At 37.5% G+C, this 72,089-nt stretch overlaps 2 protein-coding genes across 5 annotated transcripts; one reads left to right on the forward strand and one right to left on the reverse strand.

The window, feature by feature from the left end:
• Positions 1-6,485: 6,485 nt before the first annotated feature.
• Positions 6,486-47,810, forward strand: LOC129891207 (phosphoinositide phosphatase SAC3-like). 4 transcript variants are annotated; one of them, XM_055966489.1, is made up of 16 exons: positions 6,486-7,198; positions 7,939-8,143; positions 8,225-8,390; positions 15,148-15,370; positions 16,205-16,281; positions 22,999-23,186; positions 23,265-23,362; positions 23,594-23,727; positions 23,818-23,946; positions 25,954-26,335; positions 28,185-28,306; positions 28,492-28,605; positions 28,875-29,063; positions 40,281-40,439; positions 42,208-42,340; positions 46,707-46,986. In XM_055966489.1, exons 1-16 carry the CDS (start codon positions 7,070-7,072, stop codon positions 46,740-46,742), a joined length of 2,484 nt encoding a protein of 827 aa, XP_055822464.1. In that variant the 5' UTR covers positions 6,486-7,069; the 3' UTR covers positions 46,743-46,986. The 4 variants fall into 4 exon arrangements, with proteins under 4 accessions (XP_055822464.1, XP_055822465.1, XP_055822463.1 ...); XM_055966490.1 differs by having other exon boundaries at positions 46,690-46,714; XM_055966488.1 differs by lacking the exon at positions 46,707-46,986 and adding an exon at positions 47,250-47,810 and having other exon boundaries at positions 6,487-7,198.
• A 3,002-nt stretch (positions 47,811-50,812) lies between these two features.
• Positions 50,813-52,794, reverse strand: LOC129892375 (uncharacterized). The gene is made up of 5 exons (XM_055967944.1): positions 52,652-52,794; positions 52,440-52,554; positions 52,093-52,215; positions 51,442-51,544; positions 50,813-51,348 (listed from the first exon to the last, which is right to left on the reverse strand). Exons 2-5 carry the CDS (start codon positions 52,532-52,534, stop codon positions 51,097-51,099), a joined length of 573 nt encoding a protein of 190 aa, XP_055823919.1. The 5' UTR covers positions 52,535-52,554; positions 52,652-52,794; the 3' UTR covers positions 50,813-51,096.
• Positions 52,795-72,089: the final 19,295 nt, after the last annotated feature.

Here is a 72,089-nt window from a genome sequence, read left to right on the forward strand (position 1 = left end):
TTGAAGTTCTAGTATTTATGGTTGCAAGTTTTCATGAATAGTTATAAAAGATTGTTCCATACCATAAAAAAATCACCATAAGTATGAATATCTATAAAAGATTGTTTTGTGTTGATGGATTTCAATTTCTTTATGCTAGGAGATTCATGATTGTTGAATAGACTCTTGCAATAAAAAAAAAGCTCTACTGTTAAAGAGCAAGTGGAACAAGTGGATGTCCACTTGCAATTGTTTTCTTTATTTTATGTGGGACCCATGTGAACAACTTGCTCCCTTTTCATTAGTATAAATTGCCATAAGTTTGGCAATGAAATAAGAAAAAAATGAGAGAAACATACAGACACACAAACTCTCTTTCTCATCTACTCCTTTATATTTTTCTCCTACTCTCTCCTTCTTATTTTGCTAAGTTAGTTTATTTTATAACACGTTATTAGCACGAAGCTCTAATTTTATTTTTTTTCTAGAAAATTAACTTCTATATCAGGTATATCTACTAAAAAAATTTAATTTTAGTTGTCTTTGTTATTTTTAAATTAATTTTTATCATGTCAAACTTGTCAAAATTGGAGTTTGTGGCACTTGATATTTCTGGCAAAAATTATGTGTCATGGATAGTTAATGCTGAAATTACCTTACCGCTAAGGGTCTTGGTGATGCTATAATCGAAGAAAATAAAGCATCAAGCCAGGATAAAGCGAAGACTATGATTTTCCTTCGTCATCATCTAGATAAAAGCCTGAAGGTTGAATACTTGACAGTGAAAAATCCACTAGAATTGTGGAAAGATTTAAAAGGGAGGTATGACCACCACAGGGAAACGGTATTGTCAAGGGCTCGTTATGAGTGGATGCACTTACGGTTTCAAGATTTTAAAACTGTAATTGAGTATAATTCTATTGTATTTAGAATAACTTTCAATTAAAATTATGTAGGAAAACATAAATGATGAGCACATGTTGGAAAAGACACTAACTATTTTCCATGCCTCTAATATGATATTACAACAGCAATACCATGAAAAAGATTTTCAAAAATACTCTGAATTGATCTCATGCCTTCTGGTAGCTGAGCAACATAGTGCTCTTTTAATGAAAAATCATTAAGCCCGTCCCACTAAAATTGCTCCATTACCGAAAGAAAATGTGGTAGAAGCACATGGCCAGTTTGAAAGAAGAAAAAATAAAAATCAAGGCCACAATAATGTGTGTGGACGTGACAATGACAGAAGACGCTATAATAATCGTCGTAGTGTAAAAGGGAGAACAATATGAGTTCTCAAAGTGGCCCTTCAAGAAGTAACTGTTATCGTTATGGTATGAAAGGCCACTAAAAAAATGAATGTCGGACACCTAAGCATTTTGTAAGGCTTTATCAAAATTTCTTCATAAGAAAGACAAATAGAGGTGGTGCCTCTTCTTTTAATGCTCGGATAGAGTTACACTTGGCGTTTGAAAATAATGTTGAGGCAAGATCTTTGCATAATAATAATATTGAAGCAAAGCTGGCTTTGAAGGATAACGATTTTAATGACCTCAATGATATTACTCATTTGGAGGTTGAAAACTTCTTTAAGGATTATAATTGATGTTTAATTTTATTATATGATTTACAATATGTTGTCATTTTTATGTATTTTTGATTATCATGTTTTTACGTTTATCTATTTAAAACAAAAGAAGAAAAAAAGACTTATGTTTTTCTAGCAATATTGTTACTTATTTTATCTCTTATAATGTATTTTTATTTTATTAAGATAAATAAATTTTTCAGTCTTCAATTGGAATCAAGATGAGTAATGGAGATATATGCCTTTTGGATAATGCTACAACTCATACGATATTAAAAGAAAAGAAATATTTTTGTCATTTGATTATGAAAAAGGCATATGTCAATACAATATCTGGTAGTACAAAATTGATTGAAGGCTTTGGAAGAGCGGCCTTATTACTACCTGGAGGAACGATATTGGTAATTGATAATGCATTGTATTGTAGTAAGTCTCAAAAAAACTTATTAAGTTTCAAGGTTGTTCACCAAAATGGTTATCATATTGAGACAGCAAATGAAGGAAAGGTTGAATACCTTTATATTACTACAATAAATACGAAAAAGAAAATTGTGCACGAAAATTACCTACACTTTCTTTTAAATTGTACCATACAAATATTGGTACTGTTGAATCACATGCCATAGTAAACAAAAGGTTTACTGATTCTAATGATTTTATCATTTGGCATTACCGGTTGGGTCATCCCGGTTATAATATGATGCTCAGAATTATTGAGAATTCACATGGACACACTTTGAAGAATCAGAAAATTCTTCAATCTAAGGAATTCTCTTGTATTGCTTGATCCCAAAGAAAACTGATTATTAAACCATCAGCAACTAAGGTTGGTATTGAATCCCCTGCGTTTCTAGAACGTATACAAGGTGATATATATGGGCAAATTCGCCCTTCATGTGGACCATTTAAATATTATATGGTCTTGATAGATGCATCTACAAGATGGTCACATGTGTGCTTATTATTAACTAGCAACATGACTTTTATGAGATTGTTAGCTCAAATTATAAGGTTAAGAGCATAATTTCCAGATTATGCAATAAAGACAATTCGTCTTGATAATATTGGTGAATTTGCATCTCAATCCTTTAATGATTATTGTATGTTGGTTGGAATAAAATTTGAGCATCCGGTCGCTCATTTCATACTCAAAATGGTCTAGCAGAATCATTGATTAAATGTCTCCAATTGATAGCTAAACCATTGCTAATGAGGACAAAACTTCCTCTTTCGGTATGGGGGCATGCTATTTTGCATGCAGCAGCACTTGTGCGTATAAGGCCAACAAATTTTTATGAATTTTCTCCATTACAGTTGGCTTTTGGAAGGGAGCCAAATATATCTCATCTTAGAATATTTGGGTGTGCGGTATATTCCCCAATTTCTCCACCGCACCGTCCAAAGATGGGTCCCTAAAGAAGGTTGGGAATATATGTTGGGTATGAATCTCCTTCTATTATAAAATATTTAGAACCTATGACTGGAGATTTATTTATGGCAAGATTCGCTGATTGTTATTTTGATGAATCAGTATATCCAACATTAAGGGGAGAACATAAGCAATTGGAAAATGAGATAGATTGAAATTCATTATCACTATCTCATTTAGATTCTCGAACAAATCAATGTGAGCAAGAAGTTCAAAAGATAATTTATTTGCAGAATATTACAAATCAACTGCCGGATGCATTTACTAACCTTCCACGGGTTACTAAATCGCATATCCCAGCTGCTAATGCTCAAGTTCGAGTTGATGTCCTGGTAGGACAACTTGTTTAGACAAATGAGTCTAGGCCACACTTAAAACGTGGAAGACCAATTGGTTTCAAATATAAAATCCTCAAAAAGGGAAAGGAATAAATGATCAAAATGATCATAATTTAGAGGAAATTGCTCAAGAAGAGTCTAGAAACGCAACAAATGGTGATACCACCGAGGAGGTCCAAGTACCTGAAAATAATGAGAATGAAGAAATCTCAATAAGTTATGTCTCATAGGAAAATGGTGAAACCAAAATGATATTGTGGTCGATAATATTTTTGCTTATAATATTGCCATTGAAATAATGCAACAAGATAAGGATCTTGAACCAAAATCTATCGATGAATGTAGACAGAGAAATGATTGGTCAAAATGGAAGAATGCAATTCAAGAAGAGTTAACTTCACTTGAAAAATGTGAAGTTTTTGGATCAATAATTCAAACACCTGAAGGTTTCAAGCCAGTAGGGTACAAATGGATTTTTGTGTGTAAACAAAATGAAAAAGGTGAAGTCGTAAGATATAAAAATGACTTGTAGCCCAAGATTTTTCGCAAAGGTCTAGCATTGACTATATGGAAACTTATTCCCATGTGGTGGATGCAATTACCTTCAGGTATCTAATGAATTTGGTAGTTCATGAAAAGCTTGAAATGCACCTAATGAACGTGGTCATTGCCTATTTATATGCTCATTGGACCACGACATTTTTATAAAAATTTCCGAAGGGTTCAAATTGCCTGAAGCATATAAGGATTCTCGAGAAACTTGCTCAATAAAGCTTCAGAAATCCTTATACTGGTTGAAACAATCAGGACGCATGTGGTACAATCATCTTAGCGAATATTTGCTAAAAGAAGGATATAAAAATGATCAAATTTTCCCTTGTGTCTTTATGGAAAGGTCTGGATCTGAATTTATCATAAAAGCAGTATATGTTGATGATTTGAATATTATTGAAACTCTAAAAGAACTTTCAAAGGCAGTAAAATGTTTGAAAAAGGAGTTTGAAATAAAAGGCCTCGAAAAGACAAAAAAAATTCTAGATCTACAAATTGAATATTTTACAAATGGGATATTTGTACATCAGTCAACATATACTGAAAATATTTAAAGAGGCTTTATATGGATAAAGCACATCCATTGAGTACTCCAATGGTTGTGAGATCTCTTGATATTAATAAAGATCCATTCTGACCTCATGAAAATGATGAAGAGCTTGTTGGTGCTGAAATACCATACCTTAGTGCAATTGGTGCATTAATGTATCTTGCCAACAATTCTAGACTAGATATAACTTTCTCAGTAAACTTGTTAGCAAGATTTAGTTCTTCCCCAACGCGAAGACACATGAATGGAATTAAGCATATATTCAGATACCTCCGAGAGACCATTGATATGTGATTATTTTACTCAAATGAATCCACGTCACAATTGATTGGTTATGCAGATACAAGGTATTTATCTGATCCCCATAAATGTCAATCGCAGATAGACTATTTATTTACATGTGGTGGTACAATTATATCATGGCGTTCAACAAAACAAACTATGATTGTCACTTCCTCAAATCATGTAGAAATAATATCCATCCATGAAGCAAGTCGAGAATGCGTTTGGTTAAGCTCAACACATTCAAGAAACATGTGGTCTTTCTTTGAAAAGAGATATTCCAACAATATTGTATGACGACAATGCTGCATGTATAACTCAACTGAAGGGAGGATACATCAAAGAAGTTAGAACAAAACATATTTCACCAAAATTCTTTTTTACTCATGATCTTCAAAAGAAGGGTAAAATAGATGTCCAACAAGTTCGTTCAAGTGAAAATTTAGCAGATATATTTACCAAGGCATTGCCGACTTCAATCTTTAAAAAATGAGATATAAAATTGGAATGCAACGTATTTGAGATATCAAATAAAATTTTCATCAGGGGGAGTAAAATACGCGCTACACTCTTTTTTCTTTAACCAAGGTTTTGTCCCACTGAATTTTTCTGGTAAGGTTTTTAATGAGGCTACACTCAAGACTTATTACCAGATGTGTGTACTCTTTTTTCTTCACTAGGCTTTTTTCCACTGATTTTTTCTAGTAAGGTTTTAACGAAGCACAACATCTATGGGTGTTCAAGATAAATATGTATATTATTTCTTGTAAAGTTTTTAATAAGACACATTTCACGTGGATATTCAAGGAGGAGTGTTAAAGAGCAAGTAGAACAAATGGATGTCCACTTGCAATTATTTTCTTTCTTTTATGTGGGACCCACTTGGACAACTTGCTCCCTTTTCATTAGTATAAATTGACATAAGTTTGGCAATGAAATAAGAAAAACTGAGATAAACATATAGACACACGATCTCTTTTTCTCATCTACTCCTTTATATTTTTTTTCTACTCTCTCCTTCTTATTTTGCTAAGTTAGTTTATTTTATAACATCTACAACTTATTATAAAAAGGGGAAAAGTACTACATTTATTTTATATAAAATTGCAATTGATGGACGTGTTAAAACACTACTATACCATGAAAATGAAGGAAGTTTGTGTAGATAATTGGAATATATTCTTTTCTTTGATCACATAGATTTTGTATATATTTCTTAAAATTGTAATATAGTTGGACATATTTATGCTAGATTATCTATCTACTTTGTTTACTTCATCTAGTGAGTTGAGAGGGACCTTTTAAAGGAAAACAATAAATGATGCTATAGAATCATTTAGCTGTTTACTACTTTCTCGGATCCATATTAAGTGAATTATTAAAACTTTTTTCATAGTTTAAAATAAGTGAGTTTTTCAAAATTTAAGAGAATTATTGGAACATTGTTTTCTTTATATTTATCCTTTCTTTTAATGATATTTTTAATTATTTTATATTTTCTCGGAGAATAGTTTAAAAATAATCAATAATAAAAACTAATATTTAATTTATATTTTAAAATAAATATTTTTATTTAAAGGTGCAACAATTCACATGGACTTAAGGTATATTTTAATTTTAAAAAATAAAATGTAGAGTTAATTTTCCAATATTTTTATGGTCCACAATGTGGTGATACGTGCTCCTACCTCAAAATAAAATTGTGGTTTCCATCAATTTGGCTATTGCTAGATCTATATTAAATATAAAATACTCTTTTATTTCAAAAAAAAAAAACTCAGAAAAAAATACACAACATCATCATCATTATTTTTTTATCATATAATCGCCATCAGAGACAGATATAGGTCTCAAGCTCTCCAATTTCTCTCTCTGTTGATTTTTAGCTTTTCTAGAACATCCCACATTTTCCCATTTTATTCTTCTCCTCCCCTTGTTGTTGCATTTAACTTACTCTCCAATCCCTTTTTTTTCTTTCTTTGTTTCATCAAGATTTGACCCTTTTCGTTTTTGATCCATGATCATACCTGAATTTGTGACTTAAACGCAATTTAGGGTTCCAAGATTGAGTTTTTTTGGTTGTTAAAGCTGAAAGAAGAATTGGGTTTCTACATAAGTCAAAAGGGGTATTTTGTTTATGGTTAATTATTGTTAGAAGACAAAAAAAATGCTATATTTGGAGCAACTCAAGTGTGTGGTGATGTTTGTTGCTACGAGTGTATGTACTGTTCGATAATTGGATTTGGGTTTTCCTTCTTTCTTGGTATTTGAATGCTGGAATAGTTGGTTCCCGAGCCAGGGGCTCGGGTGTTGATTGTATTATATTGGGGTTATCTGTTTAATTATCAATGGCAGCGTGTGATATGGAGCAAAAACAACAATATCAACATGAACAAGACATCTTTTCCCCTCCTGGTCAGCCTTCACCAATTCAAGAAGGGTTTATGCAGAAATTTAGGCTCTATCAAACTCTGTCGGTAATAATGCATCTCTTTATTTTAGGCTTAATTAAGAAAGTAAAGTATATAGATTGAGGATCAGAGGGATTTAAGGGTACTTAAAAGTGTGTTGCAAGTAGTGAAAGACAGTTCACAAGAGATTGCAATTCCTACTACATTTCACTAGTTTGAATCTCAATGGCCTCACAAGCTAAAAGAAGGATGATTGATCACTTGATTTAGCTAGTTGGATCAAGATCTTAAATCTCCACAAGCTGGGATATATTGTTTTGTTAGTACCTTCTTCGTTGACAAATACTTTCTATGACCTTTTAACTAATCTTTCTTATTTAAGATCAGCTTGAGTGTAAATGCTGCTAAGCAGTTATTGGACAGTTTTCCATCCTATGTGGTCATCAAATTGCGAAGATATTTGACAATTCAATGGCAATTCTATATGTGCAACCAATATGTGTTTTGACAAGATAAATCACGTTGTATTGACACATAGTTCGATAAAGATGTATGCAGGTGTATCTGGCAGAAAGTAGTTTCCATTGCTCTATCTGATCAAAAGCAATGTGTATTATCAAACAATGGCGCCTTGTGCGTGTATAGTATGGTTGGGGTTCATTGCCGCAGTGTCCTCTAGTTTACTTGTTTCATTTCAACTTTGCTTTTGGAGGAGTACTGTCCTCTATGTTTTGTATTATTTCTCTTTTCTCTCATTATGTTTTCTCAATTGACATACTTTTCTTCATTGGTAAATTCTGTCACAGCAATTTTACATGATAGGAAGGGACAAGAGTAGAACATACTGGAGAGTGTTGAAAATTGACAGGACAGAACCTTCTGAGCTTCACATGCGTGAAGATTCAACTACCTATACTGAGCGTGAGTGCTCTGATTTGTTGAGAAGGATACATGAGGGGAACAGGTCTACAGGAGGTCTGAAATTTGTCACTACCTGTTACGGCATTGTCGGTATGTGAATTCTTGAGTGTAACTTTTCTGATGCAAGAGGCTCATTCTTCTGATTTCAGTTATCCCTATGCTCTTTGTTAGGGTTCATCAAATTTCTGGGGCCTTATTATATGCTGCTTATCACTAAAAGGAGGCAGATTGGTGCTATTTGTGGTCATACTGTGTATGCTATCACTGAGAGTGAAATGATCCCACTTCCGAATGCTGCAACAAGGTCAAAGATAGTTAATTCTAGGAGTGAAAACAGGTTTGTCTTTTTTTATGTTTGGTGTCTCTTTCTCTGATATGAATGTTGTGTATGGTCCATCACTTTTAAATTTGTTAAGTCACCTATATATTCTGGTTGTTTTTGGCAACCAAGGATGTGGTCTAGTGGTCAACGAATGAGTTGAGAATCTCGAGGTTTCAGGTTCAAATCCCAGCTAAGAAGAAAAATCACTGGCTGATTTCTTCTCATTTGTCCTAGCCTTGGTTGACAAAGTTATCTGGTACTTGTTGTTGGTGGGAGGTGACAGGTTTTAGTGGAATTAGTCGAGGTGCGTAACTTGGCCCGGACATCATGGTTATAAAAAAAAGTATTTTAGTTGTTTTTGTTTGATTTGTTACTGGTGGAAAGTGGCATTTTTTTACTCCAATGATGGAAGACTGAGCTGCAAAATATTGTTGAAATGAGTTTGAAAGTTCTCATTTCATGCAAGTGAAGGTGGTTTAGGTACTATCTGCCTTTCCCAGTTCCCCTGCATTGGCGGTAATGAGTTTGAAAGTTCTCACTTCTTGCAAGTGATGCTGTAGGTTAGGCACCATCTACCTCTCTTAGTTTCCCTGCATTGGTGGTACACCTAGGTTAATTGCATTCAACCCAGTGCACATCACACATTCTCTCGATATTTCTTGCCTATTTCTTGCCTTGTTACTGCACAATTATGAGATTCAGGTCGATATTGAACCAAAAATCAATGTCATTGGTTTATCTGTTAATGCAAGATCATGTTTATTACCTTGACAATGAGCTTGGCATGGTCTGAATTCGAAGGCTTAAATTTTCCTTAGGTGTTAACGTCTCTAGCTGTTCTTGCTTATTTGACGGCTGGAATATGGAGTTTCTATTGAGTGCCTCTTGAGTAATTATTCCATTTTCAGTTTTGAAAGAGTTCATGCCTTAAGGAATTGCTTGATTATTGGGATCAGAAAAATAATGTCACATAAAATTTGGCAGTTTGTATTGTGTTTGGTTGGTGCTTTGTTTCCAGAATAATTCTACTGCAATTCTGACATTTTTTTATCATTGAGAAACTTGTTTTTGGAGCCAACTCTTTGGGCCAACCGCACCTTTCAAAACTCAGGGTCCTTCCTCTACCTTCCTTTTTATGACCGCGGTATCCGAGGCAGCTTGCGTGTGCCACAACTAGTTCTTTACCAGCACATGTATCGGGTAACTCTTCCACCAAGGCTTGCACAAATGAAAAGAAATCACCTAATATTTTTTTGTCCGTTGGGATTTGAACATGAAACCTTATGGCTCTCAATCCACTTTAGTGGCCACAAGATCACCTCCCCTCCCCCCCACTTTTCTCCACTTAAATATTGGAATTAGTTCGCTTAGCACAAAACTCAGACTGTGATTTAATACACAAGTTCCTTAACAATTGAGCTAACCCATTTTAATGTTATTTTATTTATACCAAATTCAACACGAGATGACTTATATGAGGATTAGCTTTACGAGGATACAAAACTTAAATGACCAATTAAATTTGTTTCGTCCTTTTACTTTTTATTTACTTTAAAACCAAGGATAAAATTTGAACTTCAGTGTTATGCACCGTACATCCGTTTTAATGTAATGAACCAAGTGTCTACCACAAAGCATATGCACTAAGGGGGCGTTTGGTTCGAAGAGAAGTTATACATGGATTAGTTGTACAAGGATTGTCAATACAAAGTTTATTTGTTGTTGGTTGTTTGGTTCATTGCACTAAATTTTGATATATAAGATATCATTTAAAATGTTTATGTAATTTTTAAACTAAAAGGTAATGAGTTCACAATTATACCCGTGAATATTTGACCTTCATTGGTTTCTAGGAAAAAGATAAAGGTAGTTTTGTCCTTTTGCTACAATATTCATCTATAAGTTATACATGGATTAGTTATTTCATGTTGGTTGGTGGTATAAAATAAATACCAATTGATGTATGAAGTGATACATGGTTCAAATGACGATCAACATTGGATAAATTATACCAAATTATTTACCATGATTATTTTCCTTATACATTATATCAAACGACCCCTAAGTGGTTATTAATCTTTGTACTACAATCCCTACATTATAATCACCGTATAGCTTTGTCCGTCAACCAAAGAAACTTTAAAGGTCCGTTTGGGAGCTTTGAGCCTATTCTAATTTCACTATTCTATTAGAGAAAATCAAGGTTGTAGAAAGAAAGTCTATTGGTGCACTGGCTGCGCCCTTGTTTTTTGCTTTCGAACTGGAGCTTGCTGGGTAGTGAAGTGGTCTGGAAGGTTAAATAAGACTTGTGTTAAAAAAACATAGAAATCAAGCCAAATTTTGGATTGGATCTAATTTTATCTTTTAGTCTAAACTAGTCAGTTCTGGATCTACTCCAATTTATCTTTAATCTTTGATAGAAGTTGGATGTTAATAGTGATGGGGGGAGGTGGGAGGCAACAGACTATGTTTCTTGAACTCTTCAAAAATGTCAATGGATGCTTATCGAATTCTCCAAAAGTAGTATATTTTTGAAGAATTCGACACGGATGGGGCATCAAAGGTGAAGAGTCCACACAACTTAGGTAGTAGGTACCCAACATAATAATTGAAGTGCACGCAATAGCCCGCACACCATCGGCATGTAAAAAAGTTGTGATGTTCCACTAGCATGTGGGCAATAAAGAAAGAAAAAAGTGAGCGCTTTTGAAGGGACACAAAATGATTTTGTATATTTTTGAAGAATTCCCATTTTTTCTTTGGGTGTACTGATGAGGTTCAACTTTGTGTAAAAGACAAGGTGCCTTTCCTAGAGAATCATATTTCTTTGTAGTTCTTTATATTTGGTATAACGTTTATATACAAGAGTTTTCTTGTCACATCATCACTTAAATTATTTTTCTATATAAAAAAAAAGTTAATTTGGAATTTTCTCAACAACAACAACGTATACCGTGTAATCTTACGAGTGGGGTATAAGGAGGGTAGAGTGTACGCAGACCTTGCCCTCTACATTATAAAGATAGAGATGTTGTTTTTCAAGCAGGTTAAAAAAGAGAATATAGAAAAATGAGCAGTAACAACAGCGAAATAATGTGAAATGGGAGCAACACACAACATACAAGAGGAAGAATAATAAAGCAAACAAAATAATACGATAACCGAAACACAAAAAAAGTAGGTGATAATCAAGACCAAAGATAAAAAACTACGAGAATAGTACTAATACCACTATCAAAAAAGAAGCTCCAAGTACTACCACCAATCATATCCCGTAGAAAAGTGAGAGAACACTCAATTGCCAACTACTAACCTTCTACCTTAATCCACAACCTCCAAACCCTCCTATCTAAGGTCATGTACGCTCAAGATGTGCCATGTCTTGTTTAATCACCTCTCCCAATAGTTCTTCGGTCCGTCTCTACCTTTCCTGATGCCTGCCATTTCCAACCTTCCACACCTCTTTACAGAGGCATCTACACTCCTCTTCACATGCTCAAACCATCTTAGCCTCACTTTTCTCATCTTATCTATCATGGAGGTCAATCTTACTTTGATCTGGATATCTTTATTTTTAATCTTATCTCTCTTAGTATGCCTCCACATCTACCTCAACATTCTCATCTCTGCAACTTTCATTTTCTAACATATGATTTCTTGATCAACCAATACTCTGTCCCAAACAACATAGTCGGTCTAACCACCACTTTATAAAATTTACCTTTTACTTTTTAGCGGTACTTTTTTACAAAAGACTCTGGAGCTGAGCCTCCATTTCACCCATCCCACACCATTATGATGTGTGACGTCGTCGTCAATCTCCCTATTACTTAGAATTAAAGACCCTAGATACTTGAAACATCCTTTCTTGGGGATGAACTGAGCATCAAGCCTCACTTCCACATCCTTATGCGTAGCAACATTGAACTTACACTCTTAAGTATTCAGTTTTGGTCTTGCTATGCCTAAACCCTTTAGACTTTAGAGTTTGTCTCCAAATCTCCAGCCTATTGTTAACTTTGCCACGAGTCTCGTCAATCAAATACTGTATCTTTTGCAAATAACATACACCATGAAACCTCACCTTGAATATGCCGCGTAAGTTCATCCACAACTAGTGCAAAAAGAAATGGCCAAGAGATTGTCCCTGGCGGAATCCCATCATGATTGAAAGTGCTTCGAGACTCCTCCCACTATCCTCACCTTGGTCTTGGTTCTATTGTACATGTCTTTAATAACCCTAGTGTAAGCACAAGTCCACCTTTAGTCTCCAAGCATCTCCAAAGAGCCTCCTTGGGACTTTGTCATAAGTCTTCTCTAGGTCGATGAACACCATATGTAAATCCCTATTCCTTTCCCTATACCGCTTCATCAATTTCCTCACAAGGTGGATGAGATGACTTCTATTATAGATCGCTTCGACATGAATCCGAATTGGTTCTCAGAAATAGACACCCTCTCCTGACCCTCATCTCTACCACCATCTCCCACACTATCATAGTGTGGCTTAGTAGCTTGATACTCTTAGTTGTTGTAATTTTGGATTTCACCCTTGTTCTTGAACAACATAATCATCGTACTCCACCTCCATTCATGAGGCATCTTCGTTGTCTTAAAAATGACAATAAACAAACCAGCCATTCTAAGCCTACCCTGTCTGTGCTCTTCCAGAACTCCACTAGAATCTCGATGGGCCAGTCGCTCTTCCCCTGCTAATCCTACTAATAAAACCCTTACACTCATTAACCTTTATAGACCTGGAATACCCAAAATCTCGTAGTCTCTCAGAGTGCTCCAACTCTCCCAGCTCAATGTCCCTGTCACTTTCTTCATTTAAGAGTTTATGAAAGTATGTCTGTCACCTCAATCTAATGAGTTCCAGGAATTTTCTCAATACCGTATGCAAATTATTGTTTTTGATAGGCTTGCAATTTGTCAATATGGTACGTGGTACTATATTATTTTAGTATATGATAGACGCATGGCCATCCATTGTCTTCTAATTATATAGGCATGTGAAGTATCAGAACTGTAAAAAAATGGATCTTGGGCCTAACTTAACTCCAAAAGCTAGCTCAATATATGAGGTTCGCCCAAGCCATATAAAGAGATACCCATCCCTTTGACCCTTGATGTGGGACTCTTCACACCTCTCCTCACGCCCAAAACTAGACATGTGCAGTGTGGACAAATTAATATGGGGGCCCAACATTGGAAAATCTGAATTGAGATGAGTTTTACTCTGATATAAAAGAAATGGATTTTGTGTCTAACTGGACCTAAAAAGCTAGCTCAACATCGTGAAACAAGAATTGGGATGAGACTTGTTATATACCATGGTATGTAAAGAAATGAATCTTGGGCTTAACTCAATTTCAAAAGCTAGATCAAGAGGTGAGGATTTCTCAAGACCATATAAAGAGATCAAATTATCCTCATCCCACTGATGTGGGACTCAACACCCGCCTTATGCCTGGTCTGGGGCCCCAACATCGGTAAACCATGAATTGGGATGAGCCTGGCTATGATACTATACAAAAAAGGGACTTTGGGCCTAACTCTATCCCAAAAACTAGCTCAAGAGGGGAGGATTGCCCAAGATCATATAAGGAGGCCGTTGATCTATTTTCTATCCGATGTGGAACTCTTCAACACCGCACCTCACGTCCAGAGTTGGACATTTGTAGCGTGTAGCATGAACAATTTAATATAAGGACCCAACATCAGTAAACCATGAACTGGGATGGACATGACTCTGATCAGTGTCCAGGAAAGCGAGTACTTCATCGCTTAAAGCGATGAAGCGAAGCGATGCGAGCTAGTCACGCTTCGCAGACTAGAAGCAATGGAGGTGAAGAGAAGCGGTCGCTTTGAAGGCTAAGGCGTCATGATGTGCGAAGAAAAGGAAGCGACTCTTAATTTTTTTTTAAGTCTTAAAAGGTCGATTAAAGGGGAAAAAAAGAGCCGCGACCTTTTATTTCAAGAATCCAAGTTTAGTTTGACTACTGTCTGCTTTTCCTCTAGGATTTTCATGCATCTAGGGTTTTTAATTTGAAATTTTGCTTATATATTGTCTTTATTTATTTTGGTCTTTTTTCTTTTAACTTACGCTTCACTTCAATGAAGCGAGTGCTTTGCTTAAAGCATGAAGTGGGGCCTTGTCGCTTTTTCCGCTTCACGCTTCCCTGAACACTGACTTTGATATCTTGTTTTGGACCTTGAACCCTCAAAATTAGGTCAAAAGGTGAGTATTGCTCAAGCCATATAGAGAGACCACCTATCCCTTTGACCCTCGATGTGGGACTCTTCATAGGAACATCAAAACTGAGTAAATAAGACACTTATTTGGGAAGACTCAATCTGGATTTAAGCCCCTTTTGGATTGGGATCTCCGCTCACGTGCGTGTGCACACGCACAAAAGAAGGGAAAAAACAGACTTAAAAAATATTAACTGATGTTTACATTCACTTAATTTAATTTGGGAGGTTCCTAGTCATCTAGTTTTCTTTAGGCCTTCCTTTTGTTTACTATATGTGTTTGACTGCTAATTTTTGGGTCTATGGAGGAAAAACATTGATGATGACTAATAAGTATCATGTTGGTTTGAACAATAAAAGCAAAAAGAGTACCATGTTGGTTCTGCTCTCTCTCTCTTTATGATGAGGGCAGGGTTGATGGGTTTCCACAAGACTATAAGCCTATGTACGTTTCTGTTCATTTCAACTTATATTAGTTTTATGATTGGTTATTCTTGATCTGCTCATGGTATAGGTACAGGAAACTTCTTTGCATGGTGGACCTTACGAAGGACTTCTTCTACAGTTACTCATACCATGTTATGAGGAGTCTACAGAAGAATATGTGCGATAATGAGACTGGACCAGACCTGTATGACTCCATGTTTGTCTGGAACGAATATATGACACGGGGAACAAGAAATCTCCTTCACAACACTATTTGGACAGTAGCATTGGTTTATGGATTCTTCAAGCAGGTGATTCATCTGGATTTAAAATTAATTTACATTGATTCTCACTCTTGTGGAATATATAACAGGGAATCAAGAAAAGGCCTATTGATCTAGTCCGTGGAGTGCAAGGAGAACCATATGATTCCACAAGCATTCTCTCTCTTTTCTGTTGGCTTGGGGTTTGATATTAAGGATACGATCAAACTTGTTTGACCAACTGATTTCTCTTCCAGCTGTTGAATTATCATGTTGATAGTGCTCCTATTATTTAGGCGAGCTGGGGCGCCTTTTTCGTGCAAACATATCTGAAAATGCCATTTCATGATTTTGGTTTATGGGGATTAATGTTGCAACAAAAAGAGAAGGGAAATTTAGGGTTCACGATGGTGGTTTTGGAATAGGAATGGCGTTGTGTAGTAGCATAAAATAATAACACTCAGCAGTAAACAAAAGGCTGTTCTCTCCTGGTGAATAGTGAGGGGAATTGGTACATGGATTTGAAAAACAATTTTCTTTTTTAAAAAAAGTCCAGGAATTTCATCCCGAACTCCATAGGGCTGATATTCAAAGAATTTAAGTACCTGACGTTAAGACCCATTGTATAACCTGCCTACCTGCCACACAATTTGCTATTTAAGAATGTTTATGGGTGAATGTGAGGCTGTTTTGTTTAAAGCATGATACATTATTTTTCTTTTACTTTTTTGTTAAGTTGTTCTTACTATTACTTTTGATGCCTTGATACATCGAATTTTTTTGTTTGTTTCCAAAGAGAGGACCGGCCAAACTACATTGCCTGACTTACTTTATTTGCAAACTTAAAATGTACCATTAATGTTGTTATTCTGATGAATCCAGGACACCCTGTCACTCTCTGGGCGGGACTTCAAGTTGACTTTGATAGCAAGACGTTCACGTCATTATGCTGGTACCAGGTAAGCAGTTGAATATATTAAAGATGGGTGAAACTTGTTATTATTGTTGTTGTTATAGTAGGAATAAGAATAGTATATAGAATCCTACTTGAAAAAGGATTGTAATGTAGTATCTGTAAATAGGGTCTCAATGTCAATGTAATAATGTGTACGCACACAGTTCAATAATATTTTTCTCATATATTTCTCATATGGTATCAGAGCCTCTACGATCTTGGTAGAAAATCAAAGAGCTTTCGCTGCCGGTGGGCGGCTATTATCTATATATGCCGCTCGTCTGGCCAACGATTATGTTAGAAAAAGTTGGGTCATCGTGTATTTTTTTCGATGACTATTTTTTCATATCTAATTTGCGTAGCACTGTGCATCTTTCTGATAACTACTTTCTCATATCTAATTTGTGTAGCACCGTGCATCATTCCGGTGACTAATTTCTCATATCTTTTTGTGTAGCACCGTGCCATCTTTTCAGTGACTACTTTCTCATATTCGATTTGTGTAGCACTATGCTATCTTTCCGGTGACTACTTTTTCATATCTGATTTGCATAGCACCGTTCTTTCCGGTGACTACTTTCTTATTTGTGTAGGGTCGTGTCATCATTCCAACCCTACTCATATAGTTTCTCTTTTTCAATAGGGTCGTGCCGTCAATCCCACTACCATATAATTTCTATTTTTCAGTAGAGTCGTGCCATCATTCCGACCCTACCCATATAATTTTATTTCTCAGATTGTGACCACTTTCAGCCATACTTTCTTGTTTAATATCGACTCATCATTGATTCCAAGACGTCCATATATTCTATACCATATTTTGAGCACTTTCTAGTGACCACTGCACTGTGAAGAAGTCTATATGGGGCAACCACCTAATTTTTTTCCTCAGAGGGAGTTTAGTAACCTTGTATGTCGATTACGTAAGTCACTCTATAGTCCGAAACAGTCTCCTCGAGCCTGGTTTGGTAAGTTTAGCACCGTAATTCAGGAGTTTGGCATGACTCGTGGTGGAGCTGACCACTTTGTTTTATCGGCATTCTACACCAATTCTGTGTATTTATTTCGTGGTCTATGTTGACTATATTGTTATCACCGGCAATAATCAAAAGGTATCACTAATTTAAATCATCTTTTCCAGCATTTCCGGACTAAAGACCCTGGCCGACTAAAGTATTTTCTAGGTATTGAGGTTTGCTCAGTCTAAATCAGGTATTATTATTTCTCAATGCAAATATGCCTTAGACATTCTTGAGGAGACAAGAATGATGGGATGTAGACCCATTGACACTTCTATGGATTCGAATGCTAAACTTTTGCCAGGACCGAGGGAGTCAGTCAGTGATTCTGGAAGGTATAGACAACTGGTTGGAAAGTTGAATTATCTCACAGTGCGTAGACCTGACATCTCTTTTATTGTGAGTGTTGTAAGTCATCTTATGACTTCCCCATGTGATAGTATATTGATGATATTAAGGGCCTGTTTGGAAAACCACAATGTAATTGAGATTTGGTGTAATTGAGTGTAATTACACACTTTGACATGTTTGGTAGATCAAGTAATTACTTGGCAAGAGAAAAATTGAGTGTAATTGAAGTAGAGTAATTACACTGCTTAATTCCTAAGGGAGGGTTAGGAATTGGTGTTATTACACCATGTAATTACATGAAGCTTTTTAAAATTCTTTCTTCCTTTTATTTATATTTGTATTTTTTTTGTTTTAATTTATTTTGTATTTCTATTATTTTTTTAAAAAAATATTTTTTTATTCTAATATTTTCTAAAAATATATTTTTTATATTTCATTTCCTTCTCATTCTCAACCTTTACCTTTTCTTGTGATTCCATTCAATTTTTCATATTATCTATTTATTTATTTGTTCAATTTTTTTCATTAGATAATTTTGTTGGTATTCTAATTTTTAAACTAAGGTAGAATTCATTGTTGAATATGGTTATAGACTTACCTTTTTCTTTTCTTTTAAATCATATTTATGTACATTATGTTGAAAATTGATATAAGAATATTATGTTAATTTTTTTGTTTTGAATTTAGAACTTATCTTATATTTTCATTTTAATTTATTTTAGTAGTATTGACTTAATATTTCACATTGCAAGCCATTTAATTTTTAGTTAGACTTGATAGATTATCTATTTGTCAAATTTTTTAATAATTTTATTTCATTATATTTATAATATTAACATTTTTGTCAAACATGCCTTTTATGATGTTCTTAGAAATTTTGTACTTTTAGTTTTTAAGATTAATGTAATTAAAATATACTAATTTGAAAATATAATTTAATTATTTTTATAATATTAATTAAGAACATATTTTATTAATTAATATATTTCAAAAGACAATATATATCTTAAATATTTAATTTAGTATCACTTATAAAGGCCCTTGTTTGTCGTCTAATATAAAATTTTAATTTTAGATAATTAACTTTTATATTTAAAATTTTAATATAACCGTATGATTGCACTTGTGCAACCAAACAGTACACTTGTATTTACACTGTAATTACACTGTGGCAAACAAACAGGTCATTGTAATTACTAGGTTGTATTATTACTAGGCTGGTAATTACTACCCTAATTTCAGTTACCAAGTGGCTTTCCAAACAGACCCTAAGACCACTTGTTGTTTGAGGACCACATAACTTTTCCCATGCCAATAGTTCCTTTTTCGATGTCTCAATTGCTCCAGTCCATAGAAATATTCAGTAGATCCAGAGAGGACTGAGGCAGGGAATCCCTCCTCCCCTTATCTCTTTCTTCTGGTAGTGGAAATTCTTAGTTTCATGTTGAAAAAACCCGAGAAGCTAGGTGGGTTGAGGGTTGTAAAATGTAGAGTCAGGGAAGAGTTGAAAGGAATGTCTCACACATCTTATTTGCAGATGATACCTTTCTGTTCTGTGAAAACTAAGAGGGAACAATTGCTTTGTCTTGGGGGAATTCGTTGGCCTTTGAGGCAGTTTCAGGTTTGAAAATAAATCTGACAAAGTGTTGCATTTTCAATATTAATGCATATACTAGGAGATAGTTTGGGTTGCAAAATTGAAAAGTTCTCAACCAATTATTTAGTCTTCCACTTGGTGGAAAAGGAATGTCAAGAGAATGAGGAGGGATATGATAGAAACATGCACAAAGAAGATGTCCATGTGGAATAAATAAACAATATTTATCCTTTGTAGGGAGATCATTTTGGTTAATAGTATATCACATGATATACCAACTTATTTAATGTCATTATTCCCTATATCTTAAGCAGTTGAACAGAAAATCAACTCCGTTAGGAGTCATTTTCTCTGGAAGGAAATGCAGAAAGAAACAAAAGATGCAAATAGACAGAAAGTAATGAGAAGATGGAAGCTGGAGGGCTTGTGGTGAGGAATTTGAAGCTTCATAACAAGATTCTACTGTGCAAATGACTATGGAGATTCAATGAGGAAGAAAGTGAGCCTCAGAGCAAGCTGATTACCGTTAAATATGATAAAAGAGATTTCTGGGATTCTAGTCCAATGATTTCATATAGAGGAGCCAGGTTGTGAAATTGTTTTTGTAGTTATTGTCTACCTTACAAAATTCCCTCATTTATTTAATGGTGGAGGTTGGAAGTCGGTGCAAAACTAGATTATGGAAAGGTGTTGGGGTAGGAGTTTCATGGTCCTGGAAGATGCTTTGGAAGACAAAGTACAAATTGAAGTTGCTGGGTTTGGATGGATTGTTGCCCAACCTGCAGCATAACTTTAAAAATTATTGTAGAAAGTTTGAAGAGATAGTCAAAAAAGAGGAAACAACATGGAGACAAAGGTCTAGGGCAGTTTGGCTTAAACAAGGGGATACGAATACAAGCTTCTTCCACAAAACAGCAAATGCACACAGAAGAGTCAACACTATTAATAAGATTAAAGTCAGAGATGAGTTAGTGACCGAGCCTGCTGAGATACAAAAGGAGATCATGGAGTACTATGAGAAATTATATTCTGAAACTGAGGACTTGAGGCCTGACTTAGAAATGAGAGAGTGCTCCATGATTGATGATAATGACAATAACCAACTGTTGGCCCCTTTTGAAGCACTGGAAATCCTAGAAAGCATCAAAACATGTGCTGGGGACAAGGCCCCTGGCCCATATGGCTTCTCTATGGCTTTCTTTAGTTAGTGTTGGGAAGTCATCAAAAAAGAAGTGGTGGCAGCAGTTCAAAACTTCTATGAGGAAGGGGTATTTGAGAAGAGTATAAATGCTACTTTTGTGGCCTTGATACCCAAGAAGACAGGGGCTGTGGAACTAAATGACTTCAGACCAATAAGTCTAGTAGGTGGAGTCTACAAGATAATTGCAAAACTATTGGCTGAAACACTGAAGAAAGTGATACATAAGCTAGTGGACAAACAACAAATGGCTTTTATCAAGAATATGCAGATCATGGATGTATTATTGATAGCCAATGAATGTGTTGATTCTAGGCAGAGAGATAACCAACCAGGGATCTTATGTAAACTGGATATCCAGAAGGCATATGATCATTTGAATTGGAACTTTCTACTGAATATGTTGCAAAGGATGGGATTTGGACCAAAATGGCTAAAGTGGATTAGACAGTGCATAAGCTCAGTGAAATTCTCTATTTTGATCAATAGAAGCCCATGTGGCTTCTTCTCATCATACAGAGGTCCGAGACAAGGGGACCTTTTATCCCCTTTTCTCTTTATCTTGGCCATGGAAGGTCTGAGCAACCTATTTCAGACTGCAAAAGTCAAGAGCTGGATCAGAGGTTTCCAAGTGGGGAATAATACAAGAAACAACCTAGAGATTACTCATCTACAGTATGCAGATGACACTCTAGTATTTTGTGATGTAATAGAGGAGCAGATGCTGATTTTGAGAGTCATCTTCAATATTTTCGAGGTTGTTTCAGGTTTGCACATAAACTGGAGCAAGAGTTTCATCTATCTAGTCAATACAGTGATAAATATTGAAGACTTAGCTGACAAACTAGGAGGGAAAGTGGGTGAATTACCAACAACCTACTTGGGAATGCCTTTGGGAGCTAAGAGCAAGTCAAAAGAAATATGGAGTGGAGTAATTGAAAAGTGTGAAAGGAAGCTTGCAAACTGGAAGTGTCAATATTTATCTTCAGGTGACAGACTAACTCTAGTTAATAGTGTCCTGGATGCCCTTCCCTCATACATGATGTCATTGTTCCCTATACCAACCAAGGTTACCAAGAGGTTGGATGCAATTAGGAGGAACTTTTTATGGCAGGGCAGTGAAGATAAGAAAGAGTACCATTTGGTCAAATGGGAGGAGCTGCTGGTAAGCAAGAGAGGGGGTGGACTCAATATCAGAGAGTTTAGTACCCAAAACAAGAGTTTGATGATGAAATGGCTGTGGAGATTTGTCTCACCAGAAGTATCTCTATGGAAGGAAGTAATAACAGAAAAATATGGCATGGAGGACAAATGGATGACAGAGGAGGTGACCAACCCCTTATAATTGTAGTGTATGGAGATCTATTAGGAACCTATGGCAACTGGTCTGGGAGAGAACAAGTTGTAAGGTGGGCAATGGAGAAAAAGTAGCCTTCTGGAATGACATTTGGTGTGGACAGGAGACACTTAAACATGCTTTCCCTGTAACTACATAATCTGAGCCAAGCACAAGAAGCAACAGTGGCAGAATTATGGACAGGACAAGGGTGGAACCTGTTTCTGAGAAGGAACCTAAATGATTGAGATTTCATGACACAATGAACATAGCCATCAATCTGACAGGAGAGGAAGATAGACTAGTATGAAAGGGGGAGAGAAGGGGAGAATTCACTGTAAAATCAGCATACAGAGAACTCAGGTCTACTGAGGTGCAGCAAGCAGGATGGCCCTGGAGGATGATCTGGAGAACAGAAATTCCATACAAGGTGAATTATTTCACATGGCTTTTCGCAAAGGAGGCAGTCTTGACACATGAGAACTTGAACAAGAGGAAATCCAATCTACGTTCTAGATGTTATATATGTGAAGAGTAGCTGGAGACAGTTAACCATCTCTTTCTACACTGCAAATGAACAGATCAATTGTGGCAGATGTTCATCTACAAGAGGAAGATCAAGTGGACAAAGCCTGGGAGAATTATAGAAGTTCTACAATGCTGGAACAGGGATGGAAATGCAGGAAAAAAGGGGAAGAGATGGAGGATTGTCCCAGCTTGCATTTGGTGGACAATTTGGCAGGAAAGGAATCAAAGATGTTTTGAAGGAAAGCAGAACAACATTCAGAAGATAAAGACAAACTGCCTAGGGCTTTACTATTTTTGGTGTAAGTAAGTAGTGATAGGAGACACCGAAGATTTGTTTAATGTTATTGATTGGCTGTAACTAGAAGATCTTAGGAATGATGTACGTAAAGCTTTTTGGAGGGGGACTACACATTGATGTAGTATACCTGTGGATATATAGAAGTAAATGTTACCTTTCTCAGAAAAAAGATGCCCAGTCTTGCTATATTTGTTACTTTACCTTTTAAATGGGTGTTGTGTAGTACTTTCTTAGCATGGTTTATAATGCTATGCTGTAGGTTTCAGGTTTCTGTTCTACTACATGAGCATTTCCATCAGTCTTCGTTAATTATATTTCTCATCTGGACATCATGTCTTTCTTCTTGGTGCTTACTCTTCAAATCTGGTGTTGACTGTTCTTTTTGCCTTTCCAGATATCTGAAGCGAGGCGTAAATGAAAATGGTAGAGTTGCGAATGATGTTGAGACTGAGCAGATTCTATTTGAGGATGTCCCTGAAGATTTCCCAGTGCAAATTAGTTCTGTTGTTCAAAATCGTGGGTCAATCCCACTCTTTTGGTTTCAGGAAACTTCACGACTAAATCTGAAGCCTGATATTATCTGTATGTTCAAGCTAATTCATGCTACCTTTGTAAGAATTTAAAAATTGCTGTTCAGTTAACTTAGTGTTTGTCATTTAGTGTCAAAGAGGGATCAGACATATGAAGCAACGAGACTTCATTTCGAGAATCTTGCTGAGAGATATGGGAACCCCATAATTATATTGGATCTGATTAAGGTGAGGGATGCTTTTTTCGGTCTGTTGTTTCTCTGTCAAAATATCAAATTTATACTATTTTAATGTTTTAAGACTTAAGAGGCAAGTAAAAAATGTTTCTTCGTAGGAGCAGAGAGCCTTATTCGTTGAATAGCCTGATTCCCCCATCCCTAGCTCACTAGGCATGCTAATATGCTAAAAGAGAAAAAGGAAAAAAAGCATCTCACCACTGTGAAATTCTTCAATTGACAGACCCAAGAAAAAAAGCCTCGGGAGTCTATCCTTCGCACTGAATTTGCTAATGCAATTGAATTCATCAATAAGGATCTATCTGAGGAGAATCGACTTAGATTTCTCCACTGGGATTTGAACAAGCATTCACGAAGGTATTTGGCTTGTTTATTTCTGTTTCTTTAACTTCTTATTCAAAGATCTGATTTGCTATAACTACTGCCTTTTCTTTTCCCCTTTTTCAGCAAAGCTACAAATGTTTTGTTTTCTCTGGGAAAAGTGGCTACATATGCATTGAATTTGACAGGTTTCTTCTATTGCCAAGTTACACCATCTTTAAGATCTGAGGGGTGTTTGAAATGGCCCACTTTTGAGTAAGTTTCTAATAACTTTGATAAATCTGCAAACACTTGGAAGACATTCTTTCTATACAAATAATCTGTTTCATATGGTAGCATATATATAGTTCTGTTCAATTTCGCTGATTATTACTTCATGTCCAATTGGTCATTCCTCATCTTAATCAAAGTCTTATCTTTTTACGGTGTTTCATTCTTTTTGATGTTTCACCTTATCCCTCTTCTTTTTTTATTTGAACTGGGTAACTCTGTATTATATCACAAGACAATACATGGGTTGTATTGAAACCTTATATACAAGTGAACTCCTAACTTCACTTCTCTATGGTTAAATTGAGTCTAGAACATTAATAATAGAGATCGTGTCTTTTGAGTATAACTGATTACACCAAAAAACTAAAATAAGAATGCAGTTTTGAGTTCCTGCACATTGTTCACTATGCTCTCAAAACATCTTGAATTCCTCTCTTTCCAGATAGCCCACCATATAGCACTAGGGATAATTCTCCATCTACTTCTGTCCTTTGCATGGACCCCTTCTTCCTCCCAGATCATTATGGCTTCAGTCACTTTCCTAGGCATGGTCCAGGAAATGCCTTCAAGGCTGAGAAATATTCTCCATAGTTGTTGGGTGTACTTGCAATGTAGGAATAGATGGTTGAGCTGTTTCACCACTTAGGAAACACCTGGAGCACAAGGTTATCCCTCTCTTCATGACATTGTCCTGTGTAAGGACTGCTTCTTTAGCCATTAACCATACAAAACATGAAACTTTGTGAGGTATCCTACTCTTCCATATATGTTTCCAGAGCCATTTTGTACCCTGCTGGCTTGTTTGATCCATCCTGCTGACTTTGAACACTCCCCTGCCATCTCCTGTCCACCCTGTCCTCCCCTGCTTTGCTGGCTTGTTTGATCCCTCTTTTTTTTAAAAAAGAAAAATCGAGTAAATGTATTACATATCATAAACAAGGCCATAAAAAACGACCATACACAAGTGGTATACCAAAAGGTGAAGAATCTACACAATCAACGGATTCTCTATAAGCTCCACCCAATCATCTATACAATAGGGGACTTTCTGAGTGCACCACAAGAATTTAAGGAATGAAGGCTTCTCCTTAACGGGGGAAAACTCGGCTCTACACCTTCAAAAGCTCTTCTATTCCTCTCACTCCAGACAAGCCACATTAATGCAAGTGGCACTACATTCCATGCCCTTCGTCTTCTGTTTTTCCTCCCGCTCGTCCAACTAAACATCAACTTTTTCCTATACACTTATTAGTTTCTGGCCATAACCTGCCTTCCAACATTTTCTAATGGAGGCTGCATCAACTATCCTCGTGCATTGATTCTTGTTCCGCAAAGGGGATGTGAATGTATCTGTTCCGAAATGGTGAATACTACATGCCTCTTGCCCAAAGCCTAGCCGGCTCCTCTGTTTATCCATTCTCTAGTACTGTAAATAACATAGTATCTCGACCTATACTTAAGTTGGTAATTCTTGATAAAAAATAATATAGTATCTCATATTTTTCTTTCCAGTTCTACCTATCAAGAGTGTAAGGTTCTAGCTCTCTTCAATGTGAAGAGATTTTCTCTGTTTTTCCTTCAGGAAGCTTTTGGTCCAGTCCTACTCTTTTCCTATTTTATGATATGACTATCTTCTCTGCAGTCTCTTTCCATTATCAATAATACAACTGTCTGGCTGATTGGCTTCCTTACACATTCCTTGCTATAATATCTCTCGATGCTATGGACCATCTTCTACCTTTCAAGTCATTACGACAAGAGTTAAAAGGCTCTTCCAGTTTCAGTGATGCAGCTTAGAAACTCTGCACTTCAGAGTTTACCAAAGATGATAGGAAAAATAATTCTCTTTATACGTTGATGTGAGCTACCACTTGAAGTATATCAATAAAAAGTGATAAAGTTGAATTGCATGCATACATTAGCTTTTCTGTTGGGTGTTTGAGCTGCTTAGAATTGTATTTTAAAAATAGTTGCAATGATATGGCACAGATATACTGCTGCTAGTAATGTGGATCCTTTGAGACATTTTGATCCTGATGTTGAGAAACAATATAATAATGGCAATGGTGAGTCAGATAACTTGGAGGGGAAAACCAATGGGTGTAACTACGTTAGTAATGGCTATCTGAAACCAGCAATGTTCCAAAAGGGGGTGCTGAGGACAAATTGCATAGATTGTTTGGATCGTACTAATGTGGCACAGTATGCATATGGATTGGCTGCTTTGGGTCATCAACTCCGTGCATTAGGAGTTACAAATTCAACAAAGATAGACCTTGATGATCCTTTGGCAGAAGAATTAATGGGGTTCTATGAGAGGATGGGTGATACACTTGCTCATCAATATGGTGGCTCTGCAGCTCACAACAAGGTAATGCTGCTCAACATTTCCCTTTTCTTTTTTTGCACATTATTTATGAATAAATTATTTCATTTTTAAAAAGGACCTCACCAGCAGAGGTAGATTTACGTGGAGTGGGGTGGTTCACGTGAACCCATGCTCCCTCCAGTGACTGGGTATAGCAGTAGTATTTTTGCTCGTTAAATACTTGAATAACAGTATGTGAACCCATGCTCAAGTGAGCTCTTTGGTTCAGCGGTTGATGGGTGCACCGTAGTCACAAAGCTTGGGGTTTGATTCCAGACTGTAACTCTTTCTTTATTGTTTCCTTTTCTTTCTTGCTTGTCTTGCCTTGGTCATTCTTTTGACTTTTCAATTAATTGGTTACCGTGTCTATATTCATTCTCCCAGTTGTCCCTTCTTTCTAATACTTTTTTTCATCTCTTTATTTGATATTCGTCTGATTTGAGTTCCAAATTTCCGGAAATACAAAAACTTCCTCTGTTCCTTTGTACTTGTTATACTTTCTTTTGCACATTTCCTGAAAAATTATAAATAAAAAGTAATTTTTGATAATTTATCCTTATTTCTTTATGAAAAATGTGTAAATTTATGCATTTTATGATATGTAATCAATACAATTAATAGTAAATGAGAAAATGGTTTATTTTATTTTATTTTCCTAAAATGATAAATATTTTGAACCAAATATTATTAATAACCATTACAACTTAATGAGGGGAGTACCTTATCCTCTAACACTTTTGTGAAAATCATCATAAATAAAGAATTTAAGTATTTTTTCAATGAATAGAGAACTTCAAAATAGATGAAGAATTTTTTAATAGTTGCTTAGTTTGCTATAGAAAATTGTAAGATATTTAAGTAATAAAGCTATAAATAGTTTTTAAAGTATGAAAACTCGTCCAGGAAAATGGTAAAGTTAGTGATGATTTCTTGTAATGATAGTGTTGATTGCAGTTTGCTAGTTGACTTTGTGTCACCGTAAAAAATTCTACAATCAAATCAAATATTTATCTTAAAAGTAGTGATGCACCCGTCCTCTGGAAATCCTGGATATGCCTCTGCTCATTTGTGTCAAAACTATGAACCCCAGTCATTCACAACGTCCATCAAGTTTGTCCAACCATCAATCAACATGGTTCTTTACTTAGACCAAAATACAAGTGAAATAAGAGAACTTTTAAGGGTTTCTTTATCATTCATGCAAATATGGTACAATCTTCCATCTGTAATTTCCTTTCTGCAAATTATTAAGTTGGCTAGACTATGAAAACTATTTGAGATAATTTTTAATGAGATAGATGATATATAAGTCTTTCAGTTTTCTTCTTTGATATTTGAAATGACTGTATTCCCAAGGCAGATAAAAGTATCATAGAGGTTTTGTTTTCACAAAATAAAAAAGAAGAAGAAAATTACATAGAAATTGTTACAATCATCTTCTTTATTGTGTATTCTGGGGTGTGTGGGTGGGGACTGCATTTGTTTTGTACTCCCAATTCTATTTTTTCTTTTCTTTTGTTTTTCATCCTAATTAAAGGTGTGAAAATTAGTTTCATGCATATTGAGAGAGGAAAGAACCTTTTAACTTGTAACTAGAGCCAGTGACATAGTTAAACTAATTTTTTTGTGAGATACAATCCAGCGATCAGAATATGGAACTTAAGGAGCTAGAATGGTAGGGACCCAAAATTTAGTCATTTGTGCCTCATTTTTATTTGCTGTTATCCCATATGCCTCCTTGATACTAATGAAAACAAAGCCCAGGTCATACACATGTATGTTCTATCTTTTCTCATCCAATGTTAATAGTTTAATCTTGCGTTAGTTGAAAATGTGGGAATGTCTCCTGTAGATATTTTCAGAGAGGAGGGGCCAGTGGAAAGCTGCAATTCAATCACAGGAGTTCTTTAGGACTCTTCAGAGATATTACAGCAATGCCTACATGGATGCAGAAAAACAAAATGCTATTAATGTGTAAGCTCATTTTCTCTTTATTCGTATGCACGAATGCAGTTCGAGTGAGTGTTTTACTTTGTGCAAATCATTTAAGCTCAACTTCTTTCCTTTGAAATTCTATTTGCCATTTTACTCAAGATTTCAGAAAATTTTAAAAATGGCTGAGTCTGCTACTTAAAATTTTGATGACATTCTATGAGCAGGTTTTTGGGATACTTTCAGCCTCTAGAGGGTAGACCTGATATATGGGAATTGGACTCCTATCAGCATTACTATGTGGGTAGGAATGGGGAAAGCTATGTTGGCGACAATGGAAGGTATAATTGTCATAGCTGTGATGTTATGCCTCTTTAACTTTCTTGCTTCCCATATATTAGATATTTATCATCTAAATTAGGATGAGACAGATATAGAAGACACAGACTTTGATATTCTATAGCATTTTCAAGGTTTAGTTAATTTACTTTGAAATAATGTGTTACACCAGAGATGGCAGAAATGTGACTCCTAGCGACTTGATCTTTTCCTGTAATTTCTTGATTTGAAGTATGTAAGGATAACTGTATATTCTTATGGTGATAAACAGGTCGCTCTTTCAAAGATCATTCTCAGATGGAAACATTCTTCATGAAAGTCAATTTCCCCTATCAACTCGGAGTATTGGAAAGGGGCATTCTAAGTCTAACATGTCTAATCAGTCAAAAGAAGGAAGCAACTTGTTCTCCGAATCAACACCAGAAATGTCAACTTGTGAAAGTGATTTGACATATTCAAGGTACACAAAATTTATATGATTGATGGAAGTCTATTAGGTGGCAAGACCACCAGGATATCTAAAAACATGTAAATCGCTATGCGAGCCGATAAGACCACCATGATTTTTAAAAGCAAATAAAGCATGAACATGTATGTATGCAAAATAGCAACCCCACAAGTAACCCGTATGTAACCGTGCCTCTTCCGTACCATAACCATAATACCACGATCAACCTATCAATCACAAAACCATGACAATATATGCACCACCTCCTACTCCCTAACTTGACATGGGACCAACATCACTGAATAGAAGCTTTTAACAAAAAGTAATACTAATGCCAATTTAGAGATCTACAAACGATTCTTCGATAGCATGAAAGACCTGAAAATCACAAATTTTACGGAATCATGTCAAAAGAAAGAAAGGAATAACCTTCACATACCTTGAATTTGAGCTTGAATAACTTGATATAAATAATCGATTTTCTTTCGGGGATCAAATATAGCATCGAAATATTTTCTTAGTAAATATATCCTCTCTATATAAGCTACAACAGCTACATAAACTTTGGTATTTATATATATATATATATATATATGCTGCGTACAATAGACCCTTGTGGTCAGGCCCTTCCCCGGACCCCGCGCATAGCGGGAGCTTTAGTGCACCGGGCTGCCCTTTATATATATATATATATATATATATATATATATATATAGATAGATAGATAGATAGATAGAGAGAGAGAGAGAGAGAGAATGAATATATGACATATAGAGAATGAATGGATGACTTAAATAGATTTTTTCTATTTAATTGCTAAGGTGCCTAGTCTGCCAGTTTTTATCCCATTACGTATGCAGTCGGGTATTGTGTAGGTTCGTGGTTAAATATATATAATGTCTTTTGCATATATTACAAATAATGAAAAATAATATTTTTTCGACATAACTATACTTATTTTCTCTGCCAAAATATCAATAAATTATAATAATATGTACATAAAAAATCATAAATATTTGAGGCATTTAAGGAAGAAACTGGTCTTTGGCTCCAGCCTTGTGGTGCTCAAATATAGTTGTGTTTCCGCAATCCCTGAAGTCACTTCCACAGTATAATATGTTGATTGTCATGCTGCTGAAATCAACAGCAATTCCCTCTGACCATTACAGAATCAAGAGGTTTCTGTAATGCCCTTGGCAACTTTTTCTGAGGCGCCATGTCTACCACATATGATGCAAAGAATTCCTGGACCAAGGGCGGGCAGTATATCCCTGGGGGTCAGTGAATGGCTTCCATGTCGGGATCTGAAGCTTGGCCAAGACAGTCTTTTGGATGGTGAAAGGCGACAAGGTTTTGCCTTGCCATGCGGTGAGGCACTCGCCTTTTTGAATTGAGGTGCCAATTAATACTAAATTCTTAAAATATTTAATTGCATATATAAATATCCAAAATCTCAACATCAATAACATATATTAGCAAATATTTCAATTCAAAAACTAATAGTAGATACTAAAAGTCTAGAACTTGAATGATTAAATAATTCATAAGACAATTGACAAACAATGCTAGAACTCTAAAAGTCTATTCTTCTTCAAGATTATCAAAATCTTGAAGATCAACATCCATTTCGTTATGATTATACTGCTCCTCATCTTCCTCCTCCTCGGATTCTTCATCAATTAGTGTCCGAGACGTCCTACTTGAAATAACTATATGGACAAATAAATACTATGTTAATAACTATTTATGGACAAACAAAATACTATGTTAATTAGTATAAAACTAAATTGATTATGAGAGAGAAAATATAGAAGAATTAAAAAAAATTAAAATATTGGCAGATTGCTGCAAGCCTGCAACTCAGAACTCAGTCCAAAAAAAACAGAGACTAGAAAAACAGAGGCAGAGGCGCAGAGCACTTCTGAGTGCTTGAATCGAATTCGAAAAAGAAGAAGAAAGAAACTGAAGAAGAGAAGAAGAAGAAAAAAGGAGAAGAAGAAGAAAGAAGAAGAAGAAAAAGAAAGAACTGAAGAGAAGATCAGAAGAAACATACCTGTTGGCTGTTGAGAAATCGCTGAAGAAGAAATACGAAGTTGAGTAGTCGACTTGTGCGAGACAGCGAGAGAAGAAGAAAGAAACTGATGCGGGCCTGCAGCTGAGTCGCGACTTAGCAGGTTTGCCAAAATAACAAAAAAAAAACATAAACTCTTCTTTTAATTAATAAATCAGTTCTTTTTTTAAAAAATTTGAATGGCGCGCCTTTCTCGCCTTGCCACGCCTGGTCGCCTCTCGCCATTTCGTCGCCTCGTGTCGCCTTTTCTGGGGGGCGAGCGCCTTTCAGAACACTGGGCCAAGATGGCTAGATACTCTTCTAAACCATTGAAACTGATCTGCCTCTCTTGGGAGGTGAATATCCACCAAGCCTATCCTCTCCCGTTTTCCCATATATGTCATAAATCATGGCCTTAAGCCAACACTTCATACCTATAGCTTTTGAGCATCTCATATATCATGGATTTAATCGTAGCCAAAACATTGCTTTTGGAAAGCATAATCATGTATCCATAAAACATACTTATAATATGTAGCTTTTCAAACATCCAAATGTGTCATATTCATAATCCATGACCCTTAACCCAACCATATCGTATATGTGACTTCTGAAAGCGTAAACATGATTTCATGAATCAGTTGAAGCATATGTAACTTTTGTTATGTATCGATCAAGGCTATTGAGGCTTCGTTGCACCTATAAGTGTTGCACATACCATTCAAGACCCAAAAATACTTTTATAAGCATGTAAGCAATGCATATGCTTGTCCTCGCATATGTAAACACAATTTAGAACTTGTCCTCCACTTACCATTTTCCTTAGCCAGCGCCACAATTTAGAACTTCAGTAGCAATTTTCAGTTATTGGAAGATGGAGGACATGTGCCAACTGTTACAGCTATTAGCTAGCTTCACAGCCCTTCATACAAGCCGTGACACTTGTTATGGGATGACTGTGTAATGAGAAATTCTTTGTTAAAACCTACTATAAAATCCTATGCATAGTAAAAATGCGCCAGTCTGGGTGGCCATGAAAATATTGAAGAATTGAGCACCCTATAAAGTGGAAAGCTTCACATGGTTAGTGGCATAAGATGTATGTTTGATACAACATAAACTGCAATATAAGGAAATGCAATTTCATTAGAAATACAAATGTATTTTTTCCTAGCTTTGTGTTGTAAGATGATCGGTTACTGGAAGTTCACGACTTGATAAATTTCCTCAGCTCATTGTGTGCAGTAATGTACCAGTGTTTTTTTTTTTTGAAACATTCGTAAAGTTGTATTCTTCAGCATTAAGGACATGCTGGACACCTTCAAAAATTTACAGCCCTAACCAAAATTACAAGCTCCCTATTAATTCTATAATTTGATCTACATCTTCTATACAGAGCTGTTTACACCAAAAAAGTAAAGATACCAAACAATTTCACTTTACTTTGTGAATGGAATTAGATCTATCTTTAAAGCATCTCCCATTTCTTTCCTTCCACACTGACCACCATATGCATGATAGTATTAGCTTCCACCACTTCTTTTGAGTCTTGCTATCCCCTCTTCTGATCCAGCAACTAAAAAGGTCAGAAGTGTGTTCTGGCATAGTCCAACTGAAGCCTATGATGTTGAGGAACAGCTCCCTGATCTGTGTAGTGAATTTGCAATGTACGAATAGGTGTTTGTTTGTTTCCCCCGTCGAATTGCATAGGAAACACCTAGGGACTAGTTGCATTCCTTTCTTCTGTAGAACTTCTTGAGTTAAGCAGGCTCTTTTGATGACTAACCAAGTGAAGCATTTCACTTTGGCGGGGATCAGTCCTCTCCAAATACTCTTCCAGTGATGGTGGTAGCCTGTAACCCCAACTTGAATTCCTTTCTTGTAAGCACTGTTTACTGTGAAGTTACCATCCTTGTTGTGCTTCCATATAACTCTATCTGGTGCATTTGTTACTAGATTGGTTCCGCCAATTTTTCCAGCAGAGAAGCCACCCTAACCACTTCCCAATTATTCAATAGCCTCCTGAAAGACAGGTCCCAGCAAAGGATGAAGGAAAGTGAAACCATAAAGGAGTATCTGATCGACTTCTTAACATAACAAATCACATCAGATTGTTGGGTTCCACTTTTAACGATTCAAGGATCGTTGAGAAAATCCTTGTAACGGTACCTGAAAGATTTGAGGCAACCATTGCAACCTTAGAAAATACTAAGGACTTGTCCAATATTACACTAACAGAGCTCTTAAGTGCTTTTCAAGCACAAGAGAAACGATGTGTTACGAGACAAGGAGGAGCTGTTGAAGGAGCCTTACCAGCCAAGCATCAAGATCATGGACGATATAAGAAAAAGAACAAGAAGTACCAACCAACAGATGGAGAAGGTGCAGCACGCAATAACAAAAACAAAACAGGTAGCTTCAAAGGAAACTACCCTCCTTGTAAGCATTGTGGCAGGATCGGGCACGAACCTTTCAAGTGTTGGAGAAGGCCTGATGCTAAGTGCAGTAAGTGCAATCAGTTTGGGCACGAAGCTATCATTTTTAAGAACAAAAGTCAGCAGCAGGATGCAGATGCTCGAGCTGTTAATGAACAGGAGGAGGATCAACTCTTTGTTGCATCATGTTTTGCAAGCAATGTTTTTCAAGCGAGTCGTGGCTGATTGATAGCGGATGCACAAATCACATGACTCATGATAAAGAACTCTTCAAAGAATTGAAGCCTACTCGAGTTGCAAAGGTTAGAATAGGCCATGGTGGTCACATTCCAGCAAAGGAATAGGAACTATTGCAGTTGAGACACAAGCAGGTACTAAAACAATAGCAGACGTTCTTTATGTACCTGACTTAGACCGGAACCTGTTAAGCTTTGTTCAATTGTTAGAAAAAGGTTTCAAACTTTTCTTTGAAGATAAATAATGCTTGATCAAGGATCCCTTAGGACAGGACTTGTTTAAAGTCAAAATGAGAGGAAAAAGCTTCTCGTTAGATCCATTTGAGGAAGAACAGATGGTGTATTCAGCAAAAGCAAATGTCGCTGAGTTATGGCATAAGAGACATGGGCACTATCATTATCAAGGGCTTGTCAAAATGCAAAAGTTGAAGATGGTGGAGAACCTACCTGATCTGGAAGTAAATTCCACTGAATGTCATGCCAGCCAATTGGTAAACAACTCAAAAAGCCATTTCCTAAATCAACCTGGAGAGCCTCACAAAAGCTACAACTAGTTCACACTGATGTTGCAGGGCCTCAAAGAACTCCATCACTACAAGGTAGCATCTATTACGTTCTTTTCATTGATGATTTTACAAGAATGTGCTGGTTTTTTTTCTTGAAATACAAGTCAGAAGTTGCTGGAGTATTCTGGAAATTCAAGAAATTGGTGGAAAATCAGTGGTTGTAAAATTCAAGCTTTGAGGTCTGATAACGGAAAGGAATACACCTCAGCCAAACTTGATTCATTTTGCGAGGAGGCCGGCATTGTGCATCAGCTTACAACACCATACACACCAGAACAATATGGTGTTAGTGAAAGAAGAAATAGATGGATAATGGAGATGGCCAGATGTATGTTGCATGAGAAATAGCTGCTTAAAATATTTTGGGCAGAGGCAGCAAATACTGCAGTTTTTATGCAAAGTCGACTTCCAACGAAGGCTTTGGAAGATAAAACACCATTCGAAGCTTCGTACGGGTTTAAACCTTCACTAAGTTTTCTTAAAGTGGTTGGTTGTGTGTGTTTTGTTCATGTTCCTCAGGATAAACGTGACAAACTTGACAAGAAGGAAATTACAGGCATCCTTGTGGGTTACAGTGGCGTTTCTAAAGCGTACAAGGTCTATCATCCTCAAACAGGAAAGATGACAATTACAAGATATGTTCGTTTTAGTGAGAACGAACAGTGGGACTGGAAGAATTCTCAGGAATCGGGAAAACTCTCATTGGAAGCAAACATGAGCCCTCCTGAAGAGCAAAAAATGGAACAATGGCAGCAAGAACTAGAAGATGATCATCCAGTCAAAGGGCGAAAATTGTTGTCAGATATCTATGAGAGATGTAATGTCGCCATCTATGAACCTGCTGGACCAGTTGAAGCTCTTCAAGACCCAAAGTAGAAGAAAGCAATGGAGGAGGAGATCTCCATGATTGAGAAAAATAAAACTTGGGTGTTAGTCGACAAACCTGAAGATCGAAAAGTCGTTGCTGTGAGATGGGTCTTCAGAACAAAGTTAAATGCAGATAGTTCCATCAACAAATACAAGGCCAGGCTTGTAGTTAAAGGGTATGCACAAATTTATGGTGTTGATTACTCTGACACTTTTTCTCCTGTTGCAAGATTAGACACAATCAGACTGCTACTCGCAATAGCAGCACAAATGGAATGGAAGGTGTTCCAACTCGATGTCAAATCTTCCTTCTTAAATGGCATACTGGAGGAGGAAATATATGTCGAGCAACCATCAGGATTTGTGAAACACGGTGATGAAGATAAAGTCTATCTGCTAAAAAGGGAACTTTATGGCCTAAAACAAGCGCCAAGAGCTTGGTATAGCAGGATAGATGATCATCTGTTAAGCTTGGGTTTTCAAAAAAGCTTATCTGAATCCACTCTTTATGTAAAACATAAAGACACTTATATCCTTATTGTGTCTCTTTATGTTGATGATCTTCTGGTAACAGGAAATAATACAAGGCTGGTTGAGGAGTTTAAAGAAGAAATGATGCAAGTTTTTGAAATGACAGATCTTGGTCTTATGACCTATTTTCTTGGACCTGATGAAGGTTATTATAGAAGCTTGATCGGATGCTTAATGTATGTCACTGCAACAAGGCCAGATATTCTATTTGTTGTAAGTCTCTTATCTCGTTTTATGCACTGTGCAAGTGAAATGCATTTAAGAGAAGCAAAAAGAATATTAAGATATATCAAAGGTACTGTTGACTATGGTGTAAAGTTTGAGAAGTGTCAAAGGTTCAAGTTGCTTGGATTCTCAGATAGTGATTGGGCTGGATCCACATATGATATGAGAAGTACCTCTGGCCATTGTTTCAGCCTAGGTTCAGGAATCTTCTCTTGGTTATCTAAGAAACAGGAAATCGTTGCACAATCCACTGCAGAAGCTGAATTCATAGCAGCAACAAGAGTAGTAAACCAAGTCTTATGGCTTAGAAAGATCATGTATGATTTACATTTGGAACAGAAGGAAAGTACTGACATTCTTGTCGACAACCAGGCAGCTATTGCAATCTCAAACAACCCAGTGTTTCACAAGAAGACCAAGCATTTCAACATCAAGTTCTATTTCCTGAGAGAAGTGTAGTAAAGGGGAGAAGTGACTCTAGTCTACTGCAAGTTTGAAAACCAGCAAGTAGACCTGTTTACTAAGCCTTTACCAGTCAGCACATTCGAGCTTCTCGGACAGAAAATTGGAGTTTGGAGTTTGCAGTTTCCAAAGCAAGGAGGAGTGTTAGGAGTTTGCTTTTGAACTACAGTAAATTTAGTTTTACTGTTTTTGTTTTAAATAGACTTAGTCAATTAGTTGTTAGCTATGTGTTCCTATTAATTAGGAAGTGTTGACTTAGTCAATTAGTTATTAGCTATGTGTTCCTATTAATTAGGAAGTGTTTTAGATAATCTAGAAGTCGTGTGTTTTGTCGTTCAGTTTTTATATTTCTAGGTCATATATATGTAACTCTGAAGATATTAAGGAAGTGTTCTTCTGCTGCGTCTCTCATCTTCTCTCTCGTTTTGGTTTAAGCCGCTTCTTCGTTAGATTTTTTTTTATCAACAGTTGTAAAACCTTCAAAGGTCACTCTAACCCCCAGGGATAGATATTGAGCCTTCCATCTTGACAATTTTTTTCTTCTTTTTCCAGAATTCCATCCCATATCTCCAAAGCTTTATGTTTGCTCCCTAGTGGCATTCCCAGGTAGGTTGTTAATTACTCTACTTTACACCCTAGAATGCTTGCTAATCCTTGAATCTGAGGCACCTCCTTGACTGTGATCAAGCTGCTTTTCCCCCAATTGACCCTTAGACCTGATACTGCTTCAAATAAGATCAGAATCGATCTGATGTAATTCAGCTGTTCAGCTTCTGGCTCACATAGGATGATAGTATCATCTGCATATAGCAAATGACTAATCTCCTTTCCACTCCCTATTCTGTCTCCTATATGGAAACCCTTGATCCACCTCATCTGTGTAGCTATTCTCATCAGAATTTTGCTTGTTGTAATGCACACACCCATCATCCTTTTTGTTGAAGTGTATACTGTATAATCATCTAATCTAGATGGTTAAGCTTTTAGGGAGAGCATACTCTTGTTTACTTGTCAGCCACATACCCTAGTTGCTTGATCTAATCATCCATGAGAACTGAGAAATTCCGCTCATTTTGACCAATTTAAGGTGAAAAATGGGGTTGTTCCCTCGGCAAAACTGGATTGCTTCAGCCAAAAGGTTTCGATTCAAGATACTAATGAAGTGGTTTCTCCTTAGGATCTAGTCCAGTGTTTAGAAGTTGGTTAATCGGTAAAGATACTTGATCCCCTCCCCCAACCCAAGAAAGAAACCCAAGTCCTAGTAGTGTATTTGTATAGATTCTAATAAATCTCTTATACAATTATGTCTTCAAAAATGCCCCTCGTGTGCGGGCTTGATTCTTTTTTCACGGGCCATTTTCTTTTTTGATAATGGGCGGCAGTAAGACTTGAACATAGGACCTCCATCTACTCTGATACCATGTTAAATGTATGGGCATCTCATCTAAAAGCTTAAGCTATTGAATGAGATGATCACACACTTCCACACGCTCAGTGTTGGAATAAAATTAATAAAATGATGTTAAGTTCAAGTATTGGAGAAGTGGACGAATAGGGAACTTTATAAGATAGCGAGGAAGGAGGCGAAGTCGGCGGTTTTGACGGCAAAAACAATAGCTTTTGAACGCCTTTATGCTGAACTAGAAGAGAAAGGTGGGGATAGAAAATTGTTCAGGCTAGCCAGGGCGCGGGAGAGAAGGACATGCGATGTGGACCAAGTGAAGTGCATTAAGGATGAGCATGGAAAAGTATTGGTAGACGAGACCCTCATTAAACAGAGATGACAGTCCTACTTCCATAAATTCTTGAATGAGGAAGGGGACAGAGACTGTGTTAGGAGATTTAGAACATACAGGGAGGCGTCGCGATTTTGGGTATTGCAGGAGTATTAAGGTCGAGGAGGTTAAGAGTGTCGTTCGTAGGATGCGCTGGGGAAGAGCAACCGGACCTAACGAGATTCCTGGGGAATTTTGGAAGAGCACGAGCTCGGTAGGTTTGGAGTGGTTGACTAGATTATTTAATGTCATTTTTAAAACGGCAACGATGCCAGAAGAATGGAGGTCGAGCGTAATGATCCCTCTATACAAAAACAAAGGGGATATCCAGAGTTGCAACAACTATAGAGGTATCAAGCTACTAAGCCATACTATGAAACTGTGGGAAAGAGTGGTGGAGATGAGGGTGAGGAGAGACGTGTCTATTTCAGAGAATCAATTTGGATTTATGCCGGGACGCTCAACTACAGAAGCCATCCATCTTATGAGGAGACTGGTGGAGCAATATAGGGAGAGAAAGAGGGACTTGCATATGGTATTCATCGACCTAGAAAAGACTTATGATAAAGTCCCAAGAGAAATACTATGGACATGTTTGGAGGCTAAAGGTGTACCTATGGCATACATTAGGGTGATCAAGGACATGTACGAGGGAGCCAAAACCAGGGTAAGGACAGTAGGAGGGGACTCAGAGCACTTCCCAGTGGTGATGGAGTTGCATCAAGGATCAGTTCTTAGTCCTTTTTTATTTGCCTTGGTGATAGATGGATTGACGCGACAAATTCAAGGTGAGGTGCCATGGTGTATGCTTTTCACGGATGACATAGTCCTAATCAATGAGACTCGCAGCGGAGTAAACGCTAAGCTGGAGGATTGGAGACATACCTTGGAGTCTAAAGGGTTTAAGTTGAGTAGGACCAAGACAGAGTACTTAGAGTGCAAGTTCAGTGAGACACCTTAGGAGGTTGGCGTGGAAGTTAGGCTTGGTGCCCAGGCCATCCAAAAGAGTAGTTGCAAGTATCTTGGGTCTATCATGCAAGGCAGCGGGGAGATTGACGATGATGTCACACATCGTATTGGGGTAGGGTGGATGAAATGAAGGCTCGCTTTCGGAGTGCTATGTGACAAGAAGGTGCCACCAAAACTTAAGGGCAAGTTCTACAAAGTGGTGGTTAGACCGGCTATGTTGTATGGGGCGGAGTGTTGGCCAGTTAAGACTTCTCACATTCAAAAGATGAAAGTTGCCAAAATGAGAATGCTGAGATGGATGTGTGAGCACACCAGGAGCGACAGGATTAGAAATGAAGCTATTCGGGACAAGGTAGGAGTGACCTCGGTGGAAGACAAGATGCGGGAAATGCGACTGAGATGGTTTGGACATGTGAAGAGGAGAGACACAGATGCCCCAGTGCGGAGGTGTGAGAGGCTGGTCATGGATGGTAACAGAAGAGGTAGGGGTAGGCCGAAGAAGTATTGGGGAGAGGTGATTAGACAGGACATGGCGCAGTTACAGCTTACGGAGGACATGACCTTTGATAGGAGGGTGTGGAGGACCCACATTAGGGTAGAAGGCTAGTTCATGGTCTCGTTATTCTTCTCTATCCGTAGGCGTAGTAGTGCATTACGATCTCTTGCACTTTGATTCTGATTTCTGTTATTATTTATTACTTTCTATGCTTTGATTACTCTATTTTATCTGTGATGCTTTCATTATTTATTTATTCGTTATTTGTTAGTTGTATTTATTTATTTGTATTTATTTGTTATCTATTCGTTATTTGTTTGTTGTTTTTCTCATAAAACTTTTAATTTCCTATTCTTATCTAACATTTTTTTTATGCGTTTATGCTTTTACTGAGCCGAGGGTCTCCAGGAAACAGCCGTCCTACCTTGGTAGGAGTAAGGTCTGCGTACATTCTACCCTCCCCAGACCCCATGTTGTGGGATTTCACTGGGTTGTTGTTGTTGTTAGGTTTAGCATGAATCTAGTTTAAGTTTATATTATCCTAGAAAGGAAAAACCTTCATATACATCAGTTTCTTTCTCACCTTTTGCTCTGCTTATTTATCTTTCTTTATGCAGGTATGCTCAAACAGTTCCTACAAGACAACTTTTTGTAGAAATGCAAAGAGATCGATCCCTTGAACCACAAAATGCAGATGCATATGACTGCTCCAACTTTGTTGACTTAGATTGGTTGTCTTCTTCTGGGAATTCCTGTGAGGAAGAGTTCTTGGACAGGTAATTGATTGAAGACAGTAAGACTTAAATTTCAGGTTTTGTTGATGATAAGGCTAAGCTGCACTTTACATCTAAGATATTTTCTTTCTTATGACATATGTTTTTGAGGTTTACATTCTCTCAAGTTTTGTTGGCTTTAGAGTCTTGGAGGAAATAAGCAGTTGCTTATGCCATTTTATTCCTTTAATAAAGCAAAGTTTGTTTATGTATTTATCTTCCTTCAACTCAATTACTGAGATCGTGAGACACTTTGCACTTAGGTCATTCCAGTTCCTGAAATGTTTGGTACTCTTCCATGCAATTCTTAGGGGTCATTTGGTAGCTGGATAAGAAACAAGTTATCCATGTATTAATTTCCGTGTACTTACACGGCGTTTGGTAGGTAAATAGAAATAATTTACTCATGTATAAAGTTAATACAACGTTTGATTGACAATTTAAAAACCCACATAACTAATACTATTACAAAGAAAAGGAAGAAGAACTTCAAGGCTACAAAGTGTAAGAATAGAAAATGGCAGCTGTAAATTGCTACAGTAATCTGAAGAGGGAGATGAAAAAGGCTGAAGATTTGAGTTCCATTTTTTTCTCTAGATGTTTCATTACATAAACTCCTTATATATATATAAAGTGTGAGAATTACAACCATATAACAAGCAAAATATCTCACACTATGTACATATGTGGCTCACTAACCACCACTCATTTTAACTCAAAAGACTTGCCTACTATAAAAATATCTACAATGTAGGAGTTTCTAGAGAAATCTTAATTTCGTAACAAATACATGTATAAGTTAATGAGGGAATCTATGTATCATTTTATGCAGAATAGAAGGTGGAATAACTAATACATGAATAACTAATCCCTATATTAAATAATACATAGATTCACTCATTACGAATCCCTACATTATTAATACCCACATAACTCTAACCAACTACCAAACGACCCCTTAGGTATTGAGAATCCAAGTTATCTATTAATTGATAATCAAATGTTTTTAGTTTGCTTTTTTTATGACCGAGTAATCCATTGGGGCCACCCTTGGGGCCAACCACAACCTTCAAGACTTAGGGGTAGGACCCATCGCTCTACCCTTATCTACTTAAATACCAGATTTAGTTCGCATGACTCTATCCAGTGACCTAAATCACAAGTCCTTCAACCTTTGCCACTTGAACTAAGCTTTTGGGGCAAATGTTTTTATTAAGATTTCCTTTCATTTTAACTTTTGTTTGTTTTGGTAGTCAATCTTGTAAGACTCTTTAAGTGTTATGCAGTGAAATTAATTTCTTGTAAAATAGGAAATCAAATTGCTTTTAAGTTCTCAAACATGCTATAACTTACTACTCTGTAGAATTCATTGCTTTTCCTTATGCCTTTAATCTTCTTGGGATTTTATGTAATGTACGGCTGGTCATGTGCTGTCAGTTGGCTATGTTGGGACCAGTATTCCTGTCATCCTGTGCCAAACTGTTTTCTTTTTTGGTTTCAAAGGATAACTTCAAATGAATATTCTGGTGATATCTGTTTTTGATAAGGTGGTTTTAATCTTGATGGTTGTGTAGGACTAGGCAGACATTGAAAAAAAGTTGAGGCTTGACAGTTGACACTTCCTTTTTGTGCTCTGTTTTCTTTATTTCTTATATGGTGCCATCAAGGTTTCTGTTTCTCCTGAACTGCAGCAAGAATAATCGTTGAGTTCTTCCATCTAGAACTGATTGACTTGAAGAAAGAATGTCATTTGTGCTTTCTATTGTTGCAGGTATTTATTCACAAACTCCCCAATAGGTGGACTATCATCAGAGAATGTTAACAGTGACATAGTGGGGGAAACAACCCCGCTCTCCAGTGAAGGTGTATGTAGCATGAATGTTGGTATTTCAGTTACTTCACAAGTAAGGCTTTTATCACTTTTTAATTAATTAATTTTATTTGCCAAACCACTCAAGTGATGTGCTTTGGTGCAATTTCTTATCACCGAAAAAATAGATTAAATAGGATGAGGTTGATGCTTTTATAAGCCTTGATCGGAGCCTGGTCTGGGATCGAGAATTTTCCCTCTAATATCAAAATTACCGGACATTGAGAAGGAAGGTCAAACCTAATCCGGTGTCAACACTTGACTGACCGTCGCTTCGGGATATGAACTTATGCCCCTGTTGCCAATAGGCGGAAATTGAAAAAGAAACTATGGCTTTCAGCGAGGGAAATGGTCAACTCATTCAATGAATGTTCTTTCATTCACCACACAGATGAATCCTACTCTGTATTTTCCAGCGGACAGTCATTTGTCTAAAAGCTTACCCGTTATCCAGGTCTGTTATTAGGATAGGACGGAAGTCGGGGTGGCTGCACTGCGCTTTATATCTTAAGCAGTGTGCTTCTTCGCTTCAGAATGGATCGGTCAAGCTCTTCTTATCTTTCCCTTGACGATTTCCCATTCCTTCCCTGCCGAGCTTTCCGTGGTGACTCATTAGATTCTAGAGTGAAACCTTTAGCGAAGGGATTTAAATAGGCTAGGGACTTCCACGACCTGACTGATAACCAATTTCGAGTCCCTCCTTTTCTTTTATAAGCCTGATTCCTCGTAGAGTCACCGTCTTCTTTTAGTCTAGTGGAAAGGCATAATCTAAGGGAAACCCTTTTTCTCCCCAAGCAAAGAGAAATGCGGTACCGCGGTGAAGAAATAAAGAGATCCTTCTATATCGAAATCTCAGTTGAGAAAATAATAGGAAAATTTGCGGAACTACTGGGCTGAGAGAGGAGCGGAAAGCCACTTGACTGGTTGGAGAGGACAACCTCTTGTTCCTGCTCCTCTTTCTTCGCTTCGGGGACGGAGGTCCTACGGTAGGTAACAGCAGGCACAAGCAAGTTGACCGAAGGGGACCAGCGCTTCTACTCCTCCACCGAGGAGCCGTTCTTGCGAGAAACAAGGGATGTCGTGAACGGTGGGAGGTCACAGAGATTGACCTATTCATAGAGTGATCCTATGATCGATACAGGATATAGACTATCTCATTCTTTATTCTATTCTATTTCTTAAAAAAAAAGAAGGGTGACTCAACTTCTCAGCGTCAAGTAAGAAGTGGAATAGGCGCGCCCTTTCTTCCCTTTTCATTCTGTTTGCTACGCCCTCTCCCTAACGGTCGATAGCGGTAGGAGAGATCCATTATGGTGGGATGGACCGTTCTCGAATTCCGGCCGGCATTTCTGTCAATCGGCGGAAGGCTCACGCATACTGAGAGGGTACGACTTCAAGGGATGGACTCGATCGAACGGCCAACCACTTGCTATTTTTGTAGGAGATGAAATCCAAAAGACCATTATTAGCATGTAGTAGATTGGCCCGAAAGTGCTGAGTTTCGTTGGAAAAACCAACGCAAATGAGGAGGTGCTTATAGAAGCCTTTTGCCTCCTATGATAAATTGAAGAATGAGTAAACCTCCCCTATGCAAAAGTATATTTAAACTAAATGAGGACGGCTTCTACTTTACAAGATGTATGCCTTTTGAGCTTTATAAAAAAGATCTAACAAAATGTTAGAACCTATCTGTTGACCGAAGTAACATTCATGCAGGTTCAAAAGAAAATTTACCTTCACACGAATCCTGAAATTTGGCAATCCATTTCCATCATTCTTCAATGTGGCTATAACTTGTCTAGGAAAATTTATATCCTCAGTGAAGGATGAACTCAAAATTGTTGTGCTCAGAAGTAACACTTTGTGTATGTATATAGACATCATTACTAAAATGTGCTGGAAACCAAAATGGATTGTTACAGCATCCTTGCTCTTCTTACAAGGATCATAATACCTTTACAATTTCCTCATGATCATCTATGTAATCAGACTCGCACCAAAAACGAAAAAAGATAATACAGTTTGATTTAATTTTCTGTAAAGTACTATTTGTATCTTCATGACATCTAGAGTTTCTTTCCACCAAATGCTTGCTGGGGAAATTTTTCCATCTATCTTTGTGGCTGTTGCAGTTCCTCCCTTCATTCCAGCTTGCTAGAACTTCATCAGTTATTCTGGCTTCGTCCATCAGATTCCTCCAAGATTAATGAGCATATCCCACAGCTGGCTACTAATTACAGTGTTAAAACAGATGGTTGATTGTTTCTGTTTCCTGTCCATACAGATAGCATCTTGAGCGCAGTTGTATCCCCCTCTTCCTCAGGTTTTCCCGAGTCAAAACAGCTTCCTTGCATCCTCATTTGTTGTACCTCCTGGAAGTCTTGCATCTGCCATGAAACTTTTGTTTTTTTGATGGATATAGTACGTTACCATTTTCAAAAAAAACAAAAAAAAAAAGTGAACCAGATTCTACTCTTACCCTGTGACAGCTATTATCAAGACACCACTGTTGTCCAATCTTCAGGGCTTGGACTTCAGCTTTATTGTTACTGTAGCAGCCGTTATGGGTGAATACCATCACCATGTGTCCACTGTGATTTCTCAGTACACCACCACTCCCTGCACTTCCTGGATTGCCCTTACTACAGCTATCAACATTCAGCTTCAATTTGTTTTAGCTTGGTTTAGTCCATCTGCCCAATGAGGGATGGCAATGGGGTGGGGCGGGGGCTGGTTTTTCTCTATGCAGGTGTGGGGCGCGGCTGGTTTGTCTCTATGTGGGTGCGGGGCGGATTTTTAATAGATGTGTATATAAGAAGGCACAAACCTTGCTCACATCCAAAATTACAATGAATCAGACAAAGTAATAAATGCATAATTTATCTGGTAAGTGTATAATTATGGGTAATTAATAAAAGTGTATTTTAAGAGTATAATAACACATATATTTTATTTATTTATTACTCCCAGTTGACATAAAATTGAGTTTGAATAATAATTTCCTTGATGACTGCTTTTTTGTTGTGGTAATTTTTTTCTAAAAATTCAATTCACTTTCCTGTTCAATTAAGGATACACATCATTACAGAAATGAAAACAACTATCTTATGATTGTACAGCAATGGAATATTAAAATTCCTAGCAAAGAGTATGATTATGACAGTCAAGATACTAATTAGTGGAAATTTGTAATTTTTTTTCTTATGAATTTCACTTTTAGTATCAAACTTAATTTTGAAAGAAAAAATTTAGAAAATTATGAGGGTTGGGACGGGTTGCAAATAGAATTTTTTGTTATGCGGGGTGGGCGGAGCGGGTTGAAGTCTTCGCGGGGTTATGCAGGTTTTACCTGCCGCTGCCCCCTCCCCCCTCCCCCTCCCCCTCCACATTTACCATCCCTATACCCAACTCGATATAACGTATAGGTCTAATTTTTTTCTACCTGTGAACTAGTAGAAAGATTTAAAGAAGGTAACAGTGAGTTGAGCAAAAGTTTCATCAAATTGGGAACTTGATCTATAACTCTACTAGTTTAATTTCTGATTCCATCATACTTAAAAGCACATATGTGCTCTCCTTTTTCTCATACAAAAACTGATAGTGTACATTGCAAAAATAGCTCATGAACTTTGTTGTCAAGTTTTGTCAGGCACCATCTCATTAAATTAGTTTTGAGATTTCCACCTAAAAAGACAATACCACAAGAATTTGAAAAATACTTCCAGATAGATGTGGCCATTTTCCCTTCACAGAAAGATGATTGATAGTCAGGCTTCTACCACATTACAAGTTTTTATTGTGGTTCTATGATTAGATGGATGACTTTATTTGGCAATTGACGGTTCATTGTAGACACTTTCCGTCTTTCCTGGTTTGCCAGAAAATTACATGACTGACGAGTGACGACCATCAAATGTTGTCTTTGTTTCGCAAAGCTCTTGAGGAAATGGACAAATGGTGGACCATATCTTCTCTGTAAAATAGAAAAAAAAAGATTCATATTCCTATAAACTTAACTGAGGAAACCATATTACCATGTATTGGTTGTTGGACCATGAATATAGATCAAGTAGATTCGTAAACTAGAACTTCACTTTCAAGGTTGTCACTACCACTTATAATGGAAGTAACAGGATAGGTTTCAAATTGATGATTATGTAATTATTAATGTCATCACAATGAAGTTGAGTATTGTAAAATGTAAGTATCATAATTGTAGTAGGGATCATTGGTCTAGGGAAAAAAGGGATGGAGGACTAACGAGATACGTTCCCAAAGTTAAACCTTTTAAGAAAAAAAGTTTCACCTTACTTGCCTTCTTTGGACAGAAAAGAGCAAATTTATAAAGTTATTTGTCAAACTGTGAGTCTTGAATTTCCGTAGCTAATTTAAATATGCAGGTGATGTCATTGGTTGAAATAGTCCGCATGCTTTAAGTGAAATTGGGTTCTGTTGATGGGGTGGGGAGATCATTGGTAACTGGGCAGCTACTAACGGAAAAGTTGAAGAATGTCTTAGTGGAGAGTGCTTTGTGTAATTTGTTATAGATACTTTGACCAAGACTTTCTCAACTTCCTGAAGGATTGAAAGGAACTGTTTTCTTGATCCTCCCTGTACATGTCGAGCACTCTCTTGTTACTATTTTCATTAAAAGAAAGAAACTAAATGTATTGATTGTAGATTCTAAGTTTGTTCATCTCAATGAAAAAGGTTCTCTGAACAATTTTAGCTACTTAGTGTGTTGGCTTATTAGTCACCTAACACATGATTGTAGTCGCTTCTGATAGCTCTGAAGCCATATTTGACTGAATCAGTCTTGGTTTCTCGTAAAGTTGACAACACACTGTATTAACATTTAATGCTATTACTTTGTCTATGTTACTGAATAATGCTGCGTACCTTCTCTTTGCTTGATATTCAACTATAGAATTCACTATCTGCAGGGAACAGCAAACGCTGGAGCAGAGGCATCCTACAGTGATGCCCAGAGTTGTGTAGTTGTTGAGGAACTTTCAGATAGTTTTGTACGTTGGGTAAACCATGGAGAGACCCTTTGTCATTGAGCCGTTGAACATTGTAATTCATGTCTTTCCCATGAGTCGTGTTGGTAAATGTGCCAGCGCCTTCAGCTCATTCTACCACTGAGCATGCCTCATGTTTGGAGAAGTGTCTGCGTGGGAATCCTAGGATGAAACGCAACATTTGTTGTATCAGCATTCTTTTTACCAATATTACCCGACCGAGCAAACAATCTAGGCCTGCATTTATATGATTGTGAAAATGGTCTGTCTAGTCGGATACCATTAGTACATAGTCAACAGTTATAAGATTCTTTCTGGAACTCCTTTCACAGATTGTAGGTTCCAATGTTGTACATAGACAGATTTGACTTGCTAGCACTTCCATTCGACTTATTTTAGGTCAATTTTTCATTTCAAACACATACTTGTATTGGAAATGACATCTATAATCGTGGAATAAGCTGTTGAGACAAATTTACATTTTGTATTGTCTTCATGGATTTCTGGCAGTTAACAATCATCGGTCTTTAACTTGATAAAGGTACTTGTCTTCCTCGAACTGATTTAAAAATAGTCTGCTTCAGAAAATTCTTACTTTTGTCTATAAGATGTACATTCGGGAAATCTTAATACAGTGAGCTTGCTCAATTGACCACAAGTTTTGGTTTATAAGTAAATGTTAGAACTTACGCCTAATAGGCGATATAGATTCCTCCTAACAAGATTTTCTAGTTAAAATCACTTTTAAAAAAAATTATCAAGCGGAGAGAAAAAATCATCCACAAAGAAGGTAGAAAATTTAGTCTTTACCACCTAATTCTCTTCCCTAGGCATGCCCATTCATTGCTCCAAAACCTTGAGGTACTATTTGGGTGAGTCAGGTTGAAATGAATTACGTAAAAAATAATAAAATATTCGGTCCATCCATATTTGATATAACTAAAAGATGTGAGTTGTGAGCCAAGTGATGAGCGAAAGACTATTGGGTTATCCATAATATTTAATGATCGATAATATCGGTTGATCCATATTTGATCTACTTTTGCAATGATTGGATGTCCAATCCATTTTTTAATGGGTTGGGTCGGACGAATAACAGTACATTTTATCCGTTTCGAGTACAACCTTGTTTTCTTTCCCTTTTTACCATCCTCCTCTCAAGAATACTGAGGCTCCACTCAGTACAATCTTAGCCAAATCTGTTATGGGAAGATGATTGAATGCATCTGGTACACTGACATAGAGCTTGAGCTATGAGACAATGGAAAGTAGGATGAATGACCACATGAGGGGATGATACTTAGCTGACAATTTAGTGAATGTTTGGTCTATAAGGTTAGGTATGCCCAATCTCCCATATGCAATTTCAAGTCACTCCTGTTTTTTGTTGGCCAAAGCATGTATCTTTTGTTGAGCTATATGCAGATGAAATCTGAGATTTGAACACTTTTGAGCTAAATAGCTGAGTTATAAGTTGAATTAAACCACCACTCAGCTTAGGGAAGATAAAGTGACCAGTCCTGTTGACTGTTTTGAGTAATAACACCTCAAATAAGTTTCCACAGTTTTTGTTTAGTACTTTAGTATGTCCATCTGATTGGGGATTGTAGACTGAAGAAGTGACTCCCTGTAATGCAAATAACTCCTGCCAGAATCTAAGATAGGATCCCTTCCCTGTCACTTCCAATATGTTTAAATATCTAATCCAAGAACAAGTGTGCCACAAAAGAAGCAGATAAGGGGTGATTAATAGCAATGAAATGGCTATTCTTGGTCGACCTATCTACAACCACCAAGATATTAGTTCTTCCGCCATCAATAAAATCCATGCTGATACAAGACCAAACTGATTTAGGAATACCTAAGGAGCCTAAGAGAAGTTGTGTCATCATACTTATTAGTGTCAGTGTCATTTCTTTAGTAGAAAAGAGTTAACTCTGTTGTAGGTGTTCGTTCTCCATCTCAGAATGGCCTCCTCCTAGACAGTCATGCCATAGATGAATAATATCTTGCCTGAGCTGGTCATCAATTTCAACCACGAATCTATCATACCTGCTTCACTGTTGGTTAATGAATGTATACCTTTCAACTCCTTTTCCTGCTCTTTCTCGATAATTGCTGGATTCAATCTTTGTACCACTCGGCATCATAACTACTTCTATAATTTATCTCTTGAGCTTTAATGCCATATTGACCATAAGCAAAGCTAGGTGATAATTTATGAACCATACAAATAACGCAAATGGCAAAATTCCCAAATACATTCGCTGGCTGCCACCAGTTAAACAAGCTTAAAACTCAATACTGACGATGCGACAAATGAAGAGTCTTTGGGTTCACCTTGTTGAAAGTTCTGTCCAAAAGCCACGTACCTCTCGCCCTAAGTTCTCTCTCTATTCATGACCAAAAAGATACTAGGCAGAAATGGTGTTCAATGATTGATGGAGAGAGGAAGAGGAGAATAAGAAGAAAAGGGTGGTAGTGGCGATTTGAAGAGAGGAGAAGAATGAAGATGAAGAAAAGAGGAAGGAGGAGATATGATGGCAAAAATGGCTGAAAAGGGAGATGTAGAGAAATGGAGAAGATGAAGGAAAAAAGAGGAACCCTCATATGAGGGATTTAAGAACTGAAAAATGATAAAACTATTAAACTGGTATGTTTTAGCAAAAATAACAAAATGAAAAATAGAACTTTTGGGGGTTGAGGGTCTTAGCGGGGGCAGGTTGAAAGCAGAAAAAATGCCACAGGGGCCTGGGCGAGTTGAAAATAGGAACAAATGCTCACGTGCAAAGGTGGGTGGAAATTTTTGCAGTCTAAACCCCACCCTGCCTGCCATTCCTAGAAAAAAGGGCAGAGTGAAGATACAAAAGAATTTACACTAGCCACAGGAAATAAAAGGAATTGAATGCGTAAAGAAGTAAAAGTAGGAAGCTAGTAGATCCTTCAAAGATACTTATATGCAAGTTTCATGTGCTATCAAATTATGAAATTTCCAAACATTGTCTAAGACCTGCAAATATTCATCATCGCATTTCTGGGGCAAGAAACTCATAATAATGTGATTAGCAGACAATGCATCTCTGTAACAATGGAGTTTACTGCATCAATAAGTGACTCTACAACAATCATTGACTAAAAAAAGGTACAACACATAAACCATGGAATTAAGGTTGAGCAGTATGCCAACAGTTTAACTTCTTATAAGATCTACTGCAAGCATGAGAAAGTTTCACTATAACAGCAGGCAGTCATCTCAAGAAGATTTAATAATATATGGATGCATAAAAAGTTTTCTTTTGATAAAGTTGCATAGAAGTTGTTAAAACTGCCAAAGATGGAATAAATGATCTCTGCAAATATGACACCAGAATAAAAGTTGGGTAGAACCCCGTAATCATTAAAACCGAAGGCTAGGATAACCTCTCTTGAAGGAAAGAGGCAATAAAAAGTACACAGAACTACTTAAATATTAATAAATGGAGTAATTAGATAAAAGAAATTGATATACTGCAATCAAAAACAACAGTTGCAACGCTTGTGAAACATTGGCAGGAGATAGTACTCACTTATTTTCCAAATTTAATTGGAATATGATCTCCAAGTCTACTACGTAAACCAGAAGTGAAACGTTTTTCTAGTACATGAGGAAAGGATATCACAACATTACCAAGTATAACCACTTGGACAAAGAGTATCATAACATTACCAAGTATAACCACTTGAAGAAAAAAGCTTAACGAAAAACTATTAGAAAAAAGACCATGTGCATTTACCAGCCACCTCCACCTCCCCCTCTTCTGTCTTGCAACTCTGCTTGCCTCTCCTCTTTCAGTTTCTCCACAATTTTAAGAATGTCTCGGTTATAGAAACGATCACGCACAAACTTCCTTTCTTCAGCTTGTATCTCCTTGATAGCACTTGGATATGGATTAGGAAGTGGTTTCTTCCCTTGAAGTCGAGCAATCTGCTTCAATCGAGAATATGCTTTCTTTTTTGCTTTCTTTTCTACACGATATTCCATCTATAGAAACAAAGCGTCAAAGTTCTTAAAAGAGAGATCCTAGGAGAAGATTGAACCTCAATGAATTAAAATCTAGAAAGACGAGATACATACATCGGCAACAGCCATAGCTTCCTCTTCACTGGCCCCCTGCCCCTTTAACTCGAGCACTCGCCACCCGAAAATTCGGGCTGGAGGAGGGTCAAATCCAGAAATTCTGTTAAAATTATAAAGAAAATGATAATAATGCCTCGATTGCACAAAAGCATTGAGAAATTTAACATGCCAATATTTCCGATAGGAAAATAATGATAAAACACTGATTCTATTCTAGACTGCACAACAGATGATGTGCTGAGACCTTAATGATTTTCAATTCCCAATATAGTATTTATCATGTTATGTAATTGGTTGCGCTTTTCCCACTTCTTTCCTCGACATGCAACATGTTGCACGTTATCCGTCTAAAAATTGAAGTCTACATAATCAAGCTGTTGACTCTAAACAACAACAACATACCCAGTAAATCCCACAAGTGAGGTCTAGGGAGGTACAATGTACACAGACCTTACCACTACCTTAAGGTAGAGAAACTGTTTCCGAAAGACCCTAAGCTCAAATGCAGCAATTTCAGATACCAAGAAGAAAATATAGCACGTCACAAGGAAACAGTGCAAAGTCGGATGAACTAAAGGATCAAAAATACAAGATGATAGGAAGTGAAACAATACATACTAAGAAGCATGAACAGATTAAAAGCCATACTTAATAGCATCCTCGTGTTTAGACTCTGGGTACTTCTGGAAGAACTTCTTGACATAGACATCCTCAGGTAGACTGATGGGTTCCAGTTTGTTCTCAGCACGAGGAAATGTTGCAGGCGGAGCCCTAGAAAACAAAAAATTTCAGCATTACAGGCATATTTTCCATCTCCCAATGCATAACAGTGAAATTGACCCCAAAAGACATGAATAAGTCTAACAAACTCTAAATTTATACACAAAATGTGTCATTTCATCATAGTATTAGAGCACGGAAAATCTTAAGATCAATACTAGGTTTTTGAATAAATAGGAGTGCAATATATGAAGAAAAGAATAGCAGATACTGACTGCTCCATTGCTTTGAGCCAGACAGGTTCAGCTTTGGCTAACCCTTTGACAAGCCTTCTAGTTCTGCTTAGCAAATCACCTTTCATGAATGACATCGTACCACAGATCGAAAATGCTGTCAAACCCAAAAAGGAAAAAAAATCGTGAATATCGAAAGTAAGTGCTGAAATTGAATGATCAAATTTGATTGGAAAGAAAGCTAATTATCTTACCTTTGATCGTAAAAAATGGTGCTAAACCGGTGGCCGACGGAACGGCGGGAGGAGACGGCAGGTTCAGGGATGGTTTTGTGGGCTTACTGGGACGAAGTTGGTAATTTAGCCACTTTAACACAAGCCATAAATTAATTAATATATCACTTCAATTTCTTTATATTACTTTTTATATATAATATGACACAATGAAAGTTAATTATTTTATTTTACTTTTTAAAACTTTATTTCTAGTCAAATTAAGAAAAAAACAAATTGAAATAGAGGAATTAATGTTTAGAGATGAAAGAAAAGATTGATAATTTGTCTTTTTAGAGCAATCGGCTCCAATAAAAAAAAATCTTATAGCAGACTCTGTCCCTAGTAAAAAATATAGTGAAACAACCTTCCCTATTTTTTTCTGGACCTTGCTACTAAGATGGATTTTCACTTCTTAAAATATCCCATATACGTAAGCGAGAATAAGGGAGGGGTCAGATTTATCTCGATGGCAACAAGAGTAACAATACAATTTATAATGCTACAGCAGCAGGTATAGTAAACAAAATCATGTCCTCTCAATGCCCTAACGTCCACACAGGATATGAATCGAATTGTCTCACGACGTTCTGAACCCAACCCTTGGACATACTACAACTCCAGGAGGCGAAGAACTGACATCGATGTGCCAAACTAGCGTTTACCGTGGACACAACTAAAGCTCTTATTTTTGATTGAGTAATAGTTCTAGTAAGCCTTGAATGATTCCCTTGTTTATTCTTCAACTTATGAGTTCATCTGAACCCAATAATTTTCACAACAATATCTCATTATTTTTTTAAAAAAAATGTTTAATCAATAATTTGCCACCAAAAAAAGAAATACTTCTAAACTAAATATAAAATAAATTCAACAAATGTTCCAGGAATTCAAAGGATTAATAAGTGAAACTCAAAAATGATTCATATGATTCAAAAATTTGTTGGAGTCTCAAAATCAAGGAAAAATACATGATTTCAAACCTTTATTAAGTTAAAAAATAATGTATGATTCAAGAAGTTCAAAAATATACTAGAGTTTCAAATTAAAGAAATGATTCTTAGGATTTAAATTTTCATAAGTTCAAATCCAAGAAATGATTTATCAGGTTCAAAAATTTATTGAAATTTCAGAATCAAAAAATGATTCTTGTGATTTTAATTTTTCTAAGTTTAAAATTAAGGAACAATTTATGGGATTCTAAACATTGTTGGAGTTTAAAAATTAAGAATCGCTTTATGGGTTTCAAATCTTTATAAATTCAAAATCAAAGAAGATTCATGAGGTTCAACAAATTATCGGAGTTTCAAACGAAAAAAATGATTTATGGGTTCAAACCTTTAAAAAATTAAAATTAGCAAATGAAATTTAAACCTTTATAACTTTTTCTGTATTAATTTAAGTATGGCTATTTTTATCTGAGTTTTATTTCAACATTATAGTATGATTACTTTCTCATTACTTTTTAAATGATGGCTAAGAAGGATTAATTACTTTGATAAGTATATTTTAATAATAATTATTGCTTATGAATATACTTTTTAATTATTATTGTCATAGCAATACATAGCTAATACGATGTATTTTACTTGGCTCTCTCTCTCTATATATCTCTCTTCTTCTCTTTTCTTTCTCATTTATGTCAATCGTTGACTATCCACAATTGATATTAAAAAGCTTCAAAACTTTAATTTTAAATTTGATTTTTGAAAAAAATATATCATTTTTTTGTATTGAATATTATTACAAACTATTGAGTATATAGTTTGAAACTTATATCTCAATGTTGAACATGTTTGGTGAATATTAGAGTTGATTTTTCCAAGATTTGAATATTAAAAAATATGAAGATTTGAAGATGTGAGTATTTAAAAATTCTATTAAAATTGAAATGACACCGACAATATGTATTAAAATGTATTATATAAGTGTGTTATAAATTATTTGAGTTGGTATCACTAAAAAATGAGTGATGTCTGCAAAATGTATTACAAATGTATTGTTCATGAATAAAATTTGCATTATATGTGTCTTATAAATTACTCTGATTGGTATTACTAAGAAATGAGTAGTGTCTGCAATATGTATTATAAATGTATTGTGTTTGTATTAGACATGTATTATGAATATTTTATAATAAATTATTCTGGTTGGTATCACTAATAAAGAAGTGATGTCTGCAATATGTTGTCAAGCCTCAACCTCGAGAGGCGCAACTAGTATATGGTGCCACACTTGACCCTATGTCGACCCTATTAGACATGTACGCTAGTGGCGTATACCAGCTACACTTAACAAATACAAATGTGTATATTTTGGCTTATCAAAAGCCCCCGATCGGCTAGGTCATAATTAGAGAATCTCGAAATAATAATAATTCAACTAACACAACAGTATGATAGTGTAAGACCCCGAGAACTTAGAAAGTCGTTTAACAAGGATCAAAGGATGGAATTTCAGAGAATTGCAGAAAATGGCACCAGAGATAACCACGAAAACCATCACGGGCCGTGGTGAGAACCACAGACCGTGGTGAGCAACCGTGGTGGAGATTCAGAGGATCAGACCTGTAGAGAAGGGACCACGATGAGGGACCACGGAACGTGGTGAGCACCACAGGACGTGAAGCCTTCCGTGGTGACCCCTCCCCAAAGCTCTTAGGAAAACTTCCCGATGAAAGAGCCACAAACGACCACTACGGATTGTGGAGCCCTCCACTGTAATAACCCTCCAGGTCATTTTTGAATTAAAGTATTCATTCTGTTGTTTAGTGCCTTTCTGTAGTGACCTCAAGTCTTTTATGACTTGCTAGCACTAGCTGTTCAGTTGCCTGGTCGTTCGTTTGAATTTTAGGCCCGTTTCCCTATTTTGGAGCTTTTGTAACATGAAAAGTTGACTTTGGTCATAACTTCTGGAAAACGATCTTAGAACGGAATTCTGACGGTTCCATTAGCTTTAGATTGACCAAATTGGGCCAGTAGCATGATCGGCACGAGTACCGAGGCAATTAGTACGAGTTTGGGGCCATTTGGCGCCTTTGTCTTTGAAATTTAGCCTATAGTTGACTTTAGTCCGTTTGGTCTAGAACGAACTTTCGTTCACTTTCTGAGGCCTTCGATCTAAATTCGAGGCCCATTGTGGAAATTGACTTAAAATGACACTTGGGTGTGGGGCCCACTTTCAGCCGTAATGACCATGTATGGAAATTTTGACTGCGTCATTGAGTCCACAAGGTCGAATTTGGTGGGATAGTATATCTCGTTTGCATGCACAAGATTCCAAACGAATTTCGAGCACCCCATTGGAGAATTTGAACTTGGTGAAAATCAACATTTCAGTTGATATCTAGTACAGCCAAGTTTGTTCTCCATGATCGCGGCCCTTGGCCGCGTTCTTGGAGGTCCAGGAAATTGCCCTCCGTGTTCGCGAGGCCTGGGCCGCATTCGCGGAGGTGTGTCTCTTTTGCCTCCGCATTCACGGGCCTCTAGCCGCGTTCGCGAAGGCCAAACTCCCTGACCTCCGTATTTGCGGGCCACTTAGGCCGCATTTGCGTAGGTCAAAACCTTGGTCTTTTAATAAAAGACCAAGGACGAACTCAGCCATAACTCACTTTTCACACTTCGATTTCTCCTCTGTTTCTTATTCAAATTTGGTGATCCAAAGGTCTAAACTCAAGGGAATTTCGTGAGGAATCCATTGGTGAGCTTGGAAACTTGTTTAGGAGTTTTGTGTGAGATAAATTTCTATTTTAGCTGCTGCCATTGTCATTTTTCGAGTTGTAATTTTATAAAATTTTGGAGCAGTGTAACTTGATCATTTTAGCTTCGTTTTTAGTAATTCTTGAGGCTAACTTATGAGTTTTTCTGCAAGGAACATCATAGTGTACTTGGCTTGGGTTGTGGGAGTTTCGTTTTAAAGAAATGTCTGCCTATAAATGCTGTCTTATTCACTTATTTAGCTTGAAATAAGAGATTTTTGTTGCATGCTCATTTTGTATCATTTCCCAACCCCGAACTGTGTTTCAATTTGGATTATGATCTTGGAGTGACATTTTGGATTAGTTTTGGGGTCAATTCCGAAATTCCAAATGTGGATCCCATATTTTCCATTTTGGACCCCAAAATTGATCCATCTCCGAAAAGTATGAATTTAATGTCAAAACTATCATAATGACATTGTGATTCTATTTTTGACAATGTGATAGCATTTTGAGGTCGTTAGGAAAGGGGAAGCTCAGATTTCATGAGTTTGTGCATGCGCGGTCGGCCTACAAGTAGGCTACGGTTTTTCTCTCTTTAGACTGAGCATATTTTGACACTTGTATACTGAATCGTGTGAGCTTGGAGGGGTTTGGATGTCGAGCATGCTAAATTCGTAGAATCCATGTCCTAAGCATTTCTCGGGAAGTTATTGGATTGTTTAAGCATGACTCCCGTTGTTGTTGGTTATCCCTACCCTATGGTGTGTGTTGTTCCCTTGGTTATATATTTGTAAGCATGTTTGGACTTAGTCTAGGCTTAGATTAGTTTTGCCTTAGAATTGCGCAATTTGGGTGTCGTTGGGCCTTAGAACTTCTCCGACGTCATAGGCTACAGTTAGCTCCTTATAGACTGATGTAGCAAACTTGAGTCTAATAGTCTGAGCTTTAGCTAGGCAGTAACATAGCTTTGGGATCTTACCTTCATAATGCCCGTTTCTCCTATCGGTCCTGTATCACTTGGTTCTTAATCTTGGGAGTCTTCGTGATGATTTCGATTGAATACGGTTTAGGTTGGAGTAATGTATTAATAGAACTCGGTTTGGGGGTACTCCCCATGGCACTTGGTTGGCAGCTGATCCTAATTTTGTTCGATTCCTTAGATACAGTTACCCGGTTCAAGTCCATGGTCCAACTTACTTGTGATTGACTCCTTAGCTACAATTACCTGGTTCAAGTCCGTAGTCCAGCTTACTTGTGATCGACTCCTTAGCTACAATTACCCAGTTTAAGTCCGTGGTCCAGCTTACTTATGTTCAACTCCTTAGCTATAGTTACCTGGTTCAAGTCTGTGGTCCAGCTTACACGTGGCTCAAATCCATGATTATCTGTCACTCGGTTCAAGTCCGTGGTTTCTTTCAAGATCTCGGTTCGGTACCTTGATTCTTTGATGAATCTTTGGTTCAAGACTTTATCTACTCTTAGCTTTGGGTTAAAGATTCAGGCTTTTGGGATGGTCCGATTCAAGTCTGGGAAATTGGTGGTATTATTAAAACTTTTTTGGTCATTTTACTTCAACTATCCTTGCTCCTATCGGACTTATGGGAGTCCGCCAGGTGGTTACCTTAGACTTGTGCATAATCATACCCATCGAGTTTATGGTAGCTCGGTGGATTTAGCTAGGTTCCTTCTCTTTATTTGTTGAGTAGCTCATGTACTTACCTATATTTGCTTCTTGTCCTGTCTTTGGTTGTGGTTATTTTCTCGCATTTAAGTTTACCTTTGCTTATCTTGATCGGTCGGCCTATGATGTCTGATGGGTAAATATTGTTTTGGTACTCATACTACACTCTACATCTATTTTATGATGTAGGTCCGAGTACTAGTTACTGGCATTGGTTCGATCCAGTTGCGGTCATGATCGGAGGTGAGAGTGAGCGTATTACATTCTGGATTTACCCGTCTCCCTCTGTACATATATTGTGCCTGTCTTTTGCTTTTGAGATAGCTCTATTTCAGTGGTCCACTTTTGGGATTTGTACTTTTTTTGGTAGTATTTCTGTACATGTGACCTCCAGGTTCTGAGAGGGATCTTTTTATTTGTATATGCTTAGCTTTGCTTCCGCCCGTTCATGTATATTCCTATTATTTCATTGTTGCTTTTAGATTTAATTGTGGGTCTTCTTCCTTGACATCCCATTACTCATAATTTTGGGATATGGGTCCACTTGCCTACTAGTGGGTCATAGTAGGCACCATCATGACCTGAGAAATCGGGTCGTGACAAGTTGGTATTAGAGACCAAGTTCACTAGTCTCACTTGTACAGAGCTAACGTTTAATAGAGTCTATAGTTTGGTGCAGAGACGTCCGTGACTTATCTTCGAGAGGCTACATGATGTCTTTAGGAATGTGTCTCTTTTGTTTCGCTGTCGTGCAGTATGGGTCTTATTGATTTTTGGAAATCTCACTTGTTGCACTTTTTTACATGATGGCTCGCATGCGCGCTAGAGGTGGAGGCCGACCTAGGGGTGGTGCCAGGGTGTAACACTAGCCTGAGAATGAGAGTAGACTTCGGAGCCGGAGGTAGAGCCACCAGTAGCTCCAACACACCAGCAACCGGTGGGCCCGGGAGTAGCCTAGATACCGCCCGAGCCAGTTGCTACTTCGGAATTACAGGCGATGTTTAACTAGATTTTGGAGGCTATTGGGGTTATGTAGTAGGCCCCAACTCTAGCTGTCTAGTGCCACAGGACTAGCTTGTGCCATTGGCACCAGTTGTGCAGCGGCCACCGGCACCTGCCGCTCAACGTGATGACTTGGAGGGCGTCATGCCAATTTGGGGTAGAAGATGCTCGGGTTGTTCCTTAAACTCTCACCGCTGAGGTTTTCTAAGATTGTGGTGAGGATGCCCACGAGTTTCTACTCACTTGCCGAGATTGGCTACATACCTTGAGTCTAGTGGAGTCGAGAGGAGCCGACTTCACTGCTTATCAACTAGTTGGTCCCGCCCAATAGTGGTGGCATTCATATTTAGAGACCAGGCCAGCTGGGTCTCTTCCAGTGACGTGGATTGAGTTTTCGAAGGCCTTCTTTGATCGATTTATTCCCAAGAGCATCAGAGATCTGCTCCAAGATAAGTTTTCATGATTGGAGCAGGGCTTCATGACCGTATCGGAGTACGAGGACTGATTCCATTAACTCTCTAGACATGCTACCATGATTTTACCTACAGAAGAGGAGACAGTTTGGTGCTTCGTTAGAGGATTAAGATTCCAGCTATAGATTAAGACTTAGTCTTTAGTCTTAGCAGTCCTCTTTTTTCTGGATGTGGTAGATCATGCCTGCACACTCGAGCATCTCCATCGCAAGGCCCAAGGGGGCAACAACAAGAGAGATAGGAAGGAAGATGCTATGATGGGCGCCGCTTTAGACCCAGGGAGTCCTATGAGTGATCTCACCAGAGATTTCAGCCAAGTTAGTCTAGCCGTCCCTTCCAGGCCTCTCTTCAGACTTCAGAGGGTGAACAACACCTTCAAGGTAGCTCTAGTGCCGGTCCGAGTCAAGGCCAAGGTAGTTCGCATATAGGATCTTCCAATCGAGATGGCCAACCTCCAGCTTTGAGTCGACAATCATAGGGATGCCATGAGTGTGGGGAGCTAGATTATTGGTTCCGCGAGTGCCCTCACTGGTGGCTATCCTTACTATCTCCACGAGTAGCTAGACTTATGCCAGCACCAGCAACTCCAATCAGAGGCGGAAGCTAGGTCCAAGACCGCAGAGGTGGTCATCAGGGTACACGGGGAGGTCCCCGAGGAGCTAAGGCAGGTGGCAAGATTGTTGCACAGGGTAGAGGATCCCAAGCCCACTTTTATGCAGCTCCATCTAGGTAGAGGCTGAGGCTTGGGACGATGTGATCAAAGGTGCAGTTTTATTATGTCATCAGCCTGTATCCATTTTATTTAGTATGGGATCCATATATTCTAATATATCTGTATATTGTTCCCCTCAACTAAGTATGAGTTCGGAGCCCTTAGTTAAGTTGTTACGTGTTTCGACCCCGGTAGGTGATTCTTTAGTAGTGGATCAAGTCTTTAGATCTTACGTGATGACTATTCAAGGGCGAGACACTAGGGTTGATCTCATTTTGCTTGATATGGTGGATTTTGATTTGATTCTAGGCATGTACTAGTTTTTTCCTCACCGTGCGGTCTTAGATTGCTATGCCAAGATAGTTACTATAGCCATGCCTGATATTCCGTCGGTAGTGTAGCAGGGTTCTTGCAGTCGTACGCCAGTTGGGGTGATTTCTTTTGTTTGGCCCTGGAGGCTAGTGGCTAGCGGGTGTTTGGCATACTTGGCTTGTGTTAGCGATGTGATTAGGAAGGGCCCTACAGTTGATTTAGTATCTATAGTTCGAGAGTTTGCAGATGTGTTTCCTGCTGATCTTTCCAGCCCTCCTCCTGATCGCGATATTAACTTCACCATTGATGTAAAGCCTGATACTCATCCTATTTTCATCCCACCATACCGTATCACCCCTGAAGAGCTTAAGGAGCTTAGTGTTCAGCTTTAGGATCTCTTGGATAAGGGATTCATTTGGCTTAGTGTATCGCCTTGAGGTGCCCTAATCCTATTCGTTAAGAAGAAAGATGGTACTATACAGATTTGTGTTGATTATAGGCAGTTGAATATGGTGATGGTGAAGAACCGTTACCCCATGCCTAGGATTAATGATCTATATGACTAGCTTCAGTGTGCCATGGTATTTCTAAGATTGATTTGAGATCCGGCTATTTGAAATCCAGTTACCACCAGTTTAGGATTAAGGCAGCAGAAGTCCCTAAGTCCGCATTTAGGACTCATTGTAGCCACTACGAGATCCCGCATTCATGTACTTGGTGACTCGGGTGTTTAGGCTGTACTTGGACTCATTTGTCATAGTCTTTATTAATGACATTCTAGTATACTCGCGGAGTCGGGATAAACATGAGCAGTATTTGAGAGTAGTACTGTAGACTTTGAGTGATCAACGACTTTATGCCAAGTTTTCAAAGTACGAGTTTTGGCTTGAGTCCATAGCATTCTTGGGGCACGTGGTGTCCAAGGATGGAATTATGGTGGATACGGTGAACATTGAGGCTATTCGTGACTAGGCCAGACCCACCTCTTTGACTAAGATTCGTAGCTTTATTGGATTGGCATGGTACTACAAGTGCTTTGTTAAAGGTTTCTCTACTATAGCGGCACCTCTGACTCAGTTTACTCGCCAGGATATTCCATTCGTGTGGTCGAAAGAGTGTGAGAGAAGCTTTCTAAGGCTTAAGGAGTTGCTTACCATCGGTCTTATATTGACTCTTCCAGCTGAGGGCGAGGGATTCACCGTTTATTATGATGCATACGACTTTGGTTTGGGTTGTGTACTGATGCAATAGGGCCGGTTATTGTTTATGCATCGATGAAGATTAAGCTGCATAAGCACAACTACCCCATTCATGACTTAGAGCTGGAGGTAGTAGTATTTGCGATTAAGATTTGGAGGCACTACCTATATAGAGTTCGATGCGAGATTTATATTTATCACAAGAGCCTTCAGTATAATATGAGATAGAGGGATCATAATTCGAGGCAACGCCGCTGGATTGAGCTCTTAGAGGATAATTACCTCTCTATTCTCTACCATTCGGGCAAGGCGAATGTAGTATCAGATGCCTTGAGTCGGAAGGTGATAGGTATGGGTAGTCTAGCTTTTCTTTCTATTATGGAGTGACCATTAGCTTTGGACATCCATTCCTTATCTAACCGGATGATTCAACTTGAGATCTCTAATTCCCAGTGTGTGTTAGCTTATGTGGGATCTTAGACATCTCTATTGGATCGGATCTGCAGCCGTCACTATTAGGATGATGACTTAGTTGCATTTCAAGATCAAGTTTTGAGAGGTGACGTCGGCCTAGCTACGTTAGATTCAGATGGGATTTTGAGGTTTGGTAGTTGTGTTTGTGTTCCAAGAGTTGGGGGTTTGATTTAGTTTATCCTTAGCGAGGCCCATGATTCTAGATATTCTATCCATCCAAGCACCGCTAAGATATATCGTGACTTGAGGTAGCACTACCGGTGGAGCAGCATGAGGAGAGATATTGCAGATTATGTGTCGCATTATTTGAGTTGTCATCTGGTTAAGGCCGAGCATTTGATGCCTGGTGGTGAGCTTCAATGATTACCCATTCTCGAGTGGAAGTGGGAGCGTATCATCATGGACATCATTGTGGGGTTGCCTCGCACATCCCGTGGTCTTGATAGTATTTGGGTCATCGTGGATCTATTGACCAAGTCAGCATACTTCTTCCCCGTTCATACTTCCTACAGTGTTGAGAGGTTGTCTTGTATCTACATTCGGGAGGTGGTTCGCCTTAAGTGTGTCAGTTTCTATCATCTCAAACCAGGGCTCATAGTTCACATCTAGCTTTTAGAGGACTTACCAGGAGGAGTTCGGTACCCGTGTCGAACTTAGCACAACTTTCAACCCACAGACTGATGGCCATTAAGAGCGCTCTATTTAGGTTCTTGAGGATATGTTGCGGGCTTTGTTATGGATTTTAGGGGTCAGTGGGATCAGTTCCTATCCTTGGCGGAGTTTGCGTACAATAAAAGTTACCATTCCAGTATTTAGATGGCCCCGTTCGAGGCCTTATATGGTAGGCATTGTCGTTCTCTAGTTGGTTGGTTTATCCCAGGCCGCACGACACAGACTTGATATAGAAGGCCTTAGATCATGTAAGGGTGATTCAAGATAGGCTTAGGACAACTCAAAGTAGACATCAGAGTTATACAGATCGTCAGCCGTTGAGATTTGTTGTCGGTGATAAAGTGTTCCTCCATGTATCGCCCATGAAGGGCGTGATGAGATTTGGGAGGTGGGGCAAGCTTAGCCCCAAGTATATTAGCCCTTTTGAGATATTATGGATAGTTGGCAAGGTTGCATATGAGTTAGTTTTGCCTCCGACCTTTTTAACTATTCATCAGGTCTTTCATGTTTTGATGCTGCACCGGTATGTTCTAGATGAGTTCCATGTGCTTCAGTATAATGTAGTTGACTTGGATGATCGTTTGAGCTATATTAAGGAGCCCGTTGCTATTTTGGCTAGAGATGTTAGGCAGTTGCGATCTAAAACCATTCCTTTGGTTAAAGTCCATTGGAGGAATCCTATAATCCAGGAGGCTACCTGAGAGATCGAGCATGAGATGCGGGCATAGTTCCCCGACTTATTTGAGCCTTCAGGTACTTCTTGACTCTTACTTCCACAGACGAAAGTTCTTTTAGTAGTGGATGTTGTAATGATCCTCTAAGTCATTTTTGAATTATAACATTCATTCTGTTGTTTAGAGCGTTTCTGTTGCGACCCCAAGTCATTTATGACTTGCTGGCATCGGTTTTTTGGTTGCCTAGTTGTTTGTTTGGGTTTTGGTCCCTTTTCCCTATTTTGGAGTTTTATAATTTAAAAAGTTAACTTCGATCATAACTTCAGAAAAACAACCTCAGAACAGAATTTTGACGATTCCAACAGCTTTGAAATAGTCAAATTAGACTAGTAGCATGGTCGATACAAGTACCGAGATAATCGGTATGAGTTTGGGGCTATTTAACGCCTTTGTCTTTAAAATTTGGCCTATTATTTACTTTGGTCAATATTCTTGGAAAACACACTTGGATGAAAATTCTGACAATGCGGTTAGCTCTGAAATTTGAGTTTGGTCTAGAACAACCCTTCGTTCACTTCCCAAGGCCTCTGGTCTAATCTCAAGGCCTGTTGTGGAATTTAGCTCAATTTGAAAATAGCATGCTCATATCGCTTTTCGTTCATTTTCACCACGAAAACATAGCCTCCATAATAAGAAGCAGGCGAAGCAGCTTTGAACTAGACCTCGTGCTTGCCCTAGCAAGACAAAAGATGCGCTAAGACGCAATGGCTTTCATACTATTGCACTTAATCAATCCATTTTCTATGGGGCCCACTTTTAATTGTAAAGACCTTATATGGAAATTTTGAATGCGTCATTAAGTCCGAAAGGTCTAATTTAGTGGGGTAGCATATCTCGTTTGCATGCACGAGATTCTGAATGAATTCTGAGCACCCCATCGGAGAATTTGAACATGGTGAAAATCAACATTTCAGCTGATATATTATGTAGCCAAGTTGTTCTTCGCGATTGCAGGCCATTGGATGCGTTCGCGGAGGTCAAGGAAATTGCCCTCCGCATTCGTAGGTCCTGTGCTGCATTCGCCGAGGTGTGTCTCTTTTGCCTCCGCATTCACGGGCCTTTGCCAAACTCCTTAACCTCCGCATTCGCAGGCCACTTAGGTCGCGTTCAGGAAGGTCAAAACCTTGGTCTCTTAATAAAAAACTAAGGACGAACTCAACCATAACTCACTTCTTCAAACTTCGATTTCTCCTCCATTTCTTATTCAAATTTGGTGATCCAAAGGTCTAAACTCAAGGGAATTTCGTGGGAAATCCATTGGTGAGCTCTAAAACTTGTTTAGTAGCTTTGTGTGAGGTAAAGTTCTATTTTAGGTGCTGTTATTGTCATTTTTCGAGTTGTAATTTTATGAAATTTTGGAGGAATGTAACTTGATCATTTTACCTCCATTTTTAGTAATTCTTAAGGCTAACTTGTGAGTTTTTCCACAAGGAACATTGTAGTATGCTTGGTTTGGGTCGTGTTAGTTTTATTTTGCAGTAATATTTGCCTGTAGATGCTGCCTTATTCACTCTTTTAGCTTGATATGTGGGATTTTCGTTGCATACTAGTTTTGTGTCGTTTCCCAACCCCGGACTGTGTTTCAATTTCCATTTTTTGCTTGGGTGCTATTTTGGACTATTTTGAGGATCAATTCCAAAATTCCTGACGCAGGTCCCACATTTCTCAATTTTGAATTCAAAATTGGTTTATCTTCAAAAATTATGAATTTAATGTCAAAATGATCATAACGATGTTGTGATTCTTTTTTTAACAGCGTGGCAGCGTTCTAAGGCCTTTCAAAAAGGGGAAGCTTAGATTCCGTAAGTTGGAGCACGCGCGGTCGGCCACTAGGTAGTCTATAATTTTCCTCCCTTTAGATTGAGCATGTTTAGGCACTTGTATACTGAATCATGTGAGCTTGGAGGGGTTTGGGTGTCGAACATGCTAAATTCTAGAATCCATATTCTAGGCATTTCTTCGAGAAATTGTTGGATTGTTTAAGCATGATTCCTGTTGTTATTGGTTATCTCTACCCCGTGGTGTGTGCTGTGCCCTTGGTTATATATTTGGAAGCATGTTTGTCCTTAGTCTAGGCTTAGACTAGTATTTCCTTAGACTTGCATGATTTTGGTGTTGTTAGGCCTTAGAACTTCTCCGACGTCATAGGCTATAGTTTGCTTCCTGTAGACTGATATAGCAGACTTGAGTCTAATAGTATGAGCATTAGCTAGGTAGTAAGACAACTTTGGGACCTTACCTCCATAATGCCCTATTCTTCTATTGTTCCTGTATCGCTTGGTTCTTGATTCTGGGAGTCTTCTCGACGATTTCGGTTGAATACGGTTTAGGCTAGAGTGATGTATTAATGGCAATCGGTTTGGGGGTACTCCTTATGGCGCTTGGTTGGCCGCTGATCCTAATTCTATTTGGATCCTTAGCTACAGTTACCCGATTCAAATTTGTGGTCTGGCTTACTTGTGATCGACTTCTTAGCTATAGTTACTCGATTCAAGTCTGTGGTCCAGCTTGCTTATGATCGATTCCTTAGCTACAGTTACCCAGTTCAAGTCTGTGGTCTAGCTTCCTTGTGATCGATTCCTTAGCTACAGTTACCTAGTTCATGCCTGTGGTCCATCTTACTTGTGTTCGACTCCTTAGCTATAGTTACCCAGTTTAAGTTCGTGGTCCAACTTACTTGTGTTCGACTCCTTAGTTACAGATACCCGGTTCAAGTCTGTGGTCTAGCTTACACGTGGCTCAAATCCAAGATTATTTCTCACCCGGTTTAAGTCTGTGGTTTCTTTCAAGATCTCATTTTGGGTCCCCGATTCTCCGATGAATCTTAGGTTCAGGACTTTATCTACTCTCAGCTTTGGGTAAATGTTCAGGCTTTTGGGATAGACCGGTTCAAGTCCGAGAAATTGGTGGTATTATTGGAACTCTTTTGGCTTCGTTCATTTTAATTCAACTATCCTTGCTCCTATCGGGCTTATGGGAGTTCATCAGATGGTTACCTTAGACTTGTGCACAAGCGTGCCCATTTGGTTTATGGGAGCCCGGCGGATTTAGCTAGGTTCCTTCTCTTTGTTTTTTGAGTACGCTCGTGTCCTTACCTATATTTAATTCTTGTCTTGTCTTTGGTTGTGGTTATTTTCTTGCATTTTAGTTTTCTTTTGCTTATCTTGCTCGGCCGGCCTATGATGCCTACAAGGTACCTGTTATTTTGGTACTCATACTATACTCTACATCTGTGTTCATGATGTAGGTTTGAGTACTAGCTACCGGCGTTGATTCGAGCCTGCTGCGGTCGTGCTTGGAGGCGAGGGTGAGCACATTGCATTCTGGATTTACCTGTCTCCCTTTGTACATATATTGTTCTTGTCTTTTGCTTTTTTGAGACAACCCTTTTTCTGTGGTCCACTTTGGGACTTGTACTCTTTTTTGTAGTATTTCTGTACATATGACTTTCAGTTTCTAAAATGGATCTTTTTATTTGTATATGCTTAGATTTGCTTTCGCCCGTTCATGTATGTTCTTATTATTTCATTGTTGGTTTTAGTTTTAATTGTGGATCTCCCATTACTCGCAGTTCCTCAATATAGGTCGGCTTGTCTACTGGTGGATCATAGTAGGTGCCATAATGACTTGAGAAGTCATATCGTGACATCCACAGACCGTGGTCTATTTTCATGGTGTTCAATCTATAGGCCTCCTATAGGACCTACACCAAGGCCATATTTCACAAGTCGTGATGACCTTAACAGACCGTGAAAGTCATCTGTGAAGAAAGTCCAAAGACCAACCCTGTAGACTTCCCAAAAATGTTTTCCAAGTGAATAATCATGGGACCTCACCACGGGCCGTGATAGGCACCACAGACCGTGAAAGGTCCCCATGAGGATCCAATCAGTTTTTAATAGGGACATTTTGTTTTTTTCCTGCATTTTAATTCAAAATAAAGTTATTTTGAGGGCATAATTCACCCATCTAAAGACCCTAAACCTTTCCCAAGCCTTCATTCTCATAAATAGACTCAAGACACACAAATTCTCTCCTCTCAAGTTCTCCTAAGAGTGTCAAGCCAAGTTAGGTTTTCATCTCAAGGCATATTCAAGTCTCCATTTCTTCTCAAGCTTTCATTAAAGATTATGTTTCCCCAAGGTATGTGTGTTTCATTCATGGGTTCTTCCTCCCATGGATCCCAAATATTTTCTCAACTTAGTTTTTCAATTGTAAATGGTGAAATCTTATGGGTTTTTATATAATAATTCCAAATGCATAGATTATTGTATATTTGAAGTTTATTTACCCATATTGAAATGTATTGACTCTCAATTTCAGGAAAATGATGGTTTATCAAGGTTTCTATGTGAAGGTTTAAAAGTAGTTTTAAAAAGTAAATAGTGGGTTATTTTAAGATGTTCTAATTAATGCATTTCCATCATTCGCATGCATGCTTGCATTGTTTTTGAATGTATTGAAAGTTGAATGAAGTAAATCCACTTAGTTTCCTTATGTTGAATGAAGTTGAAATGAAAGCTTTGACTCCAAATGAAAGTTTATGAAGCAAATGTTTATGTTTAAGGGAGTCTTATGAAATGGTTGAATGATGATGAAAGGGCTTCTTAGCCAAAGAAAGGATTCAATGTGAAAGGATAATTCTCACATATTTGAATCAAATGAAATGCTTTAATCAGCTATTCCACTGAATGATGATCCAATGTCTAAAGATTTATGAATGCTTATGTTATTATGATATTTAAATGGTATTCTGTGGGATTGATGTAGCACTGAATGTAGCATGTAGATAGGAACTCGACCTAAGGATTCCTTTAGTAAAGTCTCATGTTGCATTAACAATGCACCAACATAGGAGCCCTTGTAGGTTATTTAGGCTAGTGGATCCACGATTAGCCATTAAAGTTAAAGTTACAGAAATGATTAAAGTTGATGGAGTTCCACCCGACAAGTAGTCTCCCATGCCAACGTAGGGAATTATGTTGGATTCCATGTAATAGCTCGCATGGTCTTAAATGTCAGTTACGGTCATCTTCCGATAAAATGAACGTTTTAAGGTTTCATATGATGATTTCTCATGCATGCACTCACTTATGCATATTGCTTATAACTGTCTTAATGCTCTTCATTGTATAGCATGCTCACATACTTAGTACATTCAAAGTACTAACGTATACTTTTTCCTACATGATATCACCATGTAGGGACCAACATTGCTCCACACTCTCCCCCCCATGGCTAAGTTCGATCGTTGAAGGCTACTAATACCTTGGTGAGTTGCCATGTTTTGGGAACAATATTCCTATATTTTCTAAGATTATGTCATGTACAGACTATTGAGTTACTTTTGATACTTAGACTTTTTTCTTGAGGCTGAGCTAGGGACATATCTTATCCCCCACCAAGTCTTTAATGTAGAAGGTATTGTTGGGCATAATGTAGGATATTTAAATTGACTTTGACTCCTATTCTATGTTGAATCCCTTAGTTCCATTACCCCTTTATTTCTTCTTGGTTTAATGTCATTATCTATGAGAAGCTTAATGAATGCTAAGAGGCTTAGGTGAGGTACATCCGGGTGTCTCATTCGCCGTGTCACATCTATGCCCTAGGCTTGGGTCATGATAGATAGTCTCTATACAGACCATCGAGGACAACATGACCTCTATAAGCATAGAATGTTATATGTATATAAAACAAGTCTAAGAGAAGAAATTATGGGCTCCCAAAGTTAAGTTTCCAATAAGAAGCTGAATTAGATTCAATAATTGGATATAATAATGATGATGGCATGTAGACACTAGACCATCAAGCATCTTTGTCAGTTTTAAAGAATGTTTTGGTCTAAATGATACAAAAGATTGATTTTTTTATTGAATAATACAAATATTAGTTTTATAAATGAGACTTAGTTCAAACAGAACCCTATCTAGAGGATGGTTGTGTTAATTATATACTCTTCTAATATTTATAAAGTGTGATACAAATTCATACAATTAAATTTAATTTGAATAAGTTTAAAGTATTCAATTTTTTAAAATAAAAGTATTGTCTTACATTTACTACAAGTCCTTTTTTATATTTTAAATCTTTTTTGATTAATTAATAAAATTTCATTTTAAATAATTAAACAAACTTATTATTTACAAAACTTTAATAAATTATTAGTTAGTTAGCTAACACTTTTTAAAGTTTGAAGTTTGATGTTTGAACTTTAAACATTGAAATTTGAAACTTACAATTTCCAAAACTTTAATAAATTACACTACTAAAAAACTGCGTCGCTTTTTTGGTGAAACTCGACGGAAAAGCGATGCAGTCACTTTCGTCACTTCTTTGCTCACGTTTTTTCAAAAATGATAGACTACGTCACAAAAAGCAACGGACTGAGTCACCCCCTTCATTTTAGTTTTTCTAAAAAGATATTTCTGAAACGATGAACTGCGTCATTTAAATTAATTTTTAAAATTATTTTAAACATTGTGACAGACAATTTCACTAGTTTTTTAATTTTTTAATTATGTTTTTCAGAAAAGTGATGGACATAGGGTCCTTGTCCGTCACTTTTGTTCTTGGTGTCTTGAAATTTCCTAGAAAAGCGACATACATTTCTTTTTTTAAAAAATCAGAAAAGTGACGGACTAAAGGACTCTATCCGTCACTTTTTTGCAATATTTTTAAAATTCAATTCAATACAATTCAGTCCATTCCAACACAACTAACAATAGATAAAATATGAAGAATACATAATAATAAACATAAAACATTCAAAAACGAATAAAGTCATAATTTACAATGATTCAAGTCTTTCAAAGTTAACAAAATAATTCAAAATATTCATAAACTAACATAGAAAACCTAAGGAATATGTTCTATATATTCATTACTATTGTCAGAGTCATCCAGAGTGGATCCTCTTGAAAAGTGGGGCAGAGGATGACAGGCGAGGTTGAGCACATGTTCTTTGATTTGCTCAATTTGTTCATTCATACTTCTTTACTCCTCAACCCTTTTTACATCTGGCGCTGCCAATGCGCGTGTAAGTTCTGCGATTTGCTAAGGCATGACAGCTATCTGAACCCCGTCAAGGTGTTCGGTTGAGTTTTGAGGAGATTTGACCATTTTAGAGGCTTAAAGTTTGAAAGAGTTGACTTTAGTCAACATTCGGAGATTCGAGCATGGTATGAGAATTCCGACGGTTTCACCAGCTCCGGAAGGTCCATTTTGGTCTAGTAGGAAGGTTGGTTTGGGTTTTGAAGCCTTAATTTTGAGTTTGTGTGATTTATTGTTTTAACTCCAAGTTAAACTCCGGTCAATATTTTGAGTAAATGCACTCGGATGAAAATTCTGTCAGGGTAGTTTGTTTTGGAACACTAAGTTTAGTCTAGAATGATCTTTGGCTTGGTTCTTGAGGTGATCAGAATGAGTTTTTGGTCATTTATGCATTTTAAGTGTTTTCTTTGTAAAATCTTTAACTTAGGTCAACATTCCATTGAAGCGACTTCCATTGGGAAATCCATCGATTTTGTTGAGTCTAGAATGCCATTTCCATTTGGGTAGCATAGTTGTTTGTTTCAACGGAATACCGAACGAGAGCAGAGCCCCCATTGAGGGACTTCTTCCCTTAGTGAAAATGCACCAGCATAACTGCTGGTGCACATGAAAATTACTCTCCTCGTTCGCGGGCCCTTGGCCGCATTCATGGAGGTCAAGCCTTTTGTTCTCCGCATTTGCGGGCCTCAGGCCGCGTTCGCGGAGTTATGGATCATTGTTCTCCGTGTTCGCAGAGCTTGTCTCCTCGTTTGCGAAGGCCAAATAAGGACGACACTGAGGTCTTTTAATACCCGTTGCCAGCCCCTATTTTCCCATTCCTAACATTTTAAAACACAAATTTTGGATGTAAATCTTGATTATTTTCGATCATTTTGATTTTGGTGCATTGGGGATTCTTGTGGGAATGTTTTGAGACCCTTTTTCATCCTAACAACCTTGTAAGTTTCGCGTAAATTTTGTTGTTTCTTGCATTTTTGAACTATTCAAGGGATTGAATTTGGTGGAATTGTTTGAGCTCTTTCGGTGCTCGAAATGTGCCCATTTTTGGGGCACAAGTTCCTTGATTTATTTGGGACCTTGTGTCGGAGTTAGTTTTTTTATTTTGTGCGTGGGTCTCAAGATCAAATTTTCACCCGATTTTAGTTTAGTTTGTAATTATAGCAATATGGGCATCATTATCCTTGTTTTGATGTGTTCTTCGATAATTTGATAGAGTGACATCGTTTGGAGGCAGTCCGGAAAGAAATGACTCAAGTTTAGTGGTTCGCAGTTTTGGCTTTGAGGTAGGTTATGGCTTACTCTTGTTAGACTTGGTTTGGTAGGAATAGGTATATTTAGGAGGTAACGTGTGATTAGGTTAGTGATTTAGGTATTGATATCTTATTTAGAAATTTGGAACCGTGATCAT

The sequence above is a fragment of the Solanum dulcamara genome, chromosome 6 (assembly GCF_947179165.1).
Source record: "Solanum dulcamara chromosome 6, daSolDulc1.2, whole genome shotgun sequence".
NCBI classification, from domain to species: Eukaryota; Viridiplantae; Streptophyta; class Magnoliopsida; order Solanales; family Solanaceae; genus Solanum; species Solanum dulcamara.

Coding starts and splice junctions, on each gene's coding strand:
- LOC129891207 (XM_055966488.1), top strand. CDS start 7,070: ATGGCAGCGTGTGATATGGAGCAAAAACAACAATATCAACATGAACAA. Junction 15,371..16,204: donor TTTATGGATTCTTCAAGCAG/GTGATTCATCTG, acceptor TGATGAATCCAG/GACACCCTGTCACTCTCTGG. Junction 23,363..23,593: donor TTATATTGGATCTGATTAAG/GTGAGGGATGCT, acceptor TTCAATTGACAG/ACCCAAGAAAAAAAGCCTCG.
- LOC129892375 (XM_055967944.1), bottom strand. CDS start 52,534: ATGTCATTCATGAAAGGTGATTTGCTAAGCAGAACTAGAAGGCTTGTC. Junction 52,216..52,439: donor TGGCTCAAAGCAATGGAGCA/GTCAGTATCTGC, acceptor TTTGTTTTCTAG/GGCTCCGCCTGCAACATTTC. Junction 51,545..52,092: donor AAACACGAGGATGCTATTAA/GTATGGCTTTTA, acceptor TAATTTTAACAG/AATTTCTGGATTTGACCCTC.